General features: G+C 45.9%; 1 protein-coding gene across 1 annotated transcript; it reads left to right on the plus strand.

Moving 5' to 3' along the window:
• Positions 1-6,075: 6,075 nt before the first annotated feature.
• CLIC6 (chloride intracellular channel 6) lies at positions 6,076-50,054 on the plus strand. Its single transcript, XM_058523058.1, has 6 exons — positions 6,076-7,326; positions 39,760-39,869; positions 40,359-40,484; positions 41,131-41,237; positions 42,067-42,248; positions 47,915-50,054. Exons 1-6 carry the CDS (start codon positions 6,196-6,198, stop codon positions 48,074-48,076), a joined length of 1,818 nt encoding a protein of 605 aa, XP_058379041.1. The 5' UTR covers positions 6,076-6,195; the 3' UTR covers positions 48,077-50,054.
• Positions 50,055-71,856: the final 21,802 nt, after the last annotated feature.

The raw sequence follows: 71,856 nt of genomic DNA on the forward strand, positions 1-71,856 counted from the left end.
GGGATATAATATATAGCACGATGACTACAGTTAATAATACTGTATTGTATCCTTGAAAGTTGCTAAGAGAGTAGATCTCGGTTGTTCTCACCATACAAAAAAAATGGTAATTATAGTAGAGGATAGAGGTGTTAAGTAACCTTATTGTGGTAATCATTGTGCAATATACATGTATCAAATCATCATATTGTACACTTTAAACGTACACAATGTTATACGTAAGTTATATCTCATATATCTATAAAGCTGGGGAAAAAAAGTGGGGCACAAAATCTTATGTCGTGACTGTCAGGGACTATTTGTTTCTGTCTCTAGCATGATTGTTACTGCTGCTCCTGGTGTCAGAACTGAAGGTACTGTGAGAATAAGAAGCTGGATAAGAAGCCAGCTTGGCGTGAGAGCTACATACCCTCCCATCGTTGTCCTTCTCCATGGGGCTGACCATATTATATCTGAAGCCCACAATACTCCTTCATCTTTCCTTTCAGATTATAGACTAGCTTTCCAGAAGGGCTTTCAGCAAGCGGTTAGTAATAAAATTCTGGAGACTTCTCCTCCTTCTTCCCATCTCCCTCCTCCTCTTCTTCTCTTGTTTTAAAATCTCTTCTATCATCCAATAAGTACTTATCCAAAATCTAGTTTGTTTTGAGAACAGTGCAAGATCATGTGGAAATAAAATGAAAAAACTCTCACTAGCTAGATGAATTCAAGGTAGGGGGACCACATAATTCATTGTCCAAATTAGGACCCTTTTGCGAGTGACAGGGGATACACTTGTGATCACGCTGCTGAGACAACAGGCATAACCCAGGACTGTCATGGGCTAAGTGGGGCGAAGTGTAACCCTGCTTCTCCATGGCTCGTCCAGTGCTTCAATACACCATCCTGTCAAGGCGCGATAACTCTGTCCTCTGGGACAATACTAACAGTGAGGTCGTCGCCTTAACAATAACAAGCGCTGTGCTGAGTATGATACATCCATTCTCTGATTTAAAACTCACAATGACAATGGTCCTATTATAACACCCACTGTTCTAGATGAAAAGCTTAGTCAAGATCACACAGTTAATACATGACGAAGTGGGATTTAAATGATGGAATGTGACCTGAGCACCCGCCATTTCACCACGGCGTTGTTCATGTTTGTGTAACCTTCTTATCGACTTGCAAGACGCTATATCATGCTTCATTCCCTGGTTCCTAGGTTAGGTCTATTCTGCAGTGATAGCCTTCCTCTAACAGAAATATACGTTTACAAGGAACTGAGCAAAGCCAGGCAGATTAAGGCAGGTCTGGGGCCATTCTTAGGTGAAGAGGAAGAGCTGTTGGAAGAGCCATCAGTGCAAGAGGAACTTTTGTTCAGCCATCAGTGCATCCTGTGATCTGAATGTTATTGCTAGATCATCGTCCCAAAGGCTCTTCTGCAAGGAGCAGAGACCTGCTAGAGAAAGAGAGGATCTCTGTGGAAATGAGTCCGTTCATTCTGGAAAAACAACAAAAACAATAAACCTTTACATCGTTTCTTTATAAGCCCTTGAGGTTTTCTTTATAATCCCTGAATTACACTGCTTCATGATTCCTCGTAATACATGGTAGGAAAACTGATTACTACAAGCTACTTAACTATCAGCACTTTTGCCTCTTGCCTCCCATCCTTGAATATGTCACCTCTGTTTAACGCTCTTTGGTATTTAAATAGCTAATCTGGTGCTGGCTGCTGAGTTAACAATGTGCAAATCTCTACGTGACTTCACAGCGACCTTCACAGCTCTGTTTATTCGGTATTTCCTTTCGTGTTCTTTACATGAACTGACTTGGCCTTTGCTAATAATTACAAGTATTTGCTCAAGTATTCCCCAAAGTCAGTAGAAAATTCGATGAACAGTGTTTCTTGCGATATTAGCTTGTCTCCCTGTGAATAAAACTAAGAACCGTATTTTTGAAAACTGGTTCAGGTTGATACATAAGTATATGAAAGCATGCATGTATTCATTCATTCAGAAAATATTTATTGAGCTTCTCCTACGTGCCCAGTCTTGTTCCAGGCAGTAACAAGCAAAACCCCCTGGCTTCACAGAACTACCACCCTAGTGGGGGAGCGGGCAGGGGAGACAGAGCATAAGTAAATATATATTAAATATATTAGATGTCATATGGAGATAACAACTTTGGGGAAAAATAAGGCAGAAAAAGGTGACAGAGTAGGAGTGTGTTTTCAATAGGGTGCTTATCCATGTTTGTGGCAGCATTACCCACAATGGTCAAGATGTGGAAACAGCCTAAATGTCCTTTGATGGATGAATGGATAAAGAAATGCAATGGAATATTATTCAGCCTTAAAAAAGAAGGAAATCTTGGCATTTGTGATAACACGGATGAAGCTGGGCGGCATATACTAAGTGAAATAAGCCAGATGCAGAAAGACAATTACTGCGTGATCTCACTTATATGTGAAATCTAAAAATAGTTGAACTCGTGGAAACAGAGAGTAGAATGGTGGTTATCAAGGGCTGGGGGGAGGGGGGAAATGGGGAGGTGTTGATCAAGGGTACAAAGTTGCAGTTACGCAAGATGAATAAGTTCTGGAGATCTAATGTACAATAATGTGACTGTAGTTCACAATATTGTATTGTGTATTGCCGAGAGGGTAGATTATAAGTGTTATCACCACAAAAATAAAGTAAAATAATAAAATAGAATAGAGTGCTTAGACAAAATAGCTTATGAAAGACCTCAATAAGGTAAGGTGTGAGCTACGAGGATACAGACAACATCCAGGCAGAGGAACGCCCAGCAAGTTCTAGGAACAGCAGAGTCTGGCGTGTTAGGAGCCAATGAGGCCAGAGAGAGATTGGGGTGCCTGATTTTGTAGAACCTCATACTTGACGTGTAAGGACTTGACTTTTTCTTGGTGTGAGGCAGGAAGGCTTTGAAAGGTTTCAAGCATAAAAGAGGCATGATGGACTCATGCTTTCAGAAGGAGGATCGTCTGGCTGTAGGGTGGAACATAGACTGTAGGAGGGCAGTGAAAAGCAGGAGGACTAGTTAGGAGGTGATGGGGGCTTGGACCAGTGTGGTAGCAACGGGGGTAGAGAGAAGAGGTTGGATTCTGGATATATTCCAAAAAGTAGGGACAATAGGATTTACTGGCAGGTTGGATGTGGGCTGTGAGAGAAAGGGGTTAATCTTTTCAGTGTGGGCATGAGTGTGTGCATGCACGTGAGTGTCTGTCTACATAAAGCTTAACATTATCCAAAGGCATCTGGTTAATTGTTTACTTATTTATTTTTGCTCCACCCCAAAGCCATGTGAAGGGCTGAAGGACCTTCTCAGTCTTGGTCCTTCCTGTATGCTCAGTGTCTAGAGCGGTCTTTCTCTCCCTCTCAAAAATGGAGAAAGTGTTTATCATGGGTAATGGCATTCCAGAAAAATTGTGAAGAGCTCTGTTATTTTCTGTCTTTGTTATTTTCAGCATTGAGCCTGTATTCATTTAAAAATAATATGTTTTGTTTACTTATAGAAAAATCAAAGAAATTTGCAAAATTATATGACATAAAAATTTTAAAAATTGCTTATTAAGACTATCATTAAAAAGTGAAAGATTCGGCATTCTACAGATGCAATAATGTTATTTTGAGAACCAAGTCAATGTGAGTAAATAAATCCAAACAGTATAAAAGAATAAGTCCGAATCCTATAGAATAAAGCAGCCTTGTGTGACACATGGGATCAGCTGCCAGGGCAGAGTCTCTATTAGTGTTGTCTTTCCACAAGGACACTACGGGGGCCAGCTCTCAGCCAGCCAGTCAAATCTATGGAGTCTACGTTCATTAGCTGATCATCTCTTGGCTCGATTCAATAGGAGGTTTTTCCAGAGATGCCAACTTTCCAATAACCAGGACATTTCTATCAACTTTGCCTAAGTTAAAGTTTATGGAATATTATTACTCACTTAAGTATGTGCCTTTAATTTGGTTCTTTGTGAAAGCAGAGCATTGGAGACAGTTTGTTATTAAGAGCAAACATACAGACATAAGTAATCTCGGATGTTTCCAAGCAGTGCAATATACCCAGAGCCCTTCCATGGGTCACAGGACCACAATCCATTATATACATTCTGAAATCCAAAAGTCTCCAAAAATGGCAAGCTTTTTGGGGAACTCATCTGGAAGCAAAACCAGACTGATCAGAACTCATTTGGTGGTGCACTTGAACTGGGGGTCCTGAAACTATGTATAGTTTTTACATATCCCACCTAATGGGAATGTTCATCTGTGTCACTGCAGGAATATTAATGTGTTTGAACACAGGTTGGTGGGCAGTGTTATGTAATATATACTATAAGCACTCAGTCATCTTTCTAAGAATTCTGTTTTCTGAAACACATCCGGCTTCATGGGGTTTGCATAAAGGACTGTAATTCTGTACCGTGTTTGCTATTTGGGGCTGAATGTGCTGCTTTCATCCTTCCTGGCTTCCTCCTTCCTTAAGAAATAAGGCTGATGACTCTTTTCTTGCCTTGTGAATGCAGCAGGATTCCTTTTCTAGGTGTCCGGAGCTTCTGCAGAGCAGGATCTGCGTCCATGTGTCTGTCTAGCTCGTGTGTGTGAGTGCCATGCTTTGAATAGATGCTGCTTTGTGATGGCGAAGCTTCTGGCCTGTTCCTTCCCAGAGAGGGCACAACCTTGGAGAAAGGCAGCATGAATCCAGTGACACTGGGCTCCTGTTTCTGTCACCCATGGGAATTAGGAGACATCCTGGTGATGGGCCAAATATGTGACTCCAAGCCACATCAAAGATGCCCCTGATCTTTTAGTGATAACAGAGTCCTCTGTGGTCCTGATCTGCTAATGTGTCTCAGGGCAGTATCAAAGCCATTAAGAGGCTGACAACTCAAAACAGTCTTGAGTAGGGATAACTGCTCCACCACATTTAGACTGTGCCATTCTGGGCGACCAGTTCCTAAATGTAACTCACAAGATCTAGCCTAGCTCCTGACAAACTTACTACATCATTTTCATCACAACTTCCTTTTTTAGGGAGAAGGTGTCTGGTCTGCAATCTTAGGAGATTCCTAACCCAGTGAAGTCCACAGCTCCCCTCCTTCAAATCTTGTATTTTCATCTCCCCATCCTCAGCTCCCCAAGCCCTTAACATACAATTTTGAGGCTGAAGCATTGGGTATGGGTTTAGAAAATCTAGGAGAATTCATAAAATAAACAGACTCTTAGAGTCTTCAGGGACCAGGGAGATGAAGGATGTAACGGAGATGAAGGATGTAACCTTCTCCCAGCGCAGGACCTCCTGTGCCTGTCATGCTAGGAGAGGGGAGCCTCTCATGCACAACAGAGCCCATTTCTGGTCAGAGCAGCTCAACTGGCTCCATTTGCTTCTAAATCGGGGCCTCTGGAACTTCTCAGGAGGGCCCTGCAGAAATTGGAAGTTGGCAATGTGGCGTCTTCTTCTTTCTTCCAGGATTTACCAACTGGCTCCTGAACGCTGAGGCGCCACGTGGACATCTTCAGTTGGGTACCAGCTCAGCTTAAAGCTTGACTCCTGGGGAGGTGGAGATTAGGCGTTTGGGTATCGGGCTGTGTGTTCCGAGGGTGATTTAACTGCCTCTGGAACTTGAGGCTGTTGCAGAAAATACCCAAGCGGCGGGTAGAACTGGGATCTTTTCACTGAAATCCACAGGGGCCATGAGAAAGGCTGTCATTGGCCAGGCTCCCAAGCCATTCAAACAAGGGGAAAGGTGGGGGTACAAACCCCGCCCAAGCCCCAGACAGGTGGAGTTGGCACCAAGGACTTCTGGTCAACCGCAGGACAGCGGGCCAGGCAACTCAAAGGGTGCAGGAGCGAAGTGGCCCTCTCCAGCCGCGCTCTGCACCTCCGCGGCCCACGCCTCCAGGGAATCCGGGTCGGAATTAGGGTTCAGGTGGGGAGCAGACGCGGGAAGAAGCACGAGCGGTGGAGGAAGAGTCCAGAGAGTTTAAACCCGGGAGGAGGGGCGCAGCGTCTTGGGGCCGAGCGGATTTTGCCCTGTGCGTCCAGCGCACGGGCTTCAGAGCCCGGAGCGGCGCCTTCAGAGCCCGGAGCGCGGCGTCGTCTCGGAGGGGGCGCAGTGGCCCCCGGCACCCGCCCCTCGCCCAGCAGCGTCAAGGAAGGGTCTCAGGTCAAGGACGCGGATCTGCGGCCATGGCCGAGGCCGCGGAGCCGGAAGGGGGCGCCCCGGGTGCCCAGGGACTGCCCGAGGGTCCGGCGCTTCTCGGGGAGAGACTAGGCGATCCGGGGGCCGCGGGCCCGAAGGAGGAGCGGGAGGAGGCCAGCGAGGGCGCCGCGGAGGCGCCGAGGGGCGAGCCGGCGGGCGCAGCCGCGACGGCCGCGGTGAAGGAGGGAGAGGGAGCGGGGCCGCACGGAGAGCACGCGGGTGAGCTGGCGCCGGGCGCGGGAGGTGACCCGGGGGCCGAGACGCGGGGCGCGAGGGGAGCGCAGGGCGAGGCAGAGGCCGAGGAGGGTGTCCCGGGGGGCACCGAGGCCCCTCAGGGAGGGGAAGAAGCGAGCGGCGCGGAGCAGGTGGCGGAGGCGAGCCCCGGGCGCGGCGCGCAGGGCGAGGGCCCGGAGGAGGCTCAGGGGGAGCCCGGGGACCCCGTGGCCCCAGAGGCGGAGGAGGAGGCGGAGCGCGGGCCGGAGGAGCCGGGAGGCAGTGCGCCCGGAGCTCCGGGGGACAGCATGGACGCCGAGGGGCCGGTACCGGACAGGATGGACGCCGAGAGGCGGGCGGGAAGGGCGCACGGGGCTGAGGGTGAGCCCCGGGAGGGAGGGGACAGCAGCCCACAGCCCCAGGCCGAGGCGATTGAGGCCGCAGCGGCGGAAAGCGAGGAGTGCAGCCCCGGGGAGCTTGCGGCGGAGCCTCGGGGTGCAGCGGCCGGGGCCGCGGAGGAGGCGGGGGCCCCGGAGGGAGCGGAGTCGGAGGAAATGGCCCCCGGGGACGGGAGGGCAGACACCGGCGAGGACGGGGACCAGGGTGGGCTCCAGGAGGAGATGGAGGAGGCAGAGGAGGAGAGGCGAGAGCGGGGCCCGGAGGGGCCAGGCGAGGATGCTGCAGCCCGGGGCGAGAAGGAGCCCCCCGAGGGCAGCGCGGATGGCGAGGCGGCCACGCCAGAGGGGTCCGCGGAGCCGGAGCCCGAGCTCAGCAACCACCTGGCGGAGGAGGGCAGCGCAGAGGGCGGCGACGAGACGGCGCGGGTGAACGGCGGCGGGGAGGACGGCGAGGCGTCGGAGGAGGGGGCCCCGGGGCAGGAGCACGACATCACCCTCTTCGTGAAGGTAAAGCTCGCTTCCCCTAACTCTTAGGACGCCCCCTCCCATCCTTAGCCTTGGTCTTCTCAGATCCGAGACAGTCAGGGACGGTGCCCTTGGCGTCCTGATGTCACTTCTATTCACAGGAGGGAGGTGGGACAGCCTGGGTTTCATGGAGAAGAGTTAAAGGAGCGCTTTGGAGAGGGTATGACGGTTTGGAAGCAAAGAAGTTGGGGTGGGGGTGGTGGAAAGTGGGGATGTGCAAGGGCCAGCATTCCACTGTCCTTTGTCCTGAAAATCCTAACTGGCCCCTCTAGTCAGGAAGTTATTAAAGCATGAACTTTAAAAAAAAACAAAAAGCGACACGCCCTATTGATGTTCAGAGCAATTTCTGCCAAAGGAAGCGCTAATACTTGAAGTGAAAAAACGCAAACAGGTAGGTTGTAATGTGAGCAATGTCCCTGGGACTCGAATCCCCAAGGCCCAGAGTTGGCCAATGTTTTCAGCTCCAAAAACGTATCCTATTTTGGTAGACTCGACATGTTTGGGAGGAAAGTGGAAGTTTATTTAAATATTATAATATTTAGTGAAGATTTTAACATTTATTTTGGAAGAATACAGAATGCTGGTAACTTGAACATTATCTGCCTTGATGTCCTATTTTCAATCTTACTTCAAATGGGAAGAGAGCAATGATTTTGTTAAAGAATCTGTGGAATCATGACTGAGGAAGTATTGAGTTTAAATAGGTGTTTCTACAAGGCATGAAACATAAGGGACAAGGTCCAGCAGCAGCTCACACAAGGATCTTTGTTAAAAAAGGCCCTTTCCGCAGACCTTTGGCCAGATCGGGAAAACAGCAGATAATAAGGTCAAGAATGTGCATTGCATGTTGAATCATAATCCTTCCAAAATACTTGCAGGCTTATAGAAGCCAGTTATGACCTAAACCTCCTTGACTGAAATGTAAGCAAATTCTAATAAGCAGAAAACGAAATGTTCCCAAAGTGATTAACCTCAGAATTTCAAGAATTGTTTGGGTGGCAAAGGAGTTAGAGAAGAAAGGGCGCGCATTTCTTCGCTGGTGAAAAGGCTGTTCTGAGCAATTTTTAAGACCCTGAGACATTTTGATTATGTGTTGGGACATAACCTGGGGATACGACCCCCAGGAGGGTCACTGCGAACTGGAAGTCTGCAGGGGAGATAAGGGAGAGAGAAAGCTGAGCACAGCGATGCTGTGTGTGCCCCCAGTCTGCTCCTTGGTTTAGGAAATTTCCCATTGCTCTGTGTGCATGGCTACATGATTCCAGCCTCTTGTTGCAGTTTTGAAACATAGCTTCTTAACTAGTCTCTCTGCTTCCATTCTCAGCTCTCTCTCATCTACTCCCTTCCTAATAGCAAGTGAGGTAGGAAAAAGAGATCTGATTGTTTTGCTTCGTAGTGTAAAATTCTTCAGTTGTTTATTGCAGAATTTCAGATAAATCCACACTCCTTAACCAGGCCACAAGACTCTTCATGGTGTTATTCCTGCCTCCTTGGTGTTGCCTCGGTGTCCCCACATTTTGTCACCCATGGTACTGCTATGCCAGCGTAGTGAACTACTTACTGTTCCTTGAGAGAACCACATTCTTTTCTGTCTTGAAATTTTTTAAGTGCTATACTCTCTGCCTGAATCGAGTTTCTTCCCCCTCGCTCCTCTCCCTGCCCCCTGCCTGGTTATCTACCATGTGTGCAAGATTCAGCAGGGGCATCATCTCCTCTGGGGAGCCTTTTCCAACCCCAGTCTGGGTTGGATGTCCCTCTGCTGAAGCTCCACTAACACACTCTGCATGCTTTCTCTCTTCCCTTGACTGCGTGAAATTCATCTTATATTTCCGATGTGGAGCACAGGTCTGGAATGGGATGAAACTTTGAATGGGTGGCTGCCTGCATGAGAGAGCATACTGTGGTGATCAATAGCACAGACATTAGAGCCAGTGGGTCTGGGATCAAATCCTGGCTCTGCTACTTTCTTGCTGGGTGACCTTGGGCAAGTTACTTAACCTTTCTGTGCCTTTGTTGCTCATGGATAAAATGGGGACAATAATAGTATCTACCCAGTGAGATTGTTGTGGGGATCCAAGAATTAGATTGCATAAAGCCCTGAGAACTCGCTTGAAATAAACATAAGTGTGAGTTCTTATTATTACATCTGTTCAGCTCTCATAAACTTTCATTGATTTTGCATAGAAACAATAGCCTTCCTATTTCATTCTGGCCATTTTATTATTTTTTTTTTAGGGCAAATCCCTCTAGGTACCTAATTACCTCCATTCTCTGGGGATAAGAATGTTATGAAAAGTAAAAAGTTGTTTTCTCAGATTCTGCTCAGGTGCAGTTCATGTAGGCAGAGGCAAGGGGCATGTCGTGGACAGCATATCCAGAATGCTTTACTCTGAGGATTGGCTTGGTGCTCAGTTGTTGTCTTTTATTTTTCTTTAAGGAAATAAACAGATCTCCAAATAGCGAGATTGGTTTTCAAGCAACTACTGCATGAATCGGCTTTTGAGGGCTACTTAAGATGTGCCTCATAGGATTGTTAAGCATCTCACTTTCTTCTTACCCTACTAATGATTCTCATTAAAACCAAAACAGGGTGGCATAGTGGTTAAATTCCCGTGCTCCGCTTTGGCAGCCCAGGGTTCACAGGTTCAGATCCTGGGCGTGGACCGACATACCACTCATCAAGCCATGCTGTGGCAGTGACCCACGTACGAAATAGAGGAAGATGGGCACAGATAGTGGCTCAGGGCTGGTCTTCCTCAAGCAAAAAGAGGAAGATTGGCAACAGGTGTTAGCTCAGGGCCAACCTTCCTTACCAAAAACAAACAAACAAACAAACAAAAGACCTCAAAGCAAATATCAAGCAAAAATCCTTTAGACTGTTACATCTTTTGAGTTTGTAATACCTGATTTAAAATCTTTGAATTGGTTAAAATAAGATTTCTTTGCCAGATTAGCCTTTTCTATGTTCCTTCTTAGGGCTCCACTTTATTTGGACACTGTATTCCATAGTGGGCATCTGACCTCCTGGGTTTTGTAAACACGTCAAGGCAAGTGTGTCATGGTGGGTTTTCTTGCCGACGCTGGAGCGTAGGAGCATAGGATTCACAGATCTGTTCTTTTTTTTGGTGAGGAAGATTGCCCCTGAGCTAACACCTGTTGCCAATCCTCCTCTTATTGCTTGAGGAAGATTGGGCTTGAGCTAACATCCGTGACCATCTACCTAAATTTTGTATGTAGGACGCCACCACAGCATGGCTTGATGAGCAGTGTGTAGGTCCGTGCCCGGGATCAGAACCCGTGAACCCCAGGCCGCAGAACCACAGTGTGCGAACTTAACCACTGTGCCACCGGGCTGACTCCCACAGAACTGTTCTTTGAGAAGAGTGCTGCAGTGTTCTTCCAAACATTCCTCTAGCCTTCATATGACAGCCTAGTAAACACAGTTTTAAATTAATTAGCACATATTCTATTTGTGAGCTTTTAACTTTTATTACATTTCCTCCTATTTTTTTAAAAATAAACATATTGGTTACAAATATACCGGAAAGTAATGACCTACGACCCAGTAACACGTAATAATAAAATCTGCTTCTAATTTTGGCCACCTGATGGTTTATATTCCCCATCTTTTTGAGAGTTGTCCTCTTCTTAATTTGTCGTTTTATTTTATTCTATAAGTAAGCAGGAATGTATTCTTGGATGTAAAAGAGCCAGGAACATCTAGAACAGGCCAAGGAAAACCTCCTTGAATTATTGTGTGGTAAATTAATTGCTGATCATGTTAATTTTTGTTTTCTCAAAGAAGTGTTAATTACTTGTCATCAAATTATAGGGTAACCCTGCAATATATTTAGTAAGACAGAGTCTTTTCTTCTTTACTCATAACAACAAAGGGTAACAACATAATAACATAGTAACAACAAACGACAGACAAAATACCAACAACAATGGGTAAATTAAGCACTTTAGCAGCTGAGGGGATTTCGTGAGCAAGGAGGTCTCACTTAACAGGTTTCGTTCTCCTAATCCCGCCTGTATATTTTCAAGCAGGGTCTAGCTGTGGGATAGTCTGAGATATGGATTTCCTGGCAAGTTTCACATGACTTAAAAAAACCTCCTGTAACCAGTGAAGAATCCTGGGCCAGAGTCTAAGAATTTCATAAATTATGTTTTGGACACCATACATTTAACTATGAACACGCAGCTCCTGCCGAGCTGGACAACTTGCATTGGCCATCACGTTTGGGTTCTCCAGAGAGGTGAAATTGATGATAGAAGAAAGTAAAGGACACGGCCTTTGAATAAGCATTGTCACCCCCCCAAATAAATAAATAGAAAAATTGAGCTGCCCAAGCATTTCCACACTGTGTGGAGGGATGGGAGGGGGCTGGGAACATGTGGGGAGCAGCATCTAATTGACTCCTGGTAGACCAGTAGTCACTCTGGCTCTCTGGCACTCTGGCTCTCTGTGCACACTTTCCCTGGAGAGAGCATGTTGGGACCTGTTCTCTGGGGCTTGGTCTTCGAGGAGCTTGAAAGGGAGATGTTATTTTCATAACTATGGGTGGACTATGTGTTCTGAAGGGAAATGAGCAAAGCTGCATTTCTGCGACTTCCTTCTCCCTGAAAAATAACATTTTTTTGGTAATTTGTTTTCTGATTCTCTTATACCACTGGCTCACAAATTACATACAGGAAATCAGTACAGGGTTGGTTGGAGTGGAAACCGAGGTAGAATATCATGTTTTGCTCACCTCTTACACACATGGGCACGCACACGCACACTGGGGGTAGTCACCACGCTGACTGAGACCCACATTGTGATCGCCTCTCCGTGTGGCATCCTCACTGCCTGGCACGGCAGTGGCTTGTGGGAGGCCCTCTATCAATGCTTTTTGGTAATGATAGGTAGATAGCCAGATGGATGGGTGATTGATTCAATCACTGACTCAGCTAGTGAGAACCTGGGTTCTCAGCTAGTGAGAACCTGGACACAAGCCCTGTTCTCCACTGTCCCAGTCCAGTGTCCCTTGTGAAAGGGCCAGAGCCACTCTTCTCCATGAAGACATCTTGATATGGGGCTACAAGACGCTGGAATCCTGTCGGGCCTGTGGGAACTTGTGGCTCTGCCCTGCCGTGTGTGCAGATGCTACGGCTCCTGCCCCTACCCGGGCTGGCGGACCGTGTGCTCTGGACTCATAGGAGTAAGTGAGAAACCGTGCTTCACCTTCAGCATGAGCTCCTCCTCCTCACAGCGGGTCTCCTTTATATCCTCGGTCTCACGTGGCCAGCTCTTCTCTATTAGGGCCACTCAGATATCCTGCCTCCTTGCGTATCTAAGATCCACAGGAAACCTTCAAAAACACCACACTGCGTTCTTCAAGCATATAAATTTACCCCGTTGTTTCAGAGACACAGAAAAATAAAACCTAGAATTTGAAGGAATGTGTAAAATCCAAACTGACCCATGCTTTAAGTTCAAGTGGGCCACAGTGGTATAGATTAATCCATTAACTCAGTACATGTGGATTTATCACCTACTGAGTGTCAGGCACTGTGCTAGAGGCTGGGGACACAGTGCTCAGCAAGACTGACTGGGTCCCTGCCCTCATGGGGCTTACCATCTAGCACAGAAGACAATGTGTTATATCAAGTGTGTGGACGTCTCCACTGGGCTGAAAGCTTGCAGTGGCAGGGACCATACAGGTTTTGCTCATCATTCTTCTTTCAGTCCCCAGCACAGGGTCTGGCACGTGATAAGCACCCAGTGAATGCTGGTGGTAAGGGAAGGAGGGAGCGAGGATGAGTAGGACGCTGTAGGAGTATGTAGCAGGAGGACCTGCAGATACAGTGGTAGTCACCAAAGAGTTAATGATTTAATTGCATTTGGGGAGACATAGAGCATGGGACCCTCTGGTAATCCCTAGTACAAATTCTTCAAGATTTTCTAAGATAGGCTGGCTTTGCTCTAGCCACTCTCTGAGCTCCTGTGACATTCAACAAAGATAAGTTTTCTCTGAGAATTGGGGAGGTGGATGTTTTCATCTCCTAAACTCCTCCTTTTCCATCATTAATTTTCTCTGCTCTTTTTCTGATAGAGCACTGATTCATAAACCGGGGTCTGTATCTGGGCACAGTTGGGAGGAGATGTTTTCTGATACAGACAGCTTCTGAAAGACGTCACCGTGTTTTCTGGCAACCCATTCTTCTCCCCACAGGGAGACAGTATCCAATTCCATTTCTAGCTGGAGTCCATAAAGTCTAAAGTATTTACTATTGGGCCTTTTAAAAAAAATGTTTGCTGACCCCTAGCTTAAACCTACTTTGATTCATCACCTGGGGCTAGATAAATTGCCATCCACTCAAAATTGAGGTTTTATTTAGCAAGGAAGGTGAATGGCTGTTGAGTAAAGAGTCAGCAGTGTCTATCACAGTAAAAAATATTTAAGACAATAAACATCTTATATATTGTTAGAAATGTTTTTTGCCTGTGAAATCCATAATCTTGATTTAGGTAAGGTTGAAATAACATAGAGATTAAACATATTTATGCACAGTTTGGTCACTGATGTAGTCCACGGGATTCTTTTTTTTTCTTTTTTCTTTCTTTTTTTTCTGTGTGAAGAAGATTAGCCCTGAGCTAACATCCGATGCCTAACACCATAGCTAACACCACTACGCACCGGGCGGGCCCCTCCATGGGATTCTTTTGTAAAATGTACTTAATGATTTTTTTTAAAAAAGATAATACATTAGGATGAAAAAAGATTTATAAATACAAACAGATGTAATATAATGAAAAGTAAGTCTTCTTCCACCCTGAGGCCCAGCCTCTCAGTTTTTCGCCCTGGAGACAGCTACTAAATATCTTCCCTGAGGTATTCTGTGCATATTGAAGAGTATATATAAATATCCTCATTGTATTAGTTATCTATTGCTGTGTCAAAAATTACCCCAAGACTGGACCAGCCCGGTGGCATAGTGATTAAGTTCACAACCTCTGCTTCAGCGGCCCAGGGTTTGCAGGTTCAGATCCTGGGCACAGACCTATGCACCACTCATCAAGCCATGCTGTGGCGGTGTCCCACATATAAAGAAGAGAAAGATGGGCATGGATGTTAGCCCAGGGCCAATCTTCCTCAGCAAATAAGAGAAGGACTGGCAACAGATGTTAGCTCAGGGCTAATCTTCCTCACACACACACACACACACACACACACACGCAAAATTACCCTAAGACTTAGCACCTTAAAACAACAAACATTTATTATTCACAGTTTCTCTGTGTCAGGAATTTGGGAGCAGCTTAGTTGGGTAGTTGTGGTTCATGAGGTTGCAGTCAAGATGCTTGCCAGGGCTGTGGTCTCATCTGAAGGATTGACTGGGGCTGGAGAATTCACTTCCAAGATGGCTAACTCACATTTTTGTTGGCAAGATGTTCACATCCTCACCACTCAGACTCTCCCCAGAGGGGTGCTTTAGTGTCCTCACAACATGGCATCTGGCTTTCCCCAGAGCAAGGATTCAAGAGAGAAGAAGCCATAATACCTTTTATAACCCAGTGTTACAGGCTACACAGTCACTTCTGCCTTATTGTGTTCACCAAGTCCAGCTCTCAAGGACAGTAGAATTAAGCTCCACTTTTTAAAGAGAAAGTAAAAGAATTAGTGGACATATTTTTAAAAATACCATATCCACTTTTTTGTGTGTGTGTGAGGAAGATTAGCCCTGAGCTAACATCCGTTGCCAATCTTCCTCTTTTTGCTGAGGAAGATTGGCCCTGGGCTGATATCTGTGCCCAACTTTCTCTACTTTATATGGGACGCCACCACAGCATGGCTTGACAAGCAGTGCGTCAGTGCACGCTTGTGATCCTAACCTGCGAACCCTGGGCCCCAGAAGCAGAGCACGTGTACTTAACCACTGTGCTGCTGGCCGGCCCCCTACTTTTTTTCTTTTTTAATAAAAAGTAGTACACTGGAAATACATCGGGTTATATCTTGCTTTCTTAACAGCATATCTTAGAAATCATTCTGTATTGGTGTCTGTAGCTCTCTCACAGTCTTGTTAAAAATTTCATGGTTTTCTAGGGGTGGTTCTCTACAATCAGTTTCCACAGATGGATGTTTAGGTAGTTTCCTCTTTTTGATATATTAAATGATGCTGTAGTGAATATCCCTCCACAGATGTACAATCATACATGGAAACTAAACCCTTAGAAATAGTATTTCCAGGGGAAAGGTTATGCCTATTTAGGATTTTGATAACCTTTATCGAATTTCCTCTTCAAAGAGGTTATACAAATAATGCTCCCCTAACACTATATGAGTGTTGCCTCTCCAACTTTCCCTGCTCGGTGTATTACACAACTTTTTGAATCTAAGTGATGAAGAAGGATGCCCACTGTCATGTAGTTCACCTCTCCTTTAGTATGTGTGAGATTGAGTATACTTTTATATATTTAAAAACTGCTAGTATCTGTTTTATGTGCATTGGCTTTTTACGTCCTTGGTCCATTTTTTCAAATTGCCTTTGGCTTTATCCTTCCTGATTTTTATATTAAGGAAATTAGACCTTTGTCTGTCATATGAGTTGCATATATTTTTATGGGACAGTTTTGACTATTCGTACTGGAATAATTTATGCTTTTAGTCTTAGTAATTCTTGTAACTGATGCATGGGAAAACAAATCATAGGCTGATAGCACTCTTAGAAACTTCCACTTTATTTACTGGAATCTTTAAGTGCTCCGTTTTACTTTATATTCTATAACTTCCTAAATCCTGAGGGATTAGGTATTTCAAGTCTTGCCTCTCTCCCTTTCTTTTTAATTAGCAGGTTACATTTTATGAAGCACGTGCCCTTTCAGGATCAAACTCTTTCTTACATTTAAGAATTGCTGTTCAAAACAAAGTTTAAAATGTATAGACAACAGGATCATTTCACACTGACACTGCTCCATCTGAAAATATAAGATACCTCACTTTGATCTTGGCTTGTCATCTACCGAAATGAATTTGATTCCCACAAATAAAAACCATCGTGAAAAGTAATCATCTGTGATGACGTGATATCAAAATATTGTTCCAAGGTTGTGTCTCCTTAGAACCAGCCAGATGTTCTATTTATGCTCCCAGCTGTTGAAAGAATTGACCAAAATTTATAGAGAATGATGACAAATCCTATTTGTAGAGGTCCCGTAGCTATAGGAAGCCAACCTATAGCTATGTTTACTAAGTGAGAGGGGGAACTGAAATACACAGATATCAAAAGTTGTTTGGAAAGATAATTTTGAAACCGCTGAGAGAGTAGCTCCATGGAGAGACACAGACCATGTTGATATATACTCAGTCTGCAAGGATAAGTCTAATCTTATATATGCATGCAAGAAATAATCAGATTAAAAAAAGTCTCTAATTCTAGATTTTTACTAGATATATCGACTCTACCCCCACCTCCCTGTTTCTCTTCCCTTCTGTGCTTGGTCATCCACGTGAAAGTTGAGTCTCTTGATGTGCAGAGAAGTCTTCCAAACTGCGGAGTGGTGTTTTGGACCCAAGTGGCTATTTAAAGCAAATATTTATTACCCATCACATATCAGACATTGTTCTTGGGGCTGGGGGTACAACAGTGACAAACAGTGACAAACACAGCTCATGTTTTTCTGGAGCCTTCAGCCTAGAGAGTGATCCAGAAGGAAACAATTACAATACCGTGTGAGGAAGGGAGCCCGGGGGTTGCTGAGACAGGTGGAAAGAGCAGAGTGGCAGGCTGGGCAGCGACCACCATAAAGGGCAGATTTGGCATCTGGATCTCTGACAGCGAGGGCCCCGCCCTTCTGCCTTATTCCCCTCTATTTGGCAGATTGTGCTTGTACAATGGATGATAAATGAAAGATGGCAACGTAAAAGCACGGCTACTATATCGAGTGGAAAGAATTGGGTGCGTCAGTTTTTAATGATCTATTTTGCAGAATGTAAATTTTATAAACCTATAAATTCTTTCCATCTAAGCCAGCAATGCCTCACCAGTCAGACTGCATTTACAGACATTGGTTTTTGTCTGAGCACAGACCTTGAACAGCTATTAAAGTGCTGTGCATGTTGAAAATCATTTTTACTTTTCCATTTCTATGGCAAGCGACTATAGTAAGGAATACAGTTGAAGACCAAAATGGAGGAGAGTGACAAAGGTCGCTCAGTGGTGTTCAGCTGGTGGACGGGCTGGTCAGAGGGGTCCAAGACAGCTTCACACACTTCTCTGGTATCTTGGCAAGGTGGCTGGAAGGTGGACTCAGTTGGGATTACCCATCACATATCAGACATTGTTCTTGGGGTTGGGGATACAACATGGGATTGTCAAATGGAGCACCTACAGGTAGTCCCTCCAGCATGGTGGCCTCGAGATATTCACTGAACAAGGCAGAAGCTGCACAGCCTTTTATAATGAAAACTACACAGCATCACCCCCACCATGTTCTACTCATGAGCAGGTAGTCACAAAGTCGGGCCAGATTCAGGGGGAGGAGAATTAGAGCACACTTCTCAGTGGGAGGATGGTCAAAGAATTTTCAGCCATCTTGAATCCACCACATTATATGATTTCAGGGTGTACTGAAATGCTCAAATCATTTCTTTATAGATCCAGTTCCTTACTGACTTGAACTGGTTTAAGAAAATTTTAGCAGTGCCCAAGAGCAAGTTATTTTTTTTGTATTCATTGATTGGCAGAGCAATGTATCTACAGTACTCACTACAGCAAATCTCAATACCGTATAACTACCATGTAAACTCTAGTTCACAAGCGAAGAGGGCCTTGAGCTGTGATCTGGGCCGCTCCATATGCCCTTTCTATAGTCATTTCTTTGTCATGTCTGAGACGCAGCCACTTATTCTTACAAAGGAGAAGCAATACCGGGCTGGTTAGGTAGACACTAGTCTCAGTGCCCCCTTTTTGTTTCTGAGTGTGCGAGTTCAGAGCTGTCCTGGAGAAGCGAGAGAGTTGGGTCCCCTTTTATAAGCCTATGGGATTCTGCCTTCTGGCCAGCGTGACTTTCCGCTGGCGAGGGGGGCCAGCTGCTGGGGGAGGAGAAAGCCTGGGCCCATTCTGCCTGAGGCTTTATGTTTGTATTTTTCTTACCTTCCTGGGGCTTAGGATGCTCCAGTCTGTCAGGAAGAACCTCATTATGACCCCTAGCAGTCCCCCTGTGGTGCCCCTGGCCACCTCTAGGCACAGTGGGGTGGGGGGACGAGGAATCAGGACTCTTCCCTGGGTGGAGGCACACAAGGGGTCTGATGGGGCCCTCAGGACAGTGGCCGCGTGCACGTCTCAGACATCCAGTATATCACAGCCGTCATGTGCTCTGAAGGCCACAGGGAGTAAAGGTGTTATTGGTCTGGAGATCCAGGGCCACCAGGCTTTCTCCCTAAATGAGGAATATTAACACTTTTTTGGTGCCGTTGGTGTCAAGGCCTTGGAGGCAGTGAGTTCAAAGAATCTTGGAAAGACTTAATCTCTCCCCCAACTTTGCTCCCTTTATTTGAACTCTAGGCCAGATACCTTCAGTTCAACTCCCATAAATGGTCAGACTGGGTGAAGTTTTGCGTTGCTCTCAATGGCTTCTTGTGTCGTTTAACTCTCCAAACAGAGAATTCTCTGCTTAAGAAAACTCAGAGGTATTAACACATCAGCCAAGGAGGGGGGCCTTTTTTGTTATCTGCCATTTTAACCAATATATTATGATTCTTTGCATCACAAACAGCAGCTATAAAGTAAGATTGCTCTGTCGCTCTCCAGATATTGAGATTGGCTGTGGTGAGTACTGCAGATACGTTACTCTGCCCATCAGTGAGTACAAAAAAATAACTCCACTGCTTTTAGGCACTGCTAATATTTTCCTAAACAAATTCAAGTTAGTAAAGAACTGGATCTTTCAATAAATGATTTGAGCATTTCAGTACACCCTGAAATCATATAATGTGGTGGATTCAAGATGGCTGCAAATTCTTTGATCCTACTTCCATCGAGAAGTGTGCTCTGATTCTCCTCCCCCTGAATCTGGCCCAACTTTGTGACTACTTGGTCACCAGTAGAACATGGTGGGGGTGATGCTGTGTAGTTTTCATTTTAAAAGGCTGTGCAGCTTCTCCCTTGTTCAGTGACCATCTCGAGGCCACCATGCTGGAGGGGCTACCTGTAGGTGCTCCATTTGGCGATCCCAGCTGAGCCCACCTTCCGGCCACCCTGCCACGATACTAGACAAGTCTGTGTGAAGCTATCTTGGACCCTTTAGATCAGCCCATCCACCAACTGAACACCACTAGTGACCCTTGTTAATGTCACATGGACTGGAAGGACCACCTAGTCAAGCCTTGTCCAAATTCCTGACTCACAAAATCATGAGATATAATAAAACAGACACTTTGGGCTGCTGAAGTTGGGGTAATTTGTTACTCAGCAATAGGTAGCTGGGGCACGTGGCTTATGTCTCTTCTAAGCTGGTGAAATCCGTGTAGGTGGAAAGACAGGGCCTGGGTGAGAGGTACGGAGCATTTTAAAGCAGGTCTGGGAGGGGGCAGTGCAAACGGAAGGAGGGCTCCGTGTGGCCAGTTCTTCCATTCGGTGGGTGCATTCTTCCCCCTTGAGTCATATAGGGATTGGAATACTCTTGGTCATTCAAGAATGTACACCACTAGAGTATATAAAATCAGGCTGCACCCTTAAGCAGGTTTTCCAGAACAAGATGTTCCTTTGTTGTAATAATTCCCTGTGAGAATATTACAAGGAAATAAGCTTTTCATCTCCATGTAAAAGCCTTAGTTGGTATCAGGCCATAGTATTAAATAAGGATTAAAAATAGCCCTGGCATTTTTAACGCATAATTCGTATATGAAGATAAAGAGCCAGTTCCCTTTCGTTCTTCCGCGTACTTCTTATGACTCGGTTCCACCCACTGGGACAATGGACACTAACATAACTAAGCCTCTGGTCAGAATTTAAAGCTAAGAGCAATATGGTTCAATGATTAAGCTGTGTGGGTCCAGGGGGGTCAGCCACTTAATCCATCTAACAGTACATCGATTGTTAGGACAGTTGAAAAGAGTAAATACTATGTATATTCGGGAACATATTTAGGATTAATAGGCTTTTTGAAAAGTTCAGATCTATGCTTCAAAGTTTTAAGATCTAAAATATATTTCTTAGGACCTAGGTGTATTAATGAATGAACTTGTTCTTAAGTTCTAAGGATATGGAAGAGTGAGAAGCATATTTCAAGATAGAGCATAATCTAATCTGAGGAACCTAATAAACACATTTGACTGATAACGTGCAGACAGTGAGCCCAGCTCTCCACTCCACTGGGGATAGACGGCCTAAACCATTGACTGGATGTGTAAGCAAAGTCGATCTGGAAAGTGCTATCAACTGTGTGGGCTTTCATTTGTTTAAGAAAAAAATACTAAATTTTCCTTTTCTAAACTAGGCCTTGCTACAATTACGATACATTTTTCCTTTACAAGCTTACAAGAAATGTGATGGGTAATATTTGTGTCACAGGATATGCCAGTATAATAACAATATTCGATGCTAACAGAGAGATGAAAATGAAGGGCATGACACCCTTTCCCTCCACTCCTCCTAAAGGTGGTAAAAAAGATCTATTGGTTTGATTCTTATTCTGCAAGGAGCCTCATTTCTGGCACTGGGTTTTGTTGGTTGCTGGCTATTTTGTTGCTCCACCAGAGGGCAGAAGAGGGACGATAAGGGGCCCAAGGACAGGGGGCCTGCTGGGTGGTTTCCTGTCTAGTTAGGGTTTTCTTTGCCTTGCAGAAAAAGTAAAGAAACTGAGAAGCCCCACAGACGGTCTGCACTGCACAGTAGTCATGGCGATGGTACCTCTGGAATCACTGGGCTTTTCCCTGCAGGCAGCCAGGCACAGCCCTTCCTGTTGACCTAGGCAGTTACCCTGCACTGTAATCGGTGGTAATAACAGGCGTCCAGCAGGGCACGGTCTGGCTGTCTGCTCTCTTCCCCATGGGCCTCGTCCCTCCCAACTGCAGGGTGGCCTGCTCCGCTGCCCCACGGGGCTCCATCCTGCACCGGACCAAGAGGTGGGGATAAGACCAGTGAGGATTCCTACTTTGCTGGCACAAACTATATAGGAAGAAGAAGGCAATGCTGAGCTGAGAAAAGCTCGGGCAGAGGGTGCAGGGAGAGAGATTATCGGATCTCAGGAAGTGGCCTATCTCATGACTGTGATGCGATAAGAACGGTTTCCCTCAGTCTCTAAGGGAGACTCACAAGTAGAAATTCCAGAATTTGAGCAGGGGGATCAGATTCTGACGGCTGCAATGTCAGAATCTCCCCAAAGAGAAAAGCTTTCCTGCATTCCTTCCCCCTTACAGAAATTGTGAAATTAGTTAAGAACTGAGTACATTAGGGACTAGCACTCTCTGTCACGTTTCTATTGGTTTTCCTTTATGTCATCTCTGTCACCTGTTTAAGTGGTTTGTATATTCTGTAGAATACTTTATTGTTCATAGGACACTCCTCCCCCAATTTTGTGGTTGATTGGGCATTTCCATAAAAGTTGTTCCTTTAGCTCTTGGCAAAGGAAACAATCTTCTGTTGCATCATTGTTTCCATGGGAAAATCAGTTAATATATCAATTCAACTCACATATCTTTCCCAGAATTGAAGTCTCCTTATTAAGAATGTCCTTCCCCTAAAGGATATCAGTGGATGATATTTCAGTAACAGAATTTGTTTTTTTAATCTGCAGCCCAGGTTTCCAGAACTAGAAGGCTATGGCATACCTTATTTTGGTGAATTAGGTGAATTAGCTTTTCAAGGTTTGTAGGGTATTTTTTATTAAGTTCTTACTTCCTGCACCAAGAGGATCTGAATACAAAATGCATCTGAATGCAAAAAAAAAAAAAAAAAAAAAAAAAAGCCAAGAGTTAAAAATCCCCTGAAATTATTCAACTTATTCACAGAGAATAATGTGTGATGTGAGTTTTGGCTCTGTATTTCTCCAACACTATCCACTGTAGGTGGGATTCTAGAATGTTCTCAACACTACTGTTACCTGAAACCGGGTTAGGAATAGGGTGAAGTGTGTGAAACTCTGGAAGCCGACTCTTCTCCAGGTGGGCCTCTCCTCTCGCCCCACCGTCTCTGTCTCCTGGACCTTGAAGACGTGTTGACACATCAGGGACACTGTTTCTGTTCACAGTGTGGTGGAGTGATTGATGTGTTTTGGGGATCATTGATCGATTGACTCATGTATTCATTCATTGATTCAGCAAGGATTATTAAGCATCCCAAATTCCATAAAAGAAAATCTTTGATGATTTTTGCACAGTTTTGTCTTTCAGAATGAGGTTTTGTGTTTCTTCATTTGGGGCACCCAACATTTTGTGCTGTTTTTACCCTTTTGTCTTATTTTGTCGAGTAGACCTTGATCAAATAGACTCACAGATGAGACAGTGCTGAACCAGGCCGTCCTCAGCCCCCTCTTCTCCTGGTGTTGTTGAGGGTCTCTGTGACCCGGGTCCTGCAGATGGTGTGGATTTGGACGGAGACGGGGTCCAGGGAACCAGAGCAGGTCGGTTTAGATGGTGCCCAAGGGTGGGCTGGGCAAGCTGAGGCATGTAGCCCACTCAGGGTCAGAAACACCTAAGACCCAGCAAGCCCTTCCTCCGCCCTTTAAATCCCCTGAGTGCTCTCGTTTTCATATCCACGTGGATGTCTTTAATTCAGCAACAAGTGAATGAAAGCCATCACAGAGGAGTGAAAATAAGGCATTGGCTTTTATTCCAATACGGCCTTTCTTTCCAATAACTCGAAGCACTTTTATGAAGTTGCCTTCATTGTGGGGTGGAACAGCTCGCTCATGCTTCAGAGGGAGAGCAAAGGGCCTGCTCTGTCATCCTTCCCTTGCCTGAGGGAGCGTTTGCCCGCACCCCCATCTCTGCAGCCCACATCTCCCTTGTTTCTTCCACGTGGGAGAGGCAGAGCCTAGAGAAGGGTCTGGATTTCTGGGCTCTCCAGCTCCTCTTCAGTTTCCCGCTCCTGCAGTGGTCGTGGTCAGACCCATGCTGAGGAGGAAGTTGTCAATACTCGACTCACAACCCCACACAGGTGTGTGGCAAAGAGTTTGTCCCAGAGAAGCCCAGGTTAAGTGCTATTAGCAAGGACATGGCTGCAGAGTGATGTTTTCCTTTGGGGATTGGGAGGTGGGTGCAAAACAAAACCAGAGACAGCTTCCAAGGTCTTTATGTTTCAGAGCGCATACCTTGCATCATGCCATCCATTCTGACTATTACTTTTTATTATCATTTTCTGCCGATTCTTATCTGGTCCCCTTTCTTATATGGAAGGGGCTCTAGCATGGTTGTCATTTGTTGTGTTAAGGGGTTTGAAATTCTTCTTCCTTCTTCTGAGCACTGTCTGGGGCTGGGTTGATGTTGGTGTCGCTTGGTATGCTTGGCACAACTCCGGGGGGCACTAACTCCCCAGCATAGACTGGAATATGAACGTGCCCATGACGTTGCACAATACGGCAGTCCAGGGCCTTCTCTAGGGACTGTGGCTGCTGGAGAGTTTTCATCTGGGTTCACTTTCTTAGGTTTGGCAAAAGCTTTCAGACAACTCCTTGTGTCGGCTCCGATGTTTCCTTGAATGCTGTATCGTTTTTGATTCACCTTCAACACAGCGTGAAATGATGCTCCTTCTCTACCACATACCATCCGAAGAGATGCTCACATCGCCTTTTACAAACCATCCTTGTTCTGGCTCTCCAGTCTTGAGGCCAGACAAGTTTCTACTTCCTTATTCCATGAAAGACTGTCCCATTATTTCCCGAGCCTATTTCCTATACAAGAATCACGGGAGCTTCTTGGGGGCTTCCAGCAGGGGCATCCAGACCCTTGTATGCTCCCAAACCAAGGGCGGACCTCCTGGGGGCGAGGGCGGGGTGGGGGGCTTCTCTAATCCTGCTCACAGCTTATGGTGGGTGAGGGAGGAACACTGCCTGGATATCCTCTGGTGATTGGTGGCGTCCCCCAAATCCCAGCCAGATTATCTTCACATTCCAGTTTCTTCCTGAAATAGAGACCACTTATCTTTCCTATTTAATTACGTACAGGCTCCCTAGTGTAAAATATTTTCAAGTTATTCTATACATAAAGTATTATTTTGTTGCCTCATCTCTGAATTCCAGTTTTCCAAGCCTTACTTTGCTTTGCTCCTCAACATAAACCTGAAATATGGCCATTCTTAAGGAACTGGACTTGCCTAGATTGGATTTAGGATAATAAATGAGCATCTTTAGAAAACCCCAGCCTCTCCTTGTGTGGTGTTGGCGGGTCCAGAGTCTCCAGGAGGAAGATGAAGTGAGTCATTGCCCTGACACTGGATTGCAGTGGCCACAGTATGATTTCCAACAAATGAGGGACACAGGTTTCCTGGCCACTTGGCATAACTGCCTCTTTTGAAAACAGGAGCCTTGGGATGGTTTGCTCTTCAACTGGTTTGTGGACGACTATGTGAAGCCTATCTCAGGCTCACTATGGTTTTTGAACTAATGGGTCAGGGTTAGGGCATCCTGAAACAGGATAGGGTCGCCTCCTTCTCTTTTCCCAGGAGAGGAGGTGGGGAGGCAGTTACAATATTTGCCAAAAAAACCATGTGGCGCAGAAAAGACTTCCTTATAACAAAGCCAGGGCGTTGGCCTGCACCTTGGCCAGCCAGTTTGGTGCTTTTCCTAGTTTGGAGAGCAGCTGATGCCCTTGGCCTTAGGCCACAGACCTTCCCTGTTGCATACGTCAAGCCAGGCCATAGAATGTAATCCTCTAACTAACAGTGGGTAATGGGGGAAGGTAAAGCTTCCAGATAATCCTGTAATGTCTGAAGTCTCCTAAATCTCTGTTTAAATTGCTCACATCTCCAGGGTGTTGTTACATGTCTCTGCTCACTGACAAAGAACTTTCCCCTTTAGCACATTAATTATCCGTGACCTAGGAACCCCTGACCTTGTAAAGATTCAGAGACTACAAGGAAATGCAAAATGAAATCTAATTGTTATCATTGGAGTAGTTACCCTCTCCAGCATAGTTCCAGAAAATTTTGTGATTTTCCTAAACTCCACACTTTTTTTAATTCCGACTCTGAATTTCTTGCTTTTGAAGCTTAAAGCCAACTTTCCTATTTTATACATAATATGATTTTATGTACTCCTGGTTGAGTCTTCTGTCTCCTTTCACCAGTGCAAAATGACAGGCTGGTTTGAATCCAAAGCTTGTGAAATCTGAGGTTTCAGTTTAGTAATGCAGGCTTAGCTTCAACTCTCAGTGGCTGGGAAAAAAGGGAACATCAGGGGAAATTAGCAAGAGGATGTAGCTTAGGTTTTCTCAACATGAAGATATAGGGCAAAGTGTACTAAATTTGCATTTAAGTAAAAAAATACCATCCCACTCTAATGTTGATCTGGCTTTGCTGTCCCATCGTGAATTATGCGATCGCCTCTCTCCTTCACAAGTTTTATTTGTGCTGGGAGCTGTTCATTTGTTTGCTATTCTTGTTGAAGTTGCAAAAGCCATTCAGGGATAATTCCATTATTCTATTAAGCAAGACAACTTCAGGAGAAATGGATTACCTAATTGACTAGAAATAGCTCTGTTCTATTTGTCCTTTAAAATCAAGCAAAAATTTTCAGTGAACGTGTCATCCATGAGATCTAGTACAAACTTTAATTTAGAAAACCAAAACTACTTGGTACCCTACGTTCCTATTTTTCAGTATACCAGGTGATTTAATTTTAGATTTTGAATATCTTTCATAGCTATAGTGACCAGCTGTAGTAATTAATACGGCTTCTCAAAAGTGCCTGGAATCATTTGGAAAGAGACCTGGCAAGCATACTTTTACAAAATGAAATTTAGCAAGACAGGACAAGAGTGTTCATCTGGCTTTGCCACTTCGTTAAACACCTGGAGGAAGGCAGAGAAAGGGTCCCCAAAGTGGGCCCTCTCATGCTGTGTATGAGGAAATGGACAGACAGTGTCAACTTACGGGAAGGTTACAGGTCAGTGGGACTGGTGCAGTCTCCTGGGTTGGCCCTGGGGCAGACGAGAGTGACCACCACCCCTTACCTGAACTGACTGTGGCTTTTTTCTAGACAATTCTCTGAGATTCAGGCTTTCAAGGCAGGCTGGTGTGGGCATTTTTAGACAAGTGGATTCTTCCAGATCTCACAAATCATATTGCGTGGTGATCCATGCTTTCCACCTGAAAAGTTGACCACAAAGCCTCTGATGTCTGCCATTTTCAATAGTAAAAGGAAAGCATTAAAAAAATCCACATTGGTCCTAAACCCTATCTCATAAGAACTCCCTCAATAACGTGAAGATATTTCTGATTAACTGACTAGTTTCAGTCTGAACAAAAAGTATTACAGAATCCAGCCCCCTCTCCCCCACCCTGACCCACAGAACTTTCCTGAGTGTCTTTGAGGCACTAGACTTTCTTCTTTGTAAATAGACAGTTCCAGGCCTTTAGCCTCCTTAAAATTTATAAACATTACAAAGAAAAATAAAGAGAAAGCAGGTACTTGTTTTTTTTTTTTTTTTCCCCCAGGAAGCTACATGTTTCTACAGAATTTTGCAGAAGGCCTAGTGAATTCTGAACAAATTGAGAAAGCTGAATTTGAACACTTCTGGAGATAACCAGGATTTCTTTCTCATGGTGCACTGTGCCCAGCATATGGGGTGACCGTACTCTCCCATCCCCTGCACTTCCTTCCTCCTCTCCCCCTTCTTCTTCAATGAGAATCGAGAAATAATTTACAAATCTTCACTTGGGATTTTCCCAACGCGAGCAAAGTATGCAAAATTCAGCTGCTGATCTCAAATCCAGATGCATTTTTAAAGGCATACTGTTCAGGTCCCAATTGTGAGCCGGTCATTGCAGTGGACAGAAAGACAATGCTTTTTGGGTAGTTTTCCCATAGAGTCCAAAGGGGAGTCAGGGGTAGGGAGACCAATGCACTCTGGTCTTTCCAAGACTTTCCCGGTTTTAAAACAGAAAATCCTAGGTAGCAGGAAACCCGAGTCCCGGCAAATCGGGACGGTTTAGCCCCCTAAAGGGACTAAAAATTAACTTGTGACATTTTCCACCAGAACGTCATTAGAGATGGACGCGGTAAGAATGAAGATAAGTCTGAATGTGCATCTCAGGACCACGAGGGGGCGCTAACAGCCTCTTGAAGTTGCTCCACCGCTTGAGGGAAAAGGGCCTTTTGAGAAGGCAGGTTTTAAAACCGCAGTAAGGAACCGAGATTATAAAGAGCAAAATGTCGTGGGTGGACCCCTCATCCTCTAGAGGTGATGATCTGTGACTGTGCCCTGTTCGATTTTTGGCCAGATGGATCCTCACATCAGTCTTACCAAATTAAAAAATTGGGAAAAAAATATAGCCACTGAGTCCAGGTAGAAAGCTATGTTTGGGGCTTCTCTGCCAGAGGCTGTGGCCCCAGAGATGATGTGGAGGAATGAGCAGGCCTCCCCACAATTTAGGTCAAAAAGGTGGTAGTGGTTCACAAATCCACACAGAGGAATTGTGGACTTGGCCCGGCTGTTGGTGGGTTCAATACAGAGGTTCTTCAGATGGTAGCCTTACTTACTCTACTTTATCTCTGAGGCCTTTGTGCAAGTCTCTGGCAAATGAGAGGAGTGGCCCCATGCAGGAAGTTTCTAGGAGTAGGCTAATGTTACTGCTTCAGAGGTTGTCCCTCTGCAGGGCTGATGAGTGGTTGATCCACTGAACCATCTTGGGTAAAGTTTAGGATTCCTATAGGGGTCGTCAGCTGTGTTAGTTTCCTATTGCTGGTGTAACAAATCACCACAAACTTGGTGGCTTAAAACAGTGCAGATTTATTATTTTACAGTTCTATTGGTTAGAAGCTTGACGCAGGTTTCACTGGGCTAAAATTAAGGCATCCGCAGGCCTCCATTCCTCTCTGGAGGCTCTAGGGGAGAATCTATGTCTTTGCCTTTCCCAGCTTCTAGAGGCCACCTGCATTCCTTGGCTCACGGCCCCCTTCCTCCATCTTCACAGCCAGCAACGTTCGTATGTATCTCTGACCACTGTTCCCTAGTCAAATCTTTCCTGACCACAACGGGGAGAGGTTCTCACTTTTAAGGACACGTGTAATTAACATGTCGGCCCACCTGATAATCCAGGATGTCCCCACATCTCAAATCCATGTCCTTGATCACATTTGCAAAGTCCTTTTTTGCCATATTCCCAAGTTCTGAGTATGAGGATGTGCACATCTTTGAGGGGCCTTTATTCTGCCAAGCAAATAGTCTTGAGCTTGTTCTTTCCCATTCGGCCGTTGTCACCCCAGGCCATGGCCAGAATGAGTTGTGGTCAAGGGTAGACCTACTTGGAAAGTCAGTTGGTGGTTGTTTTCTGGCTGCTTCTGAAATTGCCCCACTGGTCCTTAACCGATGCTGTCTCAGACTCTGAAATGATAAGAGTAAGTCTGAAAAGTCCTTTTCCTACAGCAGGAAATGGTCTTTCCTGCTCAGTGCTCCCTGGGTGCTGTTATTGAGAGCTCTTCTTGGCCACGGTCAGGCATTTGGCTTTACCTGCCTTAAAAAAATTCCAGACCCAAATTCTTTTAGCCACATGACATGGGACGTGCTACATGGGCTGTGATGGACTGGATTAGAGCAGATTTGACAGGATCTTTTGAGGGACACCTTGGCCCTGCCTGCTGTGCTGGAAGAAGAGGTGGGACCATCTGCTCGGCTTTACAGGACCCCCGAGTTTCTGCAGGTGGATGCCAGCCCTGCATGGGGGTGGGCAGCTCTGATGTTAATAGGGCAGAAGCACTGTTTGCATCCAGGTATGGGGATGGGGGATGCAATGTCAAACTCATTGTCACCTGGAGTTCTAGCAGAAGTTTCCTAGAGAGGGAACAGAATAGGTAGCACACAGCCAGAGGCCCCCCAGCCCACTTCGCCACCAAAGTTGTCCCCATGACTGTCAAGTGTCCCAACCACTGTTTGTCCTTGGCACTCTTCACTTCCTTCTGGTACATGTTCTCTTGTTATTATGGATTCCTGCAAGCCACCTCCAATCCTTACCGAAAAGGGGCGGGGCAACACAAACCAACAGACAACTCAACCAGTGCCCTGTACTCTGAGGAGGGGCCCTGCTGGACCCCGAGCCCCCTCCCTTTGGATATAGGCCCGTGTCCAGAGTGGGATGAAGAGGATGGACTGCAGCTGACTCCTGGGTTCAAATCCTGCTGTGTGACCTTGGGCAAGTCACTCTACATCTCTGTGTCTCAGTTTTCTCACCTGTAAATGGAGACAGTAACAGTACCTGCGTTTAATAGGGTTGCTGTCAGGATTAATTGAGTTAATATAAGTAATGTGTTTAGAACAGTGAGTAGTAAAGAGTAAAATCTATGTGTTAGTTGCTGTCATCATCATCATCATCATTTCACAACATAGCCATCTTGTTCATAATGACATTTGTAAAAGACAGATCTGGAATCTGTGATCTTCTTAAGGCCTCGGGTGAATTGTTTTTAGAAGATGCATCTAGTTCTGTGTCCTCTTTTGGTGTGTGTGTGTGTGTGAGGAAGACCAGCCCTGAGCTAACATCCGTTGCCAATCCTCCTCTTTTTTGCTGAGGAAGATTGGCCCTGGGCTAACATCTGTGCCCATCTTCCTCCACTTTATATGGGACGCCGCCACAGCATGGATTGACAAGTGGTGCGTCGGTGCGCGCCCGGGATCCTAACCTGTGAATCCCGGGCCGCCGAAGTGGAGCGCAGGAACTTAACCACTATGCCACCAGGCCGGCCCCTGTGTCCTCTTTTTGGAATGAGAGGTGGGAGCTAACTTTCAAGGTGATCGATGCGGATCTTCCCATCTCGGAATCCCACAGATGGGGCAGATGCTCAGTGGCGCCAGGCTTCTCACCAGCTGCTGCTAACGTGGGGGATACCTGCAAGCTTGTCCTATTTCACTGGGACAGAGATTCTTGCTCTTTTTTTTTTAATCCCACGGGTAATATGGAGGATCAAAGAGAAATTGTGGCCTTTGTCGAGAGCGATTTAGGGATTTAAGAACAAGGAGGTCCTGGTCTCTGGCCCGTTTGTGCAGTGACCTTTGGTCTGGAGAGTGTCACACCCAGAGAGGGGCCCTTCTGGGGTACATTTGCCACCGGATCTGGACCACGGATTTGAACGGCTGCTCTTTCCTGATGGTGGCCCAATAGCTGGAGGGGAAAGGCTGTTCCCGTGTTAGCTGGTGCTGCAGAACTTGGGGAGTCTGCTGGGCTCGTCGTAAATTCCCGCCTCGTTCCCCCACCCTGCAGGCTCAGCCTTGTTTGTCTGTTCTCCTCCCAGGGACCTAATAGTTCATCTGCTCAGCATTCAAGGTATCAACAACCTAGTCTGATTGACCCTTTACATTAATCTGTGCCGAAGCTCTGGGGAAGGCAGATTACCGCCGGGTACCTATGAGGATGTTAATAATGCCCTTCCCCCCAAAAAATAAGGCTCTCATCTGGGCAGACGATAGAGTGGCCAACCATCCCATCTTGCCTGGAACTTATTGTGGGGGACGCGGGATTTCCATTTTTAAAATCAGGACAGTCCTGGGCAAACCAGGTCACCTAGCGATTGTCATGTTGGGTGGGTGGAGAAAGGAGTCCAATGACAGGCAGGCTGGGGAGATATTTGGGGACAGATAAGGCTGGGCCTGCTGATGTTCTCCTCGGGGAGAAAGTGTGGTTTCCTTGTCTTTAAAGGAGCTCCGCATGATGAGGAATTTCCTAGAACTTTTGAGGACAGTGGCCATTTGCTCCACAACGTGAGTTTTATGCCGTGACTTCGGTGGGCCTGGCCCTGTGCTGTGGATGCTGTCAAGGCAGCGGGAAGAGAATGAACATGTCACAGGCCTTTCAAGGGAACAGTTGATCACCTCTTCTGTACAGAAGGCTGACATGGTCCACCCTGAAGGAATGTAACCGACAGGAAATAATTAGTCAACAATTTGGTGCTAAACCAGGCAGAGCAGATTATATTGCAAGCAGAATTTAGAAACGGGAGAAAGAGATGCTGCCCAGAGAGTCATAGGAGGGGAGGTAGAGTGGAAGAACTGACCTGCCAGACCTGAAGGAGGAGCAAGATGGCAGCCGGGGGATGAGAGGTATTTCAGGAGAGTGACGTGGGACAGATAAGGACACAGTGGTTGGCCTGAGAGAGGACAGCATCTGAGGAGAGTAACTGGCTTGACTGGCATGTATGGGAAAGGGGAAAGGAAAGGAAAGGAGGAGGCAAGGATAGAAGGAAAGAGGGAAGAAAGGAAGGAAGACAGGAGGGAGGAAGGAAGGGAGGAAGGAGGGAGGGAGGGAAGGAGAGAGGGAGGGAAGGAAGGAGGGAAGAAGGGAAGGAAGGAAGGAAGAAAGGAAGGAAGGAAGAAAGGGAGGAAAGAAGGAAGGAGGTAGGGCAGGAGGGAGGGAAGAAGGAAAGAGGACAGGAGGGAGGGAAGAAGGAAGGAGGGAGGGAAGGAAGGAAGGAGGGAAGGAAGGAAGGAAGGAGGGCAGGAGGGAAGGAAGGAGGGTAGGAGGGAAGGAAGGAGGGCAGGAGGGAGGGAAGGAGGGCAGGAGGGAGAGAAGGAAGGAGGGCAGGAGGGAGGGCAGGAGGGCAGGAGGGAGGGAAGGAGGGAGTGCAGGAGGGAGGGAAGTAGGGCAGGAGGGAGGGAAGGAGGGCAGGAGGGAGGGAGGGAGGGAAGGAGGGCAGGAGGGAGGGAAGGAGGGCGGGAGGGAGGGAGGACAGGAGGGAGGGAGGGAAGGAGGGCAAGAGGGAGGGAGGGAGGGCAGGAGGGAGGGAAAGGAGGGAAGGAGGGCAAGAGGGAGGGAGGGAGGGCAGGAGGAAGGGAAAGGAGGGAGGGAAGGAGGGCAGGAGGGAGGGAAGGAGGGCAGGAGGGAGGGAAGGAGGGAGGGAAGGAGGGCAGGAAGGAGGGCAGGAGGGAGGGAAGGAGGGCAAGAGGGAGGGAAGGAGGGCAGGAGGGAGGGAAGGAGGGAGGGCAGGAGGGCAGGAGGGAGGGAAGGAGGGAGGGAAGGAGGGCAGGAGGGAGGGAAGGAGGGCAGGAGGGAGGGAAGGAGGGCAGGAGGGTGGGAAGGAGGGGAGGAGGGAGGGAGGGAAGGAAGGAAGGAGGGAAGGGAATAGGACACCTTATAGGAGTTTGAGAGGATGAATCCCATAGTGTCTGTACATGATTTGGAACCATACTTGAAATCAGAGCAGGCATTCAATTCTTGTGCGCTATGATCAGTTTTGAAAAATCACTGTAGAAATTGCTGATTTTGGAGAATATTCCTTCAAAAACATTCTTCAAAACAAGGAAGGGATGGGTTAGTTTGTTTCTCCCCCAATTTGTTATAATAACCTTTCTTCATGTGGATCTGTGATTCTGGCATGTTGAACTTCAAATCCTGATGGGGGAGTGGTTGCCACCTTTTCCCATTCCATGGAATTCACTCTTCACCACGGGATGGTGGAAAAAGGCAGCGGGCAACTGCTCAGGTTCCCTTAGTGCCAACTCCAAGAGTCAGAAAGATCAGCTTCTTGACTTGTACAAGCAGAGGCCTTCGGTGTCATTTCTTCACAAGAAAGCAGATCCCCTGGGCTTGTCAGCCTTGCAGTTGGTCAAGGTGCACCCAACTCTCTCCATGTTCTTTCCTCTGGATCTTTCCCCAAAAGGTTGGTGTAAGTCCCAGACACCAACGCGAGGCCAGGGCCCTGCTGTTTTGCCTCCTGGCTGAAGATCTGTTTGCTTTTGCAATTAAGAAAACGACTTCGGTTCTTAATTTCCACTTGGAATGAATATCGGAGACATTACTTTTTGAGAAAAAAAAAAATCAGTGGTTCTTTAAGGGCTATACCGTTTGGCATGAAAATCACACTAATTGAGCCTTGTTAAAAAGTACTCTAAATTCCATAATTGTTTGGGTGTGCTCAGGTTTGGAAGAGTCACGATGATGATGTTGACGGTGATAATGACAATAGTAGCTGCCTTTATTGGGGGCCGAGGAGACTCAGGTCTATCGCGCTGGGATTCTGCAAGGCGCAGGTATCTTTATTCCGGTTTTTCAAATGGGGAAACTGAAGCTGTTTCTTGGGCACATGAATTGCCCAAGGCCACACCATTAGTGGTGGGCCACAGTTCCCACCGGTCTCCCTGGCTCCAAGGGAGCCATTCCCCTGTCACCATAGGGACGCCTGGTGCTGCCCCAAAGTGGAAACTTCAACTTATCAGGCAAAAAGAAAGTATTGTACATTTTTTTAACTTACAGAATTATTCAAAATCAGGAAGTCTCAGATCTATTTAAATATTGCGTTTTAAGTCACACCATTAGACCTAGAAGCTTGGGGAAGACTTGGCTGCCCATGACTCAGGCCCTCTCTGTCTCCCTCTCCCTTTCTCTGTCTCTCTAGTCCACCTTCTGTTCTCGTCCCTGTGTCACTCTCTGTGGGTGATCTCTTAGTATTGAGAGTTTGTGAGCTTCTGAAGGGGAAAAGTCCGTGGACATTGGCCCAGAAAAGAAAGAGCTGTAAGGCACTTTCTGAAGGGACCCAGGCTCCAGATGAATCAGAGCAGTTGGACTCAGGCCCCCAGGCATTTTTTGAGTGTTTGCTTTGTGCCAGGAACTCTGCCAGGGCCTGTGGGAGCCGCCCAGATAAATGAAGACAGTCTGTGACTCCTGACACCCACGTTTCAGGGGTTAGAGAGATCCCAGCTCTCCCACCTGCTTCCATGTGGCAGCAAGAAGAAACCCAGTAGGGTGTCTCCAACCCTTCCCACAAAGCCTTCTCCCTGCGTTGAGACAATTTGCATGGCCCGACCTGTTTCGGGTGGCAGGCCCTGATGCAGAGACACGGTGGGCGCAGGCTGGGCAGCGTGGCGAGCAGTAACTGTTCCCACATTGCTCTGTTACCAGACCAGCTGTCCCACATGCCATGGTTGATAACCCTCAGGTCCTCGCATGCCACAAGAGGTGTTCATCAATCTCCGGAGTCAGATGTACATGCAATAAAGGGAAGGGAGCCCCGGCCTCTGTGGACAAGTCCAGGGAAAACAACGGGGCCGGGAGGACTGACTGTTGGGCTTGAAGGCCAAGATCCTTGTGCTTGGCTGTGCAGTGCATGACCAATTACCAGGCTCCAAAGCATGTGAGGCCATCGTGCTTTCCGCAAAGGGCATGGGAGGAATTCAGGGAAATCTGTAGGTGGGACCCGGAGGGAGGCGTCGTCTCCCATCTGGTTGGCTGTAACTGTTTCTCTCTGGCCATGTCTTGTCCAGCCTTCTGCTGGGCCAGCTGCCAACCGAGGAGAGTCCTGGCTGGCCCTTTTTAACCACATTGTTCTTCTTGGAGGAGAACTGATTCTGGTGGCCGCCCATGGCCTCCCACATCAAACTCTGCCTTCTGACTCTTGCCTTCTCTGGTCAGCTACTGTTTTTATGCAGCCTAAAGTCCCTCCAGAACATTAGAAATGGAACGGCCCATCGTTACTCACTGATTTTCTCCATGTCCCTGTGATGGAGCCAATTGAATTAGCCGTTTGCCTCCAGATCCCTCCTGGTTTTCTGCAGAGACTGGAATACTTCCCTGCACACAGGATACACATCTGGCCTCCTTGGTTGAAAGCCAGTTATCAGAAAAGGGACAGTTAGAATATTACTGATTTATTTCCTCTTCTTTTATCTTCCTCCACCCCCCCAAATTGTTTTTCATTACATTTGGGTAGAGTAGGGAAAAGTGCTTACTTTACAGATTGTGTTTACCATTTAGGCCCGTATGGAATTCTCTAGAAGGTATTGCCTAGAAGGTGGGAAATCAAGGTGGTGGGTGTGTGACCTGCTCTGGTGGGAAAGAGAGGGTGGGGTGCTGGGGAGGCACCGAGACTATCTTGAGGGGGTCATCACCTTGTTGTCAGGTCTGGACTAGGGTGCCAGGGGTCCATTTGATCCTTCAAAGGCAGTGGTGGGACTGGAATCATTTTAGTGGAAGGTAGGGGAGTGGGTGGTGCCCCTTACATGTAACTCCAGCCCAGCGTTGGAGAAGTCATTTGCCTGAAGCAAAAAGCACTGAAAGGAAAATTAAAAAAAATATTTTCCCCGCCAATTCTGAATGGAGGTAAGTGCAAAGTAGGTGGGAGAGACCCTAATTTGAGTAGGGCCTGTGGTAAAGAGGAACTGCTGACCTTTGTCATTTGGGCCCTCACACCTTGGGGAGAGCCCTCTGTGAGGGGGAGGTGGGCACGAGCCAGGACCCAGCAGAATTACCAGCGTTCTCAAACGCCGCAGCTGGTCTCAGCTGCAAACGGAATTTCTCAGAACCTGTCAGATGCATTAATGTTTTTCTTTTGAGACTTACCATCGTAGGCGCTCAAAAAAAAGTTGAATTTGAAAGGCAGACATACAATTCTGGGTTATCCCGGTGCCTGGGTCTTTGCTGGAAACAAAACGCACTCTGATCTCTCGCACTGCCTAATTTGATTTTATCAGAAATGTATACACACAGAAATTTCCCCCGTAGGCTGAGAGCCCTGCTGAGAAATTTTAGCCCAGAGTGTAATTAGCCCGAGAGAGTTAGCAGCATTGGAAAATAAAACCTCATACGATAAAACGTCCCAATTACAGCAATGGTGTCAGTTATTCACTCCTAATATCTGTGTATTTATCTCATCATCTTGTCTGGTTAACGAATGCGACCAAGACAATCCTCTCCCAGTGTTGCTCAGTAATGGGCAAGGACATGGCGTATCTTCGCCTTATTTTTGCTGGCATGTCCTAGCACTGAGGCACATTAGAGTAATAAAATTAGGCAGCATGGCATCCTCGTCCCTCCCACCACGTTCCCGTAACCCCCTCGTTTACAACAGGTCAAGACAGAAAAAAATTGTTTCAGAGCAATTTAAGATGAGGCAACATGGGATATGTAAATCCTGTTTCATTGGCAGTTGCCTTAGCTACTTAATTCTTCCAAAATGCCTAACAGCCTCAGTCCGCCAGGCGTGCTGGGTTGGAACAACTCCATTTTAAGGCCACAGGGTGGAAAATGTACAGTCGCAGCCTTCATCACTATCTTCCAAGGCGTGGGCCCCGGGGCCCCGCAGACCATTGTCCCACCCTTCCGGCCACATGTTTGTCCCAGCTGCAGTTCCAGGAAGGAGCCTGTTAAGAAGTTCACGTTTTGACAGAGTTGGATGACAAAGGCAGTTTTTATTTTTTGAGAAACCTATCGCTCCTACCCCATTTATTTCTCCTAAAGAAGTAGCTGCCAGGATGTAGGAAACGGCGAGAACAATTTCAAGGGAAAACATAGGCTTGAGTTTGATTGAGACTGTTGAAGATACAGAGCAAGACAGAGAGACCTGGGCAAGAGAATTATGCTCCAGAAGGTGCGCAGAAAGTGGCCGGTTGCAGAGGCCGGTCCCAGACGCTGGGCTCTTTGTGAAGGTGAGCTTCCTCAAGACGCCCAGCGACGGCAGAGGGCGCGGGGGCTCAGCGGGGATTTGCAGCATTCAGAATGAGTTATAACAGGATTCCCAAGGTCGGGGAGACAAGGGAGGAAGAGAAAGAAAACAATTGCCCCACTCTGCAGAACTTATCTCAGACTTTACTGTGCTTAGAGGAACTACTATAAAAATAAGAGATTTAAAAGCTGCGGAACAAGTCAGGACTGGCCAAAGTATGTGGCTTTGTGTCCCTGTGCCTTCATCTCCCCCTCTCACCTTTTCTCGGCTTGGCTCTGCCCAAACCTGCAGGAGTTAAGAAAGCACTATAATTTCACAGCGTCACAAGCAGCGGGCCGCTGGGAGTTTTATAGAACTCAGCTCTGCTCTCCTTGCTCTGGAACGGAGTGAGGAGGAGACGGGGCAGCCTTCCAAATGGCCATGACCCTGAGGTGGGGAATGGCCTCAGGTGGCCAAGGGGGCGCTATGTCAGGGCCCATTGGATGCATGGGTCCTAACTGTCCATCTCCTCACCCCTCAAGTCCTAGCAACTTCAGGCTCTAGCCCCTCCCCTCTAGTAGGTGGACAGTCAGTGAATGAATGCTGCAGGGAGGAAGGTTGAGCTAGAGGGGTTGCAAGCGCGTGAAGCAAGCACCTAGAGCTTAGGGGACTCCGAATGCAGTTGTCTGAGTCTATTGGTGCCTCAGTGTGTGCATTAAGTCCACCCATTATCTTCACGGGCCCTTGACCACCAACATCAATCACCTTAGGGGACCATGTTAAAAATCCACCCCCCCATGCCAGACCCACTGGATCTGACTCTCTGTATTTTATTTTTGAATTAAATATTTTTACTTTCTTTTCTTTCGTATTGAAATAAAACATGCAGTAAAGTACCCAAACCTTAAGACTTTGTCAGTTGAATATACCTGTGTAACCACCACCCAGATCAAGATATAGAATATTTCTACCTCCCTCCCATCTTTCCCAGACAATACCCAGCTTCCAGAGGCAACTGCTATTCTGACTCTCATCACATAGAGAATTTTGCCTGCATTTGAACCTCACCTATGTTGAGTTATACAGGACTCATCTGAGTCTAGTTTCTTTCTTTCAACATTACGTATGTTGAGAGTCATCCACATTGTTGCTTATGGTAATAGCTAATTCTTTTCCATTGCGGTGTAGCATCCTATCATATGAATGTACTAGTCTTATTTATTCATCCTACTCTTGATGGTATCTGGGTTGTTTCCAGGCTTTGGCTATTATACTAAAACTACTAAGAACTTTCGTATAAGTGTCTTTTGTGCCCATAAACACTCATTTCTGTTGGGAGTGGAATTGCTGTGTCATAGGGTAAATGCAGATCTAGCTGTGGTAGATAACCGCCAAAGAGTTTCCCGAAGTAGTTGTACCCGTTTGCACTCTGATCAGCTATGAAGGGCAATTCAGTTGCTCCGGATTCGTGTCCACACTTGGTATTGTCAGACCTTTTCACCGTAGCCATTCTGGTAGGCGTGTAGTGGTATCTCTTTGTGGTTTTAATTTGCGTTGCCCTGCTGGCTAATGATGTTAAGAACATTTTCCTGTGCTTATTGTTCATTTGGATTTCGCCTTTTGTGAAGAGGCTGATCAAGTCTTTTTAAAATTGGGTTGTGGGTCTCTTATCCTCTTAATTTGTAGGGACATCTTGTTATTAACAACCTCTCTGGGTGACTTAAGAACACTAACGTCAGAGAACCAACTCTCTGAAGTACTCCTTAAGTTGTCCAGTTTTCTTGAGGCATCTTTTTTCCTTTCTTCAATTTGCAAACTAGCAGCTTACTTTCTGCCTTGTGTCCTTCTGTTATTCGGGTCATAGATACAGTGCTTTCCCCTCAACTTTCTTTTGACTACATGTGGCAGAAATGGACTCCGTGGATTAAATATGGCTGCCTTTTGGTCATCGAAGGCTGGCTGGGTGTGGCGCTTGAGGTCTGGAGATGTGAGGAGCGTGTCCAGGCCACTTCTTTGCCTTTCCAGCAGCATTTTATTTGCACTGTAACCTTACCAGCCTTGTGTGGAGTGGAGAAAGGCGGGAAGACAAAGAAGAGATTTGGAACTTCCTAGGAGTCGCAAAGCCCCACATCTGCCTACTCTTCTCTAACACCTGCCTTTCTCCTCCGCCAGGAGCCCACAAGAAGGAGGACATGTGTTCCGTATATTTCTATGCTTGTGTTTGAGGTGTGTGTGTAGGGGACCTGCTTTGTGTCATCAGAGAGGAACTGTTTCATATCCTTCCACCCTCGACACCAACTGTGCAATAATCTACCTTCTAAGTACAGATGCTCCCCATCTTTCTGCCACCCCATGACTCAGATGAGGGGATACAAAAGTTTTGTAATGTCCAGGGATCGTTCTGTAGACGAGCAGAGCAGAGACCATTCAGGATGGTGTCCCGGTGGGAGAGTCTGCTGGTCTGTTTTTAAGCATGATCATCCTGGGAAGAGACATGTGTTGCTTCTGGAGAGGATCACAAGATAGAGGGAAGGAAAGAACATGTGTTTTTTCTTTGCTTTGGGGAACAAATGGTGTCCCCTCCTGCCGCTCTGCTCTTTCCCTCTGTGAACTGCTACTCAGAGGCCCAACATGGCAGGAAGTGGTGAGGTGGTAGGAAGGGAGAAAGAAAATGCTCAGTGCAGTGCATGTGTGTCCTCTCTCTCCCTCCCCCCACCTCCAATTTGACATAGAGGCTGAGTGAAATGGCCTTAGAAGGATATTTACAGCATCACGACCGTTAACGAAAATTTATAATGATTTTGTGTGCATGCGTTGCGGAATATAATGGTGAGACTGGCTCTGATAAAGATTTCTTTTTCCATTTGTAGGCTGGTTGTGATGGTGAGAGTATTGGAAATTGCCCATTTTCTCAGCGTCTCTTTATGATTCTCTGGCTAAAGGGCGTTATATTTAATGTGACAACAGTGGACTTGAAAAGGTAAGACAAAGTTTCTGCATTATTGAAATAACTGTACTCTATTCCCTATACACACACACACACACCCCCCCATAGATGATATCATGGCATGTCCATCCACAGTCAGGACCCTGAATTGAAGCCTGAGGGTGGGCCTGAGTGTGGGCCAAACAGTAATTATGGGATCGGATCAGACGTGATCAGGAAGGAGCAGAGTTGGGGGTGCTGTAAGGAACCTGCTCTCCCAGTTATTGATCAATTGTGAACCTCTTGAAAGCCTGTCTGAGCAGCACTTCTGGCTGATAACCCTGGAGAGAGTTAACTGTTTCACCTCCATTTCCAGAAAAAGGGCTACATTTTCATTGCCAGTGAGACGTTTTGTTAACCCACAACCTGCTTTGAAATACTCGAGGGTTGTTTCTCTTAAATTGCGGAGGATGTGGCTAAGCTTTGGAAATGAGCTCAAACACTGGCGGCTGCCTATAAACACCGCTGTTCACTCCCACCCAGGAAACCCGCGGACCTGCAGAACCTGGCGCCCGGAACAAACCCTCCTTTTATGACTTTTGATGGAGAAGTCAAGACGGATGTGAATAAGATCGAGGAGTTCTTAGAGGAGAAATTAGCTCCCCCAAGGTACGTCTCATCAAAACGGCATTCACAACTTGGTTGTCACTTTCCCCCTTCACAGAGAGTGCTAAAGCTCTTGGCTTCGTGGGTTTGGATTTCTGTGGCCATGGTATTTGCTTCATAACTGTACCGTGGTGTGCCACAGAAAACACAGAGCGAGATCAGAAACCTTGAGGTACGGTGGCTGGATTTCTTTGCTCTGCACCTGCAGGTTGGTAATTAGGGTTTGACAGCAGGAAGTGGGGAAGAGGTTGGTTGGTGTTGTGTGGGTTGGTTGGTGTTGCGTGGGTTGGTTATTTCTTAGGTACATACACTGCTGGAAGGTAAGGACTGTGTGCTAAGGTGCAACGTCACAGGGTGCTAGATCTGGAAAAGAACCTTCTAGTCCATCACCTTCATTTTAGTAGAGAGAGAACGAAGACTAGGGAGGCCAGGTGGGGCCCTGTGTCCCAGGATGAGAATAATCAGTCCCAGACTTTCCTTCAGACTGTGCTGCTCCCAACCTTGAAGATAAAAAGATTAGGAGGATATTAAAGGGAAACTTTCATTTTTATATCCACTCAGAGAAAGACGTTCGCCACCCCCCCCACCATTGTATTATCCTAACACACACATTGCTTATCTGTGATACTTCAGTTTTGCATTTTTCAAGGTACCCTAAGCTGGGAACCCAACACCCTGACTCTAACTCTGCGGGAAACGATGTGTTTGCCAAATTCTCAGCATTTATAAAAAACACCAAGAAGGATGCACATGAGAGTGAGTAGCTCCCATCTTCCGGTTTTCTATTTGCAATGTGGACCTCCACTTGGCCCCTGGTGTGCCTTCTTGTAAGGTCCTGGGAATTCTGACTCATTTCACAGTGGGGAGGGACCTGTGTCTAGAAATAAGGAAAAAGTACCTCCAACTTTGAATCTGCATATGGGTTTCAAGAGATTGAGTGCTTCTTCTTGAGGTTGGGAGCCCAGAAAATGACTTTTTTTTTTTTTTTCCCCCTGGGAAAGATTTGCCCTGAGCTAACATCCGTTGCTAATCTTCCTCTGTCTTTTTTTCTTTTCCTCCCCAAAGCCCCACTACATTGCTGTATATTCTAGTTGTAGGTCCTTCTAGTTCTTCTATGTGAGCCACTGCCACAGCATGGCTACTGACAGACAAGTGGTGTGGTTCTGTACCCAGGGAACTGGGCCCGGGCCGCCAAAGTAGAGCACGCTGAACTTTAACCACTAGGCCATCAGGGCTGGCTCGAAAATGACTTTTTTAAGAGGATATCATGACCAGCAGGAGTTCCCAGCCACACCATGGGAATCAGTTTAAATGAAGCTTCGGCCAGTGCCTACTTCATTATAGGATTTCCATAAAGATTTTTGAATAAATGAGTGAGTTCTAGAAGTAGCAGTGTTGTGTAGACAGTGGGATTATTTTCCAAGGAGGAGTGAGTGATTTGTTCAGATCTTGTAAATCCACCTCCTTCCTTCCCAACTCCCTAGTGCCCACTGGCCAGGGAGACAGTATCCTTCCTTCATATCTAGAGAAAGGTGATGCTCACTCACATGGCTTATCTTAGTCATTTTTTGCCTTTCTGTTTTAGTTTATGAAAAGAACCTGTTAAAGTCCCTGAGGAAGCTGGATAATTACTTAAATAGCCCTCTGCCTGAGGAAATAGATGCCTACAGCACTGAGGAAGTTGCTGTTTCTGGAAGGAAGTTCCTGGATGGAGATGAGCTCACGCTCGCCGACTGTAACCTCTTACCCAAGCTCCATATTATTAAGGTTTGTCGTTCCTCCTACCACGGTGCTGAATACATGAATGGGGCTTTGTTTTATTTTGTTTGACTTGTGTTTTGGCCAGACATCGACACTATCTAAAATGTGGACTCTTGAATTAAAAAGTCTAGCTTGTTTCTGTGTGAGGCAGCCAAACCCCAAGTTTCAGATACATGGATATTCTCAGGTATTCTTCACATATTCTCAAGAAGCATCTGTGAACTTGGCTTCCATCCCTCCATCCTCTCTGCTTCTCTTTTCAAGTCTTACTCCCACAGCATAAAGAAAAGTTATGTGAAAGCCACTTGAGGGAATACATTGATTATACCTGGCATTTTAATGCTCAAGTGTTGGAGATGATGTGTGGAATCTGTGAGTATTAAAGTGTGAATTCAGTCAATTGTTGGTGATTGTTGGGGTAAACACCGCCCTGTCTAGGGATGACGTAGGAGTGTTCTCTCAGATCTTAACATTGACCTCCTACATTGAGGGAGCAGCTGACAGCTCCTTGGCTGGGCCTCTGTCGTATATGGCATCATGTCTTCCCAGATAGTTGAACATGAAATAAACAGTCATGGGTCATATATTATTAGGGTTTAAAGATGCCCTAGACCAGTGGTTCTCCAACATTAGTAGGCATAAAAATTGTTAGGGGAGTTTTTTAGAAATATAAATCCCCTGGTCCAGCCCCTGACCTACTAAATCAGAACTTATGGCGGCGACCCTGAGATTCCGACGCAGATGGCCCACACTTGGACTCCTTAGTTACAGCTGTCTCTCAGTAGTGCCCCCAGCCTCTCTGTCACGTAAGGTGTTAACTGTGATTATCACTATCACAATTGCTATGTCCTTGGCCCTCAGTAGTCTCAGATGCCCCAGGAAGAAGCCCAAGCCTTATTCTGGGGCATCTTGATTATTCAAATCCCACCGGGTCCAGAGCTAGGTCCTTGGAATAAGGATAGGGCAGAGGGGAGAGGACACAGGGAAATACAAGTCAAGGACCCTGTGTTCTAATGACACGTTGAATTGGCATTAGAAATTTACCAATTAGGGTCACACAATCTGTGGCACTGACGCTCCTACAGGCTACCAGCTCCCCCCTCTGGTTACTCATGTCATTCCCTTGCCTTCTTTTCCTGCATTTCTTCTTCCTTCCCTATGCCCCTCCCAATCCTTGCCCCATTTCTCTCCTTTCTTCTCTCTTCGCTATTGTGCTCAAGGAATGCCAACTTGAAATTCAAGCCTTAAAGCTGTTGCTGATTCTGCAAGTGAATGTACTTTTCAATAACTTTGCCAGTGCCCTGACATCTAAAATTTAATGAAAACATCTCAACCCCTCAAACCTGCTGCATTGGTGGTTGTCCAAACTGGAAGTTTGGGAGCCATTTTCCAATAAAATATTTATGTAGTTGTGTTTTGGTTTAATCCCTTAAGTGAATTTATTTTAATCATTGCTATGACTCGTGTAGCATCACAGAAGTACATGGAGGTTGGGGAAGAGCAGGAGAAATACCCCAGCCATACAATATCAACTGCCACTTGTTTAGGCCCTGTGAAAAAAGACTATTTTAAGTTTCAGTGGAAGGGGTAAACTTCAGAGTAAAATAAGCAGTGCACGGCTCCAATACAAGACCTCATAGCAAAATCTTCAAAGCCATTTAGCACTCTAAATATCAAACAGCTTAATAATCTTCCAGGATGGAGCACTTCTGAAAGGAAATGAGAATCAGTCTAAAGGAATTTATGGTAAAAGATGAGAGAGTAAGGGAATCCATAATTTATTTCCCTTCCTGAAACCCAGCAAAAACGATTTGAAAAAAGAGAGCATTAGATTTATCTTTCTTAAAACCAGAAAAGGACAGATCACCAACTCAAAGGCTAAGAAATTTCCTCCAGTGCAAGGTGCCACAGAGCCAAGGCATGCTTCTCTATATCTTTAGCAAGGTTCAGATTTTTCTAAAAGTGAATAATACAGTCCTGAAATGCCCAACCCAAACTTGTCTGTTTGAGGACTTGGGCATGGAGTAGGCCTCAGAGAAGCAAAGAACATCCCTACAGAGATCATTTTCAAGCTGAGATCTCTGGAGGCAGGGTTGAAGGAGGAGCCATACAGAGGAACCATCTTTGTTTTCTGCCATCGTCCTCTTTCCAAAGGAACAGGGAAGGGAGGTGGAGTTGAGGAGAGAAGGGAAATGGCATTCTGCTTTGTGACTGCTGAGCAGAGAAAAGAAACAAACCTTAAACCAGTCAAGAGAGAATATAAATTACCTGTGCTTCATTGTTAGCCATGGTAACCTCCTGCCTAATCTCTGAGCCTCCGAGTAGAAGATGCCCTAACCCTGACCCTGACCCTGTCCTTGACCCTAACCCTAACCCTGACCCTGACCCTAACCTTAATGTGTCCCTGGAGCATAGTATAGAGCAGTGTTTGGTGAGAGGGTGTTTGAGGGTAAATATCCAAAATGGTCTACCAGTTGCCCTGTCTCACTCTTTGCCCTCCGCACTATTTTTAAGAAATAGTAGGTCCAATAGACCTGCCTCGTTAAAAGATGATTAATAACCAGAAAGAATCCAAGTGGGCCCTCCATGTAGATAGAGATGATCAAAAAGGGGAGGGGAAAAAGGATAAAGAGAAGGAACAAAAGAGGAAGAGGCACATGAGAAACACATATCTGATGAAGAATTGCTCCAGTAAATGAAAGAACATTCCAGACAGATACTTCTCTACAGCCTCAAAGAAATGAAAGAGGGGGCCGGCCCCGTGGCTTAGCGGTTAAGTGCGCGTGCTCTGCTGCTGGCGGCCCAGGTTCGGATCCTGGGCGCGCACTGACACACCACTTGTCAGGCCATGCTGTGGTGGCATCCCCTATAAAGTGGAGGAAGATGGGCACAGATGTTAGCCCAGGGCCAGTCTTCCTCAGCAAAAAGAAGAGGATTGGCATGAATGCTAGCTCAGGGCTGATCTTCCTCACAAAAAAAAAAAAAAAAGAAATGAAAGAGGACACGCATCTTTTGAGGAAAAGGTCAAAGACAAGACACAAGATGTCAAAAAAATATAATATCACAAACAAGACGAAAATCAGGCTGGCAGAGCTCACGAAAAACTTAAAGACACGATAATTTCAGAAATAGAACTTTTATTAGAAGTAGCAAGAAATAGAAAAAGACATTGCAGAAATTGCTCAGGGATTTGGAGGATGGGTCTGAGAAACTCATCCCAAATCAAACGGAGAACAAGAGACAAAGGTGATTCAAGAGATCCCAAATGTACAGAATCAGGAACAAGAAAACAGGAAAGGAAAAAGAAAAAAAAGAAGCTCCAAGAAAAATTATTTTGAACCCAAGGATGACCTGAACCTTCAATTTAAACAACATGCCATGATTAGAAAAATATTGCCCAGAACAACCAATACACTATGATGTATTTGATAAATTATTGAACTTGGAGGATAAAAAAGAACCCCTTGGGCATCTAGACAATAATAATAATAGCAACAATAGCACTAATAGTAATAATAATGATAAAATAATAAACAGTAAAGCCACCTACACAGGGAATAAGTTCAGACTGGCTTCATAAGTCTCCATGACCGCATTAAAAACCAGACAACAGTGGTTTAATATTTATAAAGAATTAAGGGAAAGGATGTGTGATGTAAGAATTTTATATCCAGGGTAATTTGTTGTTTTTACCTAGACTTCTGGTCTCAATAAAATAAGCACTCATGAGTCATTTTTTAAAATAGAACTGCTATATGATCAAATAATAAAATGAAAATAAAAATAAGAATCCAGGAACAGAGAAGGTATGTGGTATAAAAGGATTGATGATAAACATAGAACCTATTTAAATCTAAAACCAGAATGAAGACTAAACAACAGTGAGAATTGTAGGTATAGGACAGAATCAAAATATATAGTCAACTTGGATGTTTTTACAACCAATGGAAGGGGGATAAGGGAAAAGAAATGGAAAGAATGTCCTTATGCTAATTTCCTCATTTGTCATAATCAGGAGTAAATAGAGATCATCTAAAGTTGATAAATCAAGAAATAAAGAATTCTTATTATTTAAATTTATATAAGAAACGACTGGAAGAATTAAATCAGACCATGAATCTTCTAAACTACCAGAAAGGGAAACACACACACACACACGCACAAGTATACACAGAAAGAGGGAAAACGAAGTAAGAATTAAATTTAGAAAATATAAAAACAAGATAAGAGGCATACATGTAACAAATTTACTGAGAAATGTTAAAATGAAAACATGAACACAGGTGAACCAGGCAAATGCAAAAGAAAGGAAAGCAGAATTCTCAACATTAATGTCAGTAGGCTGAATTCAAGCCAAAGATGTTAAACAGCTTAGGGCTTTCTGAAAGTTACATGGTCCTGTTTTGCTGCACCAATGGCTGCTGGCCTCCAAAATCTGAGTAATAAGTCCCAGAGATCTTCTAATTTGTGGTAAGTCCCATGTTCACTTCTTTCAGACATCCCGGGGCTGCCTTTGTAGCCCTGGGTCCCTGTCAGGGGATGAATTGTGTCGCCCAAATTCATTTGTTGAAGTCCTAACCCCCCAGTACCTCAGAACATGACCTTATTTGGAAATAGAGTCTTAGTAGATGTAATTAGGTAAGATGAGTTCATATTGGAGTTGAGTGGGTGCCCAATCCAATAGGACTGGTGTCCTTATAAAAGGGAAATTTGGACACAGAGACACACACACGGGGAAAATGCCATGTGAAGCCTGGAGTTATACTGCCACAAGCCAAGGAACTACCAGAAGCTAGAAGAGAGAGACCTGGAACAGATCCTTCCCTAGAGCCTTCAGAGGGAGCGTGGCCCTGCTGACACCTTGACCTTGGACTTGTGGCCTCCAGGACTGTGAGAGAATAAATGTCTCTTGTTCTAAGCCACCCAGTTTGTGGTGTTTGTTAAGGCAGCCCCAGGAAACTGATACAGTCCCCAACAGTATACACGCTCCTTTGTGACTAATTCCCCAACGGCACCCCTCAGGCCGAAGGAAACATCTCCCACCGTAGTGTTGCCCATGATGTTTATTCTCAGTTGCCCTGTCCTTACATCCACTATTTCCCTGAGGTAAAGATTTGTGTCCATTTTGTTCATGAATCTATCCTCTGTGCATGGTAGACCCACAATGAGATAATCTTCTCAGCAGCAGAATGATGGAAATCTGTAGGAATAACATACACGGATATTTGAGATTTCAGGAGGTGAAGCTTAGCAGGTAGGAAAAAGAGAGGACAGTTCACAGTGGTCCTGGGACAGGAAGGACAAACAGGAAGGTTTGTCACAAATCCTTAGGCACCAAATAACACAGCAGCAAAACACATAAAGAAACCGAGAACGCTGGGAGAAATCCACTGGGGTATAGAGCACATGCATGCCAGCGGATCACAAGGACCGTCAGTGAGGAACTGGTGGTCGGTATTGTGTGGAGCCACTGTTGCGAATCCAGTATCTTTACAGCCTTTCCCGTACTCAGTATGCCCTAGGCAAAGTCAAAGTGCAATTCAGGGTAGCCCGCAGGCCTGTAGGATGACATCAGGACCTGAGAAAGAGAATCCTCAAAGAGTGGATTGTCTGATCTAAGTGCCTACGTAAGTGGGTTTTCCCTTTGCTGATTATTTCCTCTTTATTTTCAGATCGTGGCCAAGAGATACAGAGATTTTGAATTTCCTTCTGAAATGACTGGCATCTGGAGATACTTGAACAATGCTTATGCTAGAGATGAGTTCACAAATACGTGTCCGGCTGACCAGGAGATCGAGCATGCCTATTCAGATGTTGCAAAAAGAATGAAGTGAAGCCGGGGTATTTTCTGTCTTACGTCTCAGTTGAATGAGCTAGGCTACGAAAAGAATGTGTTCTTTGCATCCTCCCCCCGTCAATAACCATCCTTTGCAAAATAATGCCTATATTTTAACAATATCCATATCAGAGCATGATCCACTCAACACCAAATCATACATGGGCTTGTAATTTGTCAACTCACTTGTGTATCTGAATAATCCCAGTATCTGTTGTTATACACACCAATTGTCCGGTTTATGTTAATTTATGTCTTTGACCTTCACTGACATTGTGATCCGTGATATTTAGAGCATGTGTTTTGCAGTTTGTTTCAAAGCAAATTAAGTTTGGGTTCAATGCCTCCTTCAGTTTAAAAAAATTTGTCTATCTCTGATAGTTTTCATAATCATGTATAGCCTGTTTTTCTCCTCTAAAATGGTAGTTTAATTTTTTTCAGAATGAAAATACAGTTTTTGGAATTACAAAATGATATATGCCTATTTTAATATTTTAAAACAATGTCAGAGAGTATAAAGAAGAAAGAAAAAAGTCAACTAAAATGTCACTACGCTTAGATAACTACTGGTAACATATTGGTGAGCGTCTTCCAGATCTTTAGTCTCTCTCTCACACACACACATTCACACCACACACGATTTGATTCCTATGTGGTCTTGTGTTACTTTATTTTAAGTAAAGGGGAGCTCTTGGGAATGCCCCGATGATCACCCATAGAGGACCTAAAACAAAAAGATTTGGCACTTCAGAGCTAGAGAGGATGCTTGCGATCAGGTTTCATAGGGATGGAGAACTGTCGAGTCCACAGACCGACAGGGACCGGCAGGGACCAGCAGCGACCGGAAGCTGTGGAGGGTCCCCACTCTGCCTTGTTACAGCCTCCGTGACACCACTGCCTCTGGTTCCTGGGAAGGCAACGGGGGAGAGTGCCAATCTGTGTCTTTTATTCCAGCTCCCTTTCCGATGCCTTCTCTTGCTCCCTCCGCTCTCACAGAGACCGTGCCCTCAGGAGAACTCTTAATATCAGCTGCAGGTTGGAGAATCTCCCTGCCCTGTGTTGAAATGTGAATCAAGCACAACTTGATTCCTTCTAACAGCCGCTCGCTAAGACCCAACACTGCACTTCTTCAGGATGATGTAGTGTGGGGCTAGCCTGGTTCTTGTTGCTTCTGTCTTTTATCATCTCATTTCGAGGTCAGGCAGGGAAAATCCAGGGAGATTAAATTCATGGTGACTATTGGGCAGTTCTGGTAAACGGTCAAATTGGAGAGGAAGTGGAAACTATTGACGCAAAAGAGTTTTCTGGTTTATCTGTGGCTTCCCCTCCACCATACCTGTAGCCAGCCTCTCATCAACAGCTGTGTGTGTGGGCTGGGTTGCTGGGCTCCAACTCAAGGCATGGAAGACAAAATGGGAGGCTGTTTAGATACTCATCAAGACCTCACAGGGTTGGAGCATTAACTACCAGGCTGTGTTCCTTTGACATTTACACTCATCTTACAGAAAACCCTCTTGTCAAGTTGGTTGTAGTGTGTGGCTGATGCTAAACTGCTCATGAAAAAAAAAAGTATAATCTGCTCTATGGCAATTCATTTGAAAGAGAGTAAAATGCATTAACAGTAACTGTTCTGGGATTTAGTGAAAAGTATCTAGTAAGAGAAACAAAGTCCTTAATACTGTGGCCACTTTCTTTCTCCACTACTGGCTGCTACACTTTCACCTGGAGGCGGGCGGCTCCAGCAATCTGCTTTCTTTGTTAGCCATGCACTTTTGGAGGCTGTGTCTAGCATATGTCACCGTTGTTCATGTTTCACATCTGTTTAGGAGTCAGATTTTTAAAACAAGTTTTATAATGTTGCATTTAAACTTGGTAAATGAATAGACTACCATTTATTTCTAGTGCAAACTTTGTATTTTTAGATTATAAAATGATCTACATAAACTCCGTGAGCCTTAAAAATTAAACAAATTATAAAAATGTTTACATGGAACCAATATCTTTAATTTTTTTTTTTTTTTTACTTTGCATTCCCCACGTAGAGTTAAAGAAATAAAATGAACAGAAATGGGCTTCCTTTGAAATGGTGAGATCAACTTTGAACCAGAGATTATTGGTATTTGAATTAGAGGTAATCTATATTTGAATTGTGGACCACAAAGATATTTTAACAGAGCCTTAAAGAGGTGTGAAAAGACATGTGTAACTTTGTCCAGGTGGCTGAAATAGAGGCCCCACAGATTGTTCCATTTTTAAATGTAATTGTAGGAAAGCGAATAGTTCCTGCCAGTTGTCCCCTACCAGCAGCCCCGCCCCCACACCCCCTCCACAGGCCCCTAAAAGCTGTTCATATGTGGGACGGTGAGAAATACTCCAGGGTTGTTTGTCTGCCTTAACATCTTTATTACAGTGTGGTTTTTAAAACAAAATGCATTTGTTCTTCAAAACATACCATACAGAGTGCAAATATGACAAATTGCGAAGGCAGCCCTCCTTTGAGGCTGACGAGTGAAGGTTCTCTGGGTGGAGGGGATTCTATTCTCGCTTCTGGTTGCCCAAGAGGGCTGACAATTAGAAAAAATTAGCCTTACTTCTGAACACAGAATCTCCAAATGTAGGTGGAGAAGAATACAAAAGCGTCACAAAGCTACACTTTCTGGATACTGCCCAGCAAGCGAGGATGGAAGGATAGACATTATCCCAGGAAAGAGACCAGAGGTCTGAGTAGGTCGTTTCTGATCCACCGTTCCCTCCTCAGGAATTGAATGAACATATGCCCGAGCCCTTTACCCGCCAAACAGACACACGCACATTCACATGCATGCACACCCACACACACATACACATTCACATATACACATCCTCACAACACTGTCACAAGCACACGTTCACACAAGCACAAACACATACACATTCACACACGCAAACATACACACTCATATGTAATACGCTCACACATACACATTGGCACGCATTCGCCTACGTACACATGTGCACACACTCCCCCCACACACACACTGCTGGGTGAGGTCGGGGCTTCCCTTCGTCCATCCTTTCATCAGTGACCGGAAACACACTCTTGACAACATTCCACCCATGCCTTGGTCCCCACTTCCAGTGGTTCATAATTAGGCTTTTGAAGAGTTTAAAAAGAATAGTTTTTTTTTTAAAGTAAAAAAAGCCAACCTTTCTTTTATTTTACAGTTAAGAGAACCAAGCCGTGCATCATCCTAAGAACATATAATTCACAAAACCTTGGATACATAAAATGGACAAATTAGGGGATGTCTGCTCACTTTATAAAACAGCTTCTCTTTCCATACAGCGGTTTAATTTTGAATCCTTCTATATAGCTGGTTTCCCTTCAAAAGTTTGAATTTTGGTTTAGTATGTTACCGCATTCAGGGTGGGACCACTTAATAGGACCCGATGCACGGGGTGGCCCCTGCTCACAGAGGGGCTGCGTGACTCACTGGGGCCCCTGCAGGTCCAGGTGGTCAGGGAGGCCCTGCCGCCGCCCGTGTGCTCAGGACCCAGGAGTGCGACTGCCCGCTGACGCAGCCTGTGCTCTGACAGTCATCGTCCTCACTGTGGGGGTTCCAGCCGAGTCTCTGATGACCTTGGCCTTCAAGGCCGTTTACTCAGAGAGCGAGCGCAGAGCCGCCATAATTCAGGTCAGGCCACAGTCCAGGGGAAATTGTGTTCAAAAGCAGGGAGTTGCAGATTAGGGGGTAGAAGCCACCTCTTCAGGGAGTAAGGCCCGGGACTGGGCCGCCAACAGGCCCTTATTCAACCTGCTGCTCATTTCTCCCCTCTCAGGGACTGCTGTGCACACTGCCCTACCCCAGCGTCTCTCCTGCGGCCCCTGGCCATTTCAGCTGTCCTGACAACCCTCTTGAAGAGAAGCCAGTTGTCTTGACAACACTCCTGCTTCCATCTCCTCCTCGCCCCCTTCTGTAATGGGTTCCCTGACGTGCCCCTGGGTGAGTGGTCAGCGAAGGTGGCCATCAGCTGCCCTGCTGGGTTCTGTCCCCTGCAGAGCCATCCCTCCAGGCGGCTAACACTTGTAAATCTGAGTCTGGGCCCTTTCTGAAGCCCCGACCTTCTACTACTACATATACCACTAACACCTGTGGAGCCTTGGGGAGCCCATTAAATCTTTGAGGTCCCCTCAGGTTCCAGGATAATTATACCAGAAGGAGGGGAAGGGCCCTTGCTCAGAACGTTCCTTGGTTTTGTAAGAGGGGGTGTTCAAGTAGCATTCGGGTTTGCTTGTGTTCACTTTCTGTCATTAAGTGCTAACAAGTTAAACATGTTACTACCTCTTTCCTACAAGGAGCTTTGAGGCAGTGGAGATGTTTAAGAAACCACAAAACAAACTGAGGCAGACACAGGGTCCTAAATCTGACCCGCATACCTCTGACACGTCTGAATGGTCATTAATCTTTCTGAGCCTAGCTCTCGTCTGGAAAATGGGAGCAATATCTCCCAGTCATGTAGAAAGTGGGGTGCTTAGAAGTTCTCTGTGAAAGTTGCGATGCAGCTGGCTGCATACACATTGTTTTTACGGTATTTGCTCTTCTGACATGGGTTATTTTGCCAACTGCTCAGATGTCCCCTTTGGTGAGTGCCTGTGGGCTGTCCAGGGCTGGTCCAGTGGTCTGTCAGGCACCCTGTGAACTGGACGGGCTCCACAGTGGACTGGTGGCTCTAGTCCTCCCATTTGGCTTGGAGAGACTGTTTTCAATTGTAGGACATTTACTTGAGGCCCTGAGGAGTGGAAAAGCAGATAAATCCATACGAGTGGTCTTCAAGCCAGAACCCATCCATTCTTCTCACCACTAGGTGGGGCTTCCTCCCATTCCGTGAAGCCAGGGATGCCTCATCCCACCTTCGGCAGGAATTGGGCTTCAGGTGGGCAACCAGTTGGGATGACCCCCTGGTCTGATATAGATACAGCCTCAAGACTTCATCCAAACCCAGTCCAGCCTTCTCAGTGTCAGTTTAGGGTGGCCCACATGTCAAAGGGTGGCTTTTCAGGGCCAGAGAAGCAAAGTGTAGAATGATCCCGCTGGTCTCAGCCCAGCTTCTAAGAAGTCCACACCCGAATGATCAGGTTGCATTTTCTGATGTGCTGAAGGATGTCTGTGGAGGGGGCTCCCCTTCTGCCTTGTGGCTTTCTGCCCTGCCCTGAAAGTGCCTTTGAGGCCAAGAAGCTCCTTGTCATAGCCACCTCTAATGCAACCTGTTCTTGATAGCCCCTCATCCATTTCATGTTTGTGCAAATAGATACGGAATGGGGGTGGGCACTCCCTTGTAGACTTCAGGAACTGAAAAGAGCCCTTCGGTCACTCCTCGACTTTCTCCTCTCCAAGCCCCCTGATCGCAATGCTCCCTCCTGGAGCCCAACACACAGTGGCTCAGAGATGCATGAGGATTATATGGAAGGGGCAAATTCTTGGATCTCAAGAAACATATAGTAGCTGAGATTCCTGCTTCCTCTTCTCACAAACCTTGGCTCCTGAGGCCAGCACACCTCCTTGTGTTGACTTGTTCTTATGGCCCTGGGCATGGAAGAAGGTGCCAGGGCTCCTGTGCAGGTGGTCAGTGGGAGGAGGCACCCTCCTGCCTCCATCCTATGGCTGTGTCCCCTGAATCTCCTCCTGGCCCCTCTTCTGCCCCAGAAAGATGGAGGGGCTGCATGTTGTGTTACCAAACCAGGCTCATTTTGCCCACTGCATGATCATGCCAATCACCAAGATGATGAGTTTGCAGCAGAGAAAGGGTTTATTCACAAGGCAGCCAAGCGAGGAGATGGGAGAACCAATCTTAAATCCACATTCCCAAAAATAGGGATTAGGGATATTTATGGGATAAGGGGGCAGAGTGGTCTGAAGTGTAGGAATAGATGATTAGAGGTGAGGAAAAGTGAGGTAATTGATATCTGTGCAAGCATAGTCAAGCTTCATGGCTCGTCAAAGGATGCATGTTCACCAAATGGCGGCATCACCATGATCTGAGGGTGGAGTTTTTGGCTCCTTGACAACAAAAGGTCACCTATTGGTCACAGGCCCAGTTGATGAGTTGGTGGTCTTAACCAGCCTGAACTGGACAAGAAGTTGACTCTCAGTTCCTGAAAAACTCAAGCACCTGCTACCATGGTGACCCAAGCATGAGAGATGTTATCTATAGGGTGGGTTTTAGTAATGCATTATCTAAATACGTTTGCAAACAGACAACTAACTGAATATAGTTAAAGCAAGTTGGTCCCCTGTTTCAGTTGTGAGGTTAGAGGATGGGGAATGAGGTTCCTGCTGCTGGTGAGAGCCCTGGGGTCAACTGCTCGACAACCTACTTAATTGTTCCCGGATCAGTTGTCAAGCAATCAATAAATCCATCCATTCGATTTCACTGTAGAATTGCATCAAAAAGCAGTTGGGCAGTCTGGACATATGGTCCCTCTGACCAGTCCACAGTCCTCGGACTGCTGTCCAATCCAGGGCTCAGCTATTTTACTGCCTGAGAAGAAGAAAAAAGTAACGACTGTTTTGTGACTTATTTGTGAATGTATTATTACAACACAGTGCTCAGCTTCATCTGTCACCAAAGCCCACCTCTCTCCTGGCTCTTTTTTTGCATCCTGGAGGGCTGCCTCCTTGAATATATTGCTTACTAAAAGAAGGACGCCCATCATCCTTTCATCAAACTAAAAGGCGGCTTCCTCATGACCCCACAGAGAGCAAACCAGGAAGATTTTATCCACATCTTTCTGCTCAGGGAAAAAAAAGCCAAAATGGAGACGGACCTTGGATTTTTCCATGAAGAAGATTCAAAGAAGGGAGAGAGAGAGAGAGAGAAATAGAGGGAGAGGGGACTCCCTGGCAGGGGTGGAGGTGGCTGTGGCATACACCACAGGTATATAAGAACTTTCTGGTGCACGACAGACCTTTCAGGAAGCCCATAGAAATGACAAAAAAACTGAGTTAGTTTAGCCGCAGTTGCAAATTGTCTAGTGTTGAGGTTTGCGAATTGGGGGAGGCCAGAGGCCCCAGACCTGCCTGCAAGCTCGGGGCAGTGTCATCCAGCTGGCCCTTTCTGGTCATATCACATGCCAAAGTATTTGAAATGTACGTAGTAGTCTTGTTAACCATCTGTGCACATTTATCCCAATAGTGTGGACTGAACTAAAAGAAATAAAAGAAAAACATAGGTTATTTTAACAAGAGTCTTTGCGTTTTGATTTTGAAATCTGTGACGAGGCTGAGGTGTAGAGGACTGTTCATGTCATGAGAATCCCTGTCCTCATGACCTCGGGTTCTCCCAAGTGTGGAGCCAAGAAGAAGGAGAAAATGGGTTAGGGAGATAGCTAGAACTCTAAGGGAGACTGAGCAGCAGGATTTGTCTTGCCTCCATCAGAATCTTTCAATTTTTTTAATTTTATTTTTTCTGAGCTCACAAATGACTCACTGGTCCCAAGAGAGAGTATTGTTCGAAAGAAAATCTTAGGGTCATTTGGTGGTGATTCAGCTGTTAGGCAGGCCCCTTTGGTGCATACTTTGGCAGTTTTTGCTAGTTCGGGCAAGGAAAAGAAGAATTTGTTGTATTGAGTATGATGCTAGAATACACAAAGATTGAAAAGAAGTAAAAATAAATGCTCTTTGCTTTTAAAAAATGTGCAGCTACAATGAGAAAATAGAATAGCAGCCAGAAAGATGCCCAAGAACACGTGTAATGGAAACCAAATGGGTGAGTGGGCAAAGTACACACTTAAGGATTTTTATGACATTGCTGAGGGCCTACAACAAACGAAGTAAGAGCAGTGAAGCACATTTGTATAGCACTTTACAGCTTACAGAGCCTGCACGACATATGTGGTTCCATAGGTTATGTCTGTGCATCAGTAATTGAGGAAGGCGATGTGGCAGCAGTGAGGCTGCCATCTTGTCTCATGGTGGTGGTGGGGTCTTATTTGCTTCTTTCTCATGAGTAGGGGGTACGGGCCACCACAGGGGCTTTGTTCTGTCAACTCCGAGGGCCTTGTACCATCTAGAGGGAGCAGGACATTCCAGTCGAAGAATTGTCAGCTTCCAACTGGCTTGGAGGTGGCAATAAATGGAGAGAAGGGAGACGGCGAAAGGTTTGCCTGCCTCAAGTCTTTCATCTGAAAACTGAGGGGTTGGGTTAGATTGGTGGGTTTTCAACTTTGACTGCATATTAGAACCATCTGGATAGTTTTAAGAAGTACCAATTCCCAAGCCACACCTCAGACCAACTGAATCAGAATCTCTGAGGTTGTGCTTTAAAAATCTCCCCAGGCAATTCTCTTGTGCAGCCAGGATTAACAGCTCTTGGCTAGATGCTCTCTGAGTTATTTCCAGCATTAACTTTCTAATTTCTGGGTCTTGGGTTATATGAGTCCTGGTGGGGGGTGGGTGAGGGAGAGGAGTAATGGAGAGGGTTGCACATAGAGTGTATCTCTACTCTTAGGGAAGTTGGTTGAGCTAGCAATGGGCACACATATAAAACCAGTGCACTGAGTTGAGGAGTGTCCCCCCAAAATTCATGTCCACTCAGAACTTCAGAATATGACCTTGTTTGGAAATAGGGTCTTTGCAGATATAATTAGTTAAATCAAGATGTCATCATATCAGATTAGGGTGGGCCCTAAATCCAATGCAACTAGTGTCCTTATAAGAAGAGGAGAAGACACAGAGACATAGACACAGAGGAAAGAGGCCATGTGGAGATGGAGGAAGAGACTGGAATGATGTAGCAACAAGCCCAGGAATGCCAAGGATTGCTGGCAAGCACCAAAAGCCGGAAGAAGCAAAGAAGTTTCCTCCCCTAGACCCTTCACAGGGAGCATAAGAGAATAGTAATAGAACAAATTTCTGTTGTTTTAAGCCACCCACTTTGTGGTACTTTGTTACTGCAGCCACAGGAAACTAATCTACCCAGTGAGGTTGGGACCTCGGAATGGCTGAGTCACTTCGTCATTACTTAGCAATAAGAGGCTCTAGAGCTGATAGCACAGCTAAAATGAGAGGCAAGGTGGCCTGTCTGAAGAGTCACTCTGCTTGCAGAGCAAGGACAGCCAGGTGCAGACTGAACCAGGATCGGAAACCAATGCCCTCTTTGAGAGAGCTGGCGATTTAACTAATAGGCAACACGTAGGTCATTTTGAGGAAAGGTGACCAGACAGGAAATAGTTGAAAGCCCTGAGTTTTGGCCTTGCCGCTGCTGCTTCTAGCCAGTGGGGACAGGTGGGGAGGGTGCTTTGAGAAAGCCAGCTAACCTCCCTGGGCCTCAGTTTCCTCATCTGTCAAACGCAGGGGTTGGATGATAGAATCTTCTATGTTGTTTCCAACTATTCAGTTGCAAACCTTGATGAGCATTGCACTGCCCACAGCCCTTCCCCCAGGCCCGGTTCTAAGTTTGGGTCCCTTTGGCCACCTGCTGTAGGGATTTTGGGTGGATATTTTCCTTTCTGGTGGAGCCACTCCCCAAATTTAGGCTATCTATGTAGTCTGTGACTAAATTGGCAATATCTAACCATCTGATCATGTGCTATGAAGGAGTAATAACCCACAATGGGTCCAATGAGATGCCTTCTCTCAGAACACATTCTACAAGATCAACTAGACCTTCAATAACCCCAAACAGCCAGGTGTAGAGATCTCAGGAGCCTTTCCCAGTATCCCCCTCATCCATGCAGCCATCTGCTCTGCCCATGTGTAAAACAAGCCTTGGCTTTGAACATTCACCTTGGCAAGGAAAAGTGGGTACAGAAAACATGGATATGGAGAAACAATGGAGAAAATGTGGGCACATTTTCTCTCCACAATTCCTAGAATGATATGTTACTTTTCTCTGCTGCCTAACAAATTGCCACAAACTTAGTGGCTTAACAGAGCATACATTTATTATCTCATGGGTTCCATGGATGGGGAGTCCGGGCATGGCCTAGCTGGGTTCTTTGCTCAGGGACTCAAGGGCTGAAGTCAAGGTGTCAGATGGCGCTGGGATTCTCATCCGAGGCTTGGGGTCGACTTCCAAGCTCACTGGTTGTTGGCAGAATTCAGTTCCTTGCAATTGTAGGACTGAGGCCTTCAGCTTTGAGAGACCATGCATCATTCCAGCCACATGGCCCTCTCCCTGACATGGTAGTTTGCTTCTTCAAGGCCAACAGAAGAATGTCTCTGTTGCTTCAAATCTCTCTGACGTCTTTCATCTCTGACCTCTAGTTCCTCTTGTAAGGGGCTCATCTGAATGTTAGGCCTCAGGGCTACCCAGAATCCTCTCCTTTTGGATTAACTTAAAGTCAGCTGATGAAGTCAGGCTCACACAGGATAATGTTCGTGATGAAAGTCGACTGATCAAGGACTCTAATGACATAGGCAAAATCCCTTTGCCTTTTCGTGTAACGAATCCAATTCACAGGCCCTGCCCCCCGCGCCCCACCCAGGGAGGGGAGATTATTCAGGGCATGAGCACCAGATTCTGGGAATCTTGGGGGCCATCTTAGATTCTCCTGCCCCAGGTGAGTTTGAGGATCTGTAATGGCCATTCCAAAGGAAATCTGCCTCACCCCACATAACCCATGAGTTGAGGTCAGCTGAGATGGTATTGCCAACCCTCTCAGGGGGCCCCAAGCCACACCACGACTTAGGTGTCTACTGCATACGTTCTTGGCAAGCTTCCCTGAGACACTTTTACTCCTAATCCCTAGACTCAAACACCCAGGGAGCGAGAAAGTATGGCATTTCCGTGAAGTCCCCTGACTTGATTCCCAGGTTCCTCTGACAAAGCAGGAGTTTGTTGACCTTCGAGTCCTGGCACCAAGTGTACCTATTTACTCAGGCTTCTGCCAAAGGGTGAGGAGAGAGGGTGGAGCAGGAGGAAGGATTCTTTTGCAGTTGGTCAATGCAGTGCTTTGTTATGATTTCATCTCATGTTGTACAGGTGGCGAAGTGTCCCGGGTTCAAGGTAGACAGACTTCTCTCCCTTGGCCTTCCCTGCATTCAGCCCCAAAGCCGGTTGTAAAGATTAAAAATAAGAAAAGGGGAAAAAAGCCACAGTTTCTCCTGTGCTGGAAAAAGCTGTCTTTAGAAGGAAACATATAGTCTGAGAGAAGTCACATGGAGTTTGAAAAAACAAAACGAGACACCTAATTCTTCTCTATTATCTTTGAATCTCATTCTGCATCATTCGTCAATGCCCGTTTGATGGTTTCATGTCCTGATGTGGGTTTCATGTTGTGTCTTTTGTCAGAGAGACTCCTGGTTTATCCATTCAAACCAGGCAGTCTTTCAAGTGCCAAGAGTTGTGGGGGGAAATGGCTTTGCTTTTCTCTCACTGTGTTGTAAGACACTTAGGAGTTATAGTCCTATGGACTTGAAACCACAGGAAGGTGAAATCTCTGCCAACATAAGAATGCTGAGTTGGAGAGTAGAGGCAAAAATCTGTGCACACAAGAATCAAGGTGGCCTCTTCCCTCCATGCACGGTCACCAGACCAGATGTCACGTAGCCAGAACCATGGTCTCAGGCCTCAGGCTTCTCGTTGCCAAGAGAGGAATTTGGCCTATGTAATCTCCAGTGTTCTTTGTAGCAGTAAAATGCTCTGATTCTGTACAGGACACGATTCTTCACATAGCCTCTGCAGCCATGACATAACTTTCCAACTTTCGCAAGAGGCCACCTCTGAATCATGACTATCTCACACCAGAAAGAGCTGGAAGGCCATTGACTTTCAAGCTTGGGAGACTTTGTTTTCTCCAGGAGATTGTCTCCTCATGGGAGATGTTAAATATCATAATGTTGCTATTTTTTAAAAAATTAAATTAAAATTTAAAGAGTATTTTTTATGATTCTTATTCTTGCATTTTTTTGTTCTGGGAAGGAAATAATTTTTTTTTTTGAGAAAGATAAATAAAATCAAGGCATGCTGATTTTGTTCTCAGCAGCTGTCTCATATAGCAATGTTGAGTGAGATAAAAGCAGTTTCTTCGGTAAGAAATGAATATATGGTTTCAACCACAATGTGTCTACACAGACGAAGTGATTTCAATGTTTATCAAGAAGTGCATTTTATGAGGGTTCCGGGCTTCCCTGAGAATGTGGTCTTCAGGGAGGAGCTTGTTCCCCTCCTCTCCTGAGGACCAGACCCAAGAAATTCTCTCCATGAGTACAGGAGGGATTTGACTTCACTCTGTGAACCTCTTCCAGGCAGTCACAGTCACTAGAAATGGAAGTGGCAGCTGTGGTGGAGGCGTGACATCTCCGAAGGAGAGCTTGATGAAGAAGGCAACTCATCTCTCAGAGACATCTAGGGTCGCCCTGCCTGGCAGCCGGAGAACAGGTTAGATCATCTATCAAACTACTCCGAATTTCTATGACCTTAGTGTTCTATGAAAGAGGTTCTACTTGGTATTTCTGAGAAGTCTAATGATCCATTTTCATTTTTAAAGAGGAGAAGTTTTTGAAATGCAATGGCACTCAGAAGTAAAATCCGAAGTGCTCTCTTGTGGGGACCACTGCCTTAACAACGCCAATGCAGGGCCTTTAGCACCTGTAGAAATGCTGCAGAAGCCTTGTGGTGTTTGCCTGGGGATTTGGGGCTGGGTGGCACAGGAGTGATTTGCCACCACAGGAAATTCAGCCCCGACACGCCTCCCACCCCCCCAGGATCACTAGAAGCCTTCCCAGTTTGTTCCACGGAAGCTGGGCAGTCCTGCTCTCTTGTACACTGTGTAACAACTAATAAAGAAAGTTTGGATCTAGAACCCAGAGCCTGGTTAATGGTTAATGTCTGAAGCTCATTTTTGTGGAACCAAGTAATCGCAGGAGAATGACAATCCTCAGCACTCCCTTCCCCCTCCCCGTCCTGAGATCTCCTGGGCTGCCATTTGTGCGTGTGTGTGTGTGTGTGTGTACATTGAGATCACACAACGTGGATTTCGGATCCACATCTTCCTAAGAGCCACAGAGGGGGAGGCTGAAGTGGATGGGAATCAAGGCACAAGGGGAGGGTTTAGAATGGATGGGAGCAGCAAGATTACTCAACACTTGGATTTTTAATGTAGGATCTTAGGAAAGAACAGTATATCCTTTGTTGGGCAGAAAACAAAAGTGCAAAACAGAAGCCGGCGGAGATTTAATAAACAGAGCGATCAATAGGGTCCTTTGAGGAGGATGTTGTTGCAATGACTGTTTAACCCTGGAGAGACGAGCTTAGGGCCATGGTCAATGTCAGTCTCCTTTGGCATCGGCTTAAGGTGCCCCAGGAATCAATGCAGGAAATTTTGGGTTAATTTGGACAATGAATTATTGCAAGCAGTAGGCCCAAGTATTTAATGTTTTTGACAAACTTTTAAGATAAGCGGAAAGGTTATTCAGGGATAAAGTGTTCTCCCTTTTTAAAATGCTTTCAGAAATGGCTCAATTTCTTGGATGAGGAGCATATGTGTGGCTGGTATGGGGGTTGAGACAACCAAGCAGATGTAGACATTTCTTTAAGGCCAATGTCACACCTAGCTTTTTCATTTCTCAATAGCATATCCTCAGTCTACAGTCTCTTTCTATGCTGGCCTCTCTGTCTTCTTTAACTGGGACTTAAGATAACTGGGCAAAGAGCTGTAAGGCCTTGGGCAAGTCATTTCACTTAGTTGAATTTCAGTTTGCTCATCTGTAAGACTTGTCCTACTCAGCTCTTGAGACTGTTATGAGAAGGTACAGGCAAGTACATGAAAATAGGAAAAGCTATGTAAAAGCAAAGGTTAATATGCTTTCTTCCTGATTATTGGGTTAGGCCTCAGAAGGCAGAGCAGCCTCATGGTCGGGGAGGTAGGCCAGGAATCAAGTTACTCCACTGGTTGGGAGGCCTTGAACAAGCCACTTTTTCTCTCCAAGGCCAAGAAGAATCACACCTGTCTTTTTGAGACTACAAGAAGAAATGGAAGTGAAATCATTTTGATTTTGTCTAAAAACAATGTTAAGGGGAGCTGTATCACTCCAAAATATTTTTGATGGTGACTGCCTAGCTCTGTTCCAGGGGCCGTTTGTCACTGAAAAAACTCCTGAAGAAGACCCCTTCACCTGGGATCCTGCGAGGAGGTCCCCTCGGGGTCCAGGTAGCTTCTGAAGCCATAGCCAAGCACAGGGCACCCACATCCAGTCTGACTCACTCCCTCTAGTCAAGAAGGCGTGTGAAAGGGCCTGCGAGGCAGAAAACATCTTTCTACCTTCCTGCTCTTAGCTGTTTCCGTTTTGTCATCTAGATTGTGAGCCGCTATTAAACATGACTGCAAATCTTTAGAGAATTCAATCAGTACAAAGCAGCTGGGATTACATGAAATAAGTCATACGAAAGCACTTTGAAAACTGCAAGGTGCCACACAAATGTTCATGGCGTTGACGGTTATCTGGTTAGCCACTAACTTTCTAAATTACTTCAATGGAGAAACTTTTTAAAGCGCCAGAGGAGAGATGAGCAGTGTCTAAGAGAAAATGTCGAAGATCGAAGAATATCCACCCTTCTTTTAACTTACTCACTTATAGTTGAGAACGAACCACACTCACCTCCTAGGAGCAGTTATTGAAAATACGTGCTTTTCAAAAAGTGTGTGTCAGGCGCTCCAGGCCTGAAGGATGCTGACTTTACTAATAAAGCAAGAATGGCAGGCTCCTCAATGGCCAGTGTCCCAAGAATGGCTAAGGATCGATCTCAGAGGCCAGCAGGGCTGGAGGGCAGGCAGCAACTGAAACGCTGGAAATTCAGACTCAACACAAAAATGAAGAAAGGGTCTTGCATGAAATGCACTGAGCGTCAGTGTCAGTCATGTCAAAGTCCTAATTTTTGCATAATTGTCTTCTGAGTATAGCCACAGGGAACACAGCTTTTCATCAACATCTCTGTAGGTCAATATTCCATAGTTCTCTTTGAGGATATGAAACCAATCCTGGTAATTTGTCCCCCTTGAAGATGCCCAGGGACTGATACTTCTTCACATCCTCGTCACAGGTGGAGATCCCATTATTGAGGGAGACCCCCTACTTGGTCTCCCTCAATAATGCTGAAGAACAAAGTAGACACCACCTATCTGGGAAAGTTTTGATCCATCCTAAAGGAAGGGAAGAACCAGTTGGCTATGACATCTGGTCATCCTCTCTCAAGACATTGGCCATTGAGTCAACATTGGGCTCTGTGGAGCCTGCCTCTCCTGTTTCCTAAGTAAAACCAGCATCCCGTGGGGCCTGGAGCCCATAGAAAGCAACCTAACTCAGAGCAGGCTCTAATTCCACAGGAGAATCTGGTCTGGCTTTGTTTAGAGCTGGCTCTTGCCCCCATCAGGTTCCTAATCTCTGTGATGTCTGGTCTTAGTTTCCTCCTCTTCTAGCCTTTCAGTGGAACCCAGTATCACTTAGGGCTGAACTCTTGTGATTCCAAGATTTGAAACGTGGTCACTGTTTTGATTAGTGCCTTTGTTTCATGAAGATGATGACATTGTCAATGACACAAGGATGGGTATTTTAGACCTTTTGTACTCAGATAACTTTCGAGCTAAAAGTAACATTAGCAATCATACAAGGAAAATTTCAGCTGAGGAAGCCCAGAGAGCTTAAATTACTTGCCCCAGGTCCCTTGTCCACCTATGGCAGAGCTGGGACTAGTGTTCAAATCTCTTGATTCATAGTTGAGGACCACGGATCCAAGGCAGTGCTTCTCAAAGTGTGGTCCTCAGCACCAGCATCACCTGGGAAGTTGTTAGAAATGCACATTCTTGGACTCCACCCTGGACCTACTGAACCAGAAGCTCTGCAATCTGTATTTTAACAAGCCCTCTAGCGGAATTCTTATGCTTGCTAAAGTTTGAGAAGCACTGTTCTATGGTATGTCAAATCAAACCTTTTGGGGGTCAATTCAGTATTTTTCATCATGTATAGAAAAGTGATTTCTATCACACTTTCTTTCTTTCATTCATTCACACACTCATTTTTGAGTGCCCATCCCCTTATTTGGCACCACATGGGTCTATTGGATGTAGACTCTTCCTTCAAGTGGCTGATGGGGAGTCATGCATAGATAAGGGAACTTTTATATTGAAATGTAAGGCAGCATATGATTGAATTCTTGAATGATACAGACATCAAGGGCAATATGAGTTTGGGAATGCTTTGGGCTGCAGAGATGAGGCTGGGAATGTCAATGGGGTGAGAGAATTAGCAGTCAGATGGTGAACATGAGCCTGATGAGTTCTGGAAACAGTAACAATGGCCCAAGACTGGTCAGGTTAGACAAGAGAGCTTGTGCTGGGAAGCTATGCACTTGAGGACCCCAAAGGTACTGGCCTCAGTGGCTGAGGGGAACGGATGGCTGGCCTTAGGTCCATTGCTCTGTGATTGACTCTGAAACCTTCTATCTGGTAGGGAGGACAAGAAGAAATATTTTCAGACTTCTCTACAGTACAAGCCTCGAGCAATTTGGCATGACTCAGGTGGTTAGGAAACAACTGTGCTCCCAGGACAGCCTGACATGTCGCTTGAGCAGCCTCCTTGGGCCGAACTGTTCTTTTTAAGAAAGAGCTTGAGGCTGATTCTGAACTTGGAAGAAAGTCCAGCAAACAGCCAGTGGACACAGAAGGTTGAGTCATGAGGACATGCCTCATCAAGGCCAGTCTTCCCTTCCAAGATTGAAGAAGACTGTGGAGTTGGACTGCTTTCTTCATTCACCTTCATTTTCAAACTCTAACAATATATTCTCTGTGATCCATTTCTATTACCTGGATCACTCTATGTACCTGTATAGCTGCATATTTGCCTGAAAATTAAATTGGTATTCATAATGAGGTACCACCAGATCCCCAAAGGTCTTCTGGATTATCCAATAAAAACTAGTTTAGTGTCCAGCTGCAGAGTATTTTATTGTGTTTTAATTTTTGAAACATAGTAATACATTTGTGATCTATATGATAAATCTATTTATCAGAATTTTTTATTAATCAGTAAACTTTGTTATCAACCAGGCTAGATAATAGAGAATTTACTGCAGTCACAACTACTGTTGTTTTTGAAAACAACACTAGCCAACATTGATTTAGTACAGGCTCAGGCATTGTATTGCTGTTTTAAACTCATTGTTTTGTCTCATACTCAAAATTATCCTATGAAGAAAGCATTATTACTGTCTCCATCATCTTACAAGTGATCAAACTGAGTCATAAGAAGGATAAGTGATATCTTCAATGCCCCGCAGTGAGTTAAGCTGTGACAATTGCATTACACACACACACACACACACTCACACAAACATCCCACTCATAATCCTGGTGGGAGATGGTATTGCATCTTGGAGAGAGGAAAGGATTTCAAGCTAAGGTCTGGTCATTGAGTTCTGACAAGCCGAGAAACTTGGGAAAGCCACTTTTAGACTCGTCGAGTATTGGTTGCCTATTCAATAACATAGAAAGAATCCCTTCCACACAGGTTGGTTTCAACGAAAAAATGAGATAATATGTTGAGAAGTTCTGCTCTATGAACTATCCTCCCCACCCTCCCTCCCACTGCCAATCATATCCAGAAATTAGGTTTCTTTTATGCATCATGGATGTAGATCCAGCCTCAGGATCCCTTGATTCAACTCCCTTATCCCAACTCAAATGGGCTGATTCTGTTCCTAAACTGTCAGTCAATTTAGCTCATCATAATCATCTGTCTGGCCAGGTGACCTGGTAAGTAGCCAATGAACCACTGGTTTCACGTGGAGCTTTGTGGAGACCCAAGAGTGCTGACACAGACTTGGACCTGCTCGCTGCTCTGACAGATGGGTGCCGGCATCCCTAAAAATAAAGATGTCTTGTCCTTGGGTCTATGTGTGCAGATGCCTAGACACTCTGGGGAAGTCACATTTTCCTGTGTTTCCACAGCAGCCCCTTCAGCTGGTGGTTTAGGGTCCCACGTGCCCACAGGGCTTCATGTCCTTACTTTCTCCACCACCCGGTATCTGACCTCCCTTCCCACCCACTGCTGCCCTTCACTTGCTGGATTTTAGCTCTTGATGAATTAGTGAAATAGGAGTTCTTGTGAGCTTGTGTCTCTCAAGGGATCATGAAAAAGCTTTAGGCCTGGAGCAGAAACAAATATTTGTTTCTCTCATATGGAAAAACATTTGTTTCCCCAGCTTTCTAGAATGAGTGGGACTTTGGAAATATTTCTTGAATTAAAAAATGATCCCCAAATGAAGGCCTGTGAAACTGAAAATGTAGCTGTTATAATAGATAGGGTTTTTTTTTCTTTTATTATGGTAAAATAGACATAACATAAAATTTGCCATGGCATATAGTACATCCACAATGTTATGCAGCCATCACCACCATCTTTCTAGAACATTTTCATCACCCCAAAAGGAGACCCAGTAACCAATTAATCAATCGTACTCCATTTCTCCCTCCCCCAGTCCCTGGAAACGACTAACCTGCTTTCTATTTCTATGGATTTGCCCATTTTGGATATTTTCATGTAAGACAGACATGTTTGTTAATTTAAAATTTTCAACACGCTATGCATTCACATTCCTTAAAAATATGAAAAGTCTAAAATTTCTTCTTTTCTTTGATCCCAACCCCCATCAGCCATGTCTCCCCCTTCCTCTCTTATATGTTTTTGTAGATTCTTATGTCTTCTTGTAGAATACGCATATCCCAGTACAAGCCAATATGATATACATTCTTATCTCCCCCCTTTATCACACAAAAGATAGCATTCTATACACAATACACTGCACCTTGTTCTTTAGCCACTTAACAAAATGTCCCAGAACTTTGTCCACACCTGCACACGGAGACGTCCTCAGCTGCACAGTACTTTGTTATTAGATGTTTCAGGCTTTAGTTACCTAATCCTTTCTGGACAGACATGGTTTGTCTCCAGCTGTTTGCCATCACCAATGAAGCTGCAGTGATTCATCTTGTACAAGTGTCATCTCAAAAGTGTCTCTACAGCACAAATTCTCAGCAGACACAAGGCTGGGTCAGAGGGCATGCAGATTTATGCTTTTGTTAACTATCCTGCAATTGCCCTCTGTAGGGTTGTGCTGAAATATACTCTCCCTGGCAACACAGGAGAGCCCACGGCCTCCACCACAGTGTGCCAAACGTCTGTGTTTTTTCCCAGTCTCAGTGTAATTTTCATTTGAATATCTACTCACATGTTTAAGAACTGGGCTTTAAAGAATAATTATTCTGTGTTTGTCTCCTTAAGGGAAAAGAAATGCATCTGGCACCTTTCTGTTGTCTGTTTGTCATCTCCAGTAATATCCACAAAGGAGCATCTTGCTCGAGCCTGCAGACCTCTCCCCTACCTAGAAGAACCCCAACCCCCCTATCCCCCCAGAAGGTCTCTGTTGCCCTGGGCATAAGTCATCTGAGGCCTTTTCTGTTACAAAGACATTTAATATTTTCAGAATAGGTTTCTTCCATTTCAACCTGAGCGTGCTGTGCACACTCCCAGGTACAGGCCGTGAGGTCCAATCCATCACTGATCTCTCACTATTGACTCTGCACCCAGCTAGTCAGCGGCTCTCTGAGCATCAAGCTAGGCCTCCACTAGTTTGTTTAAAACATGATGAGAACTCGAATTACGGAAGTGAAAGCCATGTGGGATGCAGAGCAGGGCTCGGGTTGAAAAGTCCCCTTTCTGGCTCTTTCTCAGCTCAGTAGAGTGGGAGGGGGCTGGGCTCCCCAAGGTTTAATCTTTGGGGGCCACATGATAGCAAATGGCAAGAATCATAGTGCTTAAAAATTTTTTAAAGTATCTGGAAAAAGTGACTTCAAATTACTTTAGTCTCTGAAGAATCTTATTTCTCCTTAATTGGGAGTCAAAGAATCCATTGACAACTCGTGGCTTTCACAGTTCGATGTCATGGCTTCTGCATGGCTATCTCTCTGTTTGGGTGCAGGAAGCAGACAGCGTCTACATCCTGCTGCATTTCCTGTTTCCTCCTCAGTGTAAGGAGCTATTTCTCTGCCTTCGGAAGCACAAGCTGGCAAGAGCTGGGAGAGCTGCAGGCATTGCTCAGCAGCCCTATTAAGCATCTGATCATCTTGGAGGGACAGCTGAATGGGCAGTTAACTTCCATCCATCATTTCAAATGCAAGGAAATAAATTCAGCCCTCAGGCAGGCTGAAGCCCAAGCACAAATTGAGTCCTCAGAAGACGGCATTCTCTGGTTTGCAAACAGCCTAGCTTGGGAGCCTGCATTCCTTCCCACCACAGAAGCCACATTGGAGCACCTCTCCCTGCCACGTTTCTCACGGTGCCTGAATAGTCCTTATTTAAGTATTGAATCAGGAGCGGGCTGGAAGCTTTGCATCAGATGGTTGTGAAGTGTGGGGGCCTTGGCTCCCTGAATCTGCTGGTAAGTATGTCACCTACGTCCTCTAACCCAGAGAGCATTTCCCATCACGTCCTCTGCTTCTTCTCCCCTAAATCCAAACAATACCCCAACTTCACTCCACCATCCTCCGCAGGCTAACTCCAGTCTCCAGTTTTCAGTGCAGGACTCTGGTGACCAGGGAGGCTTTGGGAGCCAGTTACAGAGGGTCAAGTCCTGGCTTGGTCATGGATAGTCTGGGAGTACTTGAACCTTTCTGAAATTCAGTTTCTTCATCTGTAAAATGGGCTAATAATGCCAATCTCCAACAGCAATGGGTGAAGATTGAAGGAGACATTTAGAAATGGACTGACCCCATAGAAGGCACATGTGGCAGCTGTGAAAATGTGCCACTCATGGTTGACGATGACACCATTTGCTCCCCATTTGGATCCACCAGTGAGTTTGCTTAGAGCCACACTTGCCATGGGCTGCTCCCAGGAAGAGACTGAGGTATGACAGGGGTACTAAGACAGGCTCATTCCTGAGGGATGGAGGATTCCTCTGACAGACAGCATTGGCTCAAGGACTTCCCATAGGCTTGGCTGGAACTTTCTTAGAACTGTGCTGCAGTGAGAGATTCCACCTATCCAGCCCTCCTTCCCTCCCTCTCTCCTTCACAGGGTCAGAACTGCATCATGGTCTGATGCTCTCCCACCCCTTCTGGCTCCTTCCCCTTCTTCCTCACAGATGTGCCCCCAATAAATCTCGTAAGTGTCTAATCCCATCTTGATGTCTGCTTCTTGGAGACCACAAACTAACACAGAACTCAATACATTTAAGTTCCCTCCCCTTTTGGCTAAATATATACCTCAAAGACCATGTGTAAGCACTTCTTATCTAGAAATCATTTAAGGGTAAAATGATATACGTTATTTATTTTTAAATTATTTTTTCTCAACCTGGTGAAAATTCCTGTAGGATCCTCTGAGACTGTGAATCCTGGGACTTCTTTGAACATCAGCATTTTGGGGGGAGCTGTTTCTAATGCAGATAAAATCTCAGGATTTTCCCTCATTGATCGGGGCTAGGCATTGCCAAAAGGTGTTTTTTTCCTCCGTGAAGATAAGAGAACAGTGTTACCACCTCTGTAAGTGCTGTGCTTTTCAAAGCCAGTGTCTCTCCACTGGGGGGTTAGAGGGCCACGTGGGAGGACCATGTCAGGCCCGGGAACCTCTGGGTATACGCACAGAAGCACCTCCAGTCTCTTTCTGGTCTCAGCAGGCAGTTCTCCTTTCCTCTATGTGACTTTGTTCTATCTGACTTTTCTAGGAATCTTAGCTCCTTGGTGCTGATAGTGGTGAGAGAGCCTCCTAAACTTACTCCTTTCACCCCATGAATCAGCTTGGGGGTCTTGGGCAGCTCAGAGTCATGAGACCACAAAAACATGGGATAACAGAGCATGGAGGGGTCTTAGAGATCATTAAATTGACCCACCTCATTTGATAGATGAGGGAGGAGGCATAGGGTACAACAGGAGTGAATCCACCCTTGACTTCCATCCATCCATCCATCAATCCATTGATCCATCTACCTATCTGTCCAACCATCCAACCGCCCATCCATCCATCCATCCATCCATCCATCCATCCATCCACCCACCCACCCACCTACATCCATCCATCCATCCATTCATCCATCAGTCCACTGATCCATCCATTGATCCATCCATCGATCCATCCATCTGTCTACCCACAAACCAGGGCTAGGCCATGAGTATACAAAAAATAAGATGTGGTCTCTACCCATTGAGGCTCTCCCAGTCCAGCACTCCCTATCTTCAATTCCTTAAAAGGCCCAAATCAACTTTGTCCCTGAAATAGCCCACTGTGTCATCTGTCACTCAGCCTCTTGCAGTGGCAGCCTTTTTTCAGATTCCACCAGCAACACTTCGGTTGTGGATATGCAGGTCATGAGATGAAAGTCAGCAATACACACCTGCCCACTGCTTCCCAGAGGAAGGCACTCCTATGTCCAGGCTCTGGGGGTATGGGGGTCAGGTGCCCCCAGGCTTGGAGGCTCTCCCAGCAGAGAGAACCTACTTTTAAACCTCTGCTTCTTTCCACTCTCCTCCCTTCTCTCTTCTCCCCCTACATGGTCCTGGTAACCCACCTTTCCCCATCCTTCCCCCTCAAACACACTAGCTTTGGAGCCATCCAGAGATGGGTTCCTTTTACAGTCCTGCTTGTCTTATTGCTCATCAAGTCAGAGATCTTTTCTCTCTCTGAGCAAACTCATTACCTTCTGTTATTAGTGCTTGTATAGAAAGGGCTCTGATGTGTGATGTGGGGGCTCGGGAACAGGGGGAGGATGGCCGGGCACTTGAGCCATTACCGAGCTGGTACTCTTTGCTTTCTGGCCAGGGATCCAGAATGTCTAATAAGAAGGAACGACTTTTAAACAGGCCACTAATGCCAGTATCTGGTGTAAGAGAAGGGCGAGAGAGAGAGTAGATAACAAAACATCTAGAAGAAACCAGGTCACCCCTAGCCATGGCTGAAGAGGAAGGCTGGAGCATCTTGTCAAGGACACCCCTCTGTCACCTTCCCCAGCCGAGTGAGTAGTCCCACAGCAGCCCCCTCACCATGCTCACGGGTCCCAGTGTCACCTGGAGGCAGAGGCCAGGTTCCAAGTAAGTGGTCACCAGGCTCCCAGCCAAGCAATTTTGGACAGGCCACAAAATCTCTGAACGTCAGGACCTTCACCAGCAAAATAAGGATTAATAAAAATATCTTCCCCACCCCAGTGTTGGGATACTGTAGTACACAGGTAGACTTGTAGCACGTTATGCATATCACCAATAAAGGTAGCATGTAGCCCCACCTGGCATATTCTCACACCACCACAAACACCACCACCCTCAGGTACCAGAATACAGCGGGTACCCCCCTTGTTGTGGTCTTCTGGGGAAGAGCTACTTCCAGAACAGTGGCTCTTACCTCCTCTTCAGGTTTCAACCCCCTTGAAAGGCTTTCCTCAAAAATACGCACACACACTTGAACACACATGGACCCCTAAAAGTGTCACCAAAGGCCCAGGTTAAGAAACTCTTCCTTAGAGGGCAGGGTAGGAGCAGCCATGGAAACTTCCTGGGGTGGTTCATATGGAATTCAGCCCCTAAGTTGAGCTGAGCCCTTGGGGTCCTGCCTGCTTTAAGCTGTAGGGCCTGCACCTTTCAAGATTTGGGGGCCACCTCTGATTTCAAGTCTGTAGAGGTCTCAGAAAAGCAGAAAAAGGCTCGAGACCATGAGCTGGTGGCAGCCCCATATTTTCCTTGCTTTTGTTTGGAACAGAGAAGAGAGGTCAAGGTGAGCCCTTGTGTCTTTGCTGATTATGGCCCAACTCCAGGTG

The sequence above is a fragment of the Diceros bicornis genome, chromosome 27 (assembly GCF_020826845.1).
Source record: "Diceros bicornis minor isolate mBicDic1 chromosome 27, mDicBic1.mat.cur, whole genome shotgun sequence".
In the NCBI taxonomy this organism is placed as follows: domain Eukaryota; kingdom Metazoa; phylum Chordata; class Mammalia; order Perissodactyla; family Rhinocerotidae; genus Diceros; species Diceros bicornis.

Coding starts and splice junctions, on each gene's coding strand:
- CLIC6 (XM_058523058.1), top strand. CDS start 6,196: ATGGCCGAGGCCGCGGAGCCGGAAGGGGGCGCCCCGGGTGCCCAGGGA. Junction 7,327..39,759: donor ACATCACCCTCTTCGTGAAG/GTAAAGCTCGCT, acceptor TTCCATTTGTAG/GCTGGTTGTGATGGTGAGAG. Junction 41,238..42,066: donor CAAGAAGGATGCACATGAGA/GTGAGTAGCTCC, acceptor TTTCTGTTTTAG/TTTATGAAAAGAACCTGTTA.